General features: G+C 48.7%; 4 protein-coding genes and 1 long non-coding RNA gene across 7 annotated transcripts; 2 read left to right on the forward strand and 3 right to left on the reverse strand.

Annotated features, from left to right (window-relative positions):
- The first annotated feature begins 3582 nt into the window (after positions 1-3582).
- Positions 3583-6794, forward strand: adra1ab (adrenoceptor alpha 1Ab). Its single transcript, XM_084694254.1, has 2 exons — positions 3583-4477; positions 6250-6794. The coding sequence occupies exons 1-2, from the start codon at positions 3583-3585 to the stop codon at positions 6792-6794; spliced, it is 1440 nt and encodes a 479-aa protein (XP_084550380.1).
- Positions 6795-8137: 1343 nt separating this feature from the next.
- dpysl2b (dihydropyrimidinase like 2b) lies at positions 8138-28925 on the reverse strand. Of its 2 annotated transcripts, none has more exons than XM_084693726.1 (14): positions 28515-28925; positions 19585-19673; positions 19047-19231; positions 18247-18411; positions 17705-17766; positions 15935-16015; positions 15366-15434; positions 15135-15255; positions 14656-14812; positions 14195-14336; positions 13910-14080; positions 12628-12807; positions 12234-12402; positions 8138-11542 (listed from the first exon to the last, which is right to left on the reverse strand). In XM_084693726.1, the coding sequence occupies exons 1-14, from the start codon at positions 28773-28775 to the stop codon at positions 11451-11453; spliced, it is 1944 nt and encodes a 647-aa protein (XP_084549852.1). In that variant the 5' UTR covers positions 28776-28925; the 3' UTR covers positions 8138-11450. The 2 variants fall into 2 exon arrangements, with proteins under 2 accessions (XP_084549852.1, XP_084549853.1); XM_084693727.1 differs by lacking the exon at positions 28515-28925 and adding an exon at positions 26840-27155.
- A 3289-nt stretch (positions 28926-32214) lies between these two features.
- On the reverse strand, positions 32215-40002 carry bnip3lb (BCL2 interacting protein 3 like b). Its single transcript, XM_084693882.1, has 6 exons — positions 39844-40002; positions 36792-37032; positions 35959-36037; positions 35368-35513; positions 35135-35284; positions 32215-34452 (listed from the first exon to the last, which is right to left on the reverse strand). Exons 1-6 carry the CDS (start codon positions 39920-39922, stop codon positions 34404-34406), a joined length of 744 nt encoding a protein of 247 aa, XP_084550008.1. The 5' UTR covers positions 39923-40002; the 3' UTR covers positions 32215-34403.
- Positions 40003-40524: 522 nt separating this feature from the next.
- On the reverse strand, positions 40525-48845 carry ppp2r2ab (protein phosphatase 2, regulatory subunit B, alpha b). The gene is made up of 10 exons (XM_084693871.1): positions 48603-48845; positions 46870-46947; positions 45114-45211; positions 44583-44748; positions 44335-44447; positions 43885-44062; positions 43436-43600; positions 42787-42956; positions 42535-42626; positions 40525-42313 (listed from the first exon to the last, which is right to left on the reverse strand). The coding sequence occupies exons 1-10, from the start codon at positions 48607-48609 to the stop codon at positions 42034-42036; spliced, it is 1347 nt and encodes a 448-aa protein (XP_084549997.1). The 5' UTR covers positions 48610-48845; the 3' UTR covers positions 40525-42033.
- Positions 48846-59666: 10821 nt separating this feature from the next.
- Positions 59667-62451, forward strand: LOC146220300 (uncharacterized). Of its 2 annotated transcripts, none has more exons than XR_014750910.1 (3): positions 59667-59764; positions 60296-60421; positions 60508-62451. It is a non-coding gene; the product is annotated as an uncharacterized LOC146220300 (long non-coding RNA). The 2 variants fall into 2 exon arrangements; XR_014750911.1 differs by having other exon boundaries at positions 59668-59764; positions 60227-60421.
- Positions 62452-70063: the final 7612 nt, after the last annotated feature.

The raw sequence follows: 70063 nt of genomic DNA on the forward strand, positions 1-70063 counted from the left end.
ACTGTCACTGCAGTTTCAGACAATCCTGTCATCTAGAATACGACCATATAGTGTGTTGGCCAATGCGTCATTCTATTGATTGGGGGCATCATGGGAATGGCGATGATGATGATGAAAATACGTTTTGTGTAGATTAACCTCTTTCGAACCTCTTCACTACACTGCAGGGGTAAAACAGAAAGGGGGAGGGGGGGCGTTTTCTCGAATATCAGGTAGAGTGCGTCCCAGTCCAAGCCTTATAGGACATCACTGACATCACTGAACTATAGTTTTATCAGGAGCTCAACTGGCACGTATGTAATAACAATAATTCATATTTATTTACATTGTTGCGATTACATCTTTTTCGTTAATAGCCTACTGATAAATGTCGTTATCGACCCGTTGAGGAGACAAAAAAGGTAAGAATTGTATTTATTTCTTGTAGACAAACGATTATTTAGACTAACAACACCTACTCCTTTTATTGGTCTGTTGCACGGTTTATTTTAGTCGAGTTTAGTTGACTGAATGTATGGAATGTACATTTGACACGTGTCGAACAGTTAGCTTACTTTAAGAAATCACTTACGCCTTGAGTTTCCACAATGTAATTGTATTCATGGCGGTTTCTCCCAAATGGTCACTCGATCACAGATTTGTTTTAAACCACGTTTTCATTGCGTTATGTTTCATAAATTAAACATGGTCTCATTTGATGTCGTCCCAGAGGTTTATCTAGAAAGTCCCTTATTGATGAACACCTGTTTTTATTAAATGTTTGCATGCTCATATTGTTGATTTTGATAACGTGACCATTGTTATCAAAATGGTCAGTTTAGCTCCAGTTTAATCGTTCCACCTTTCATCCCCAGAAAATAAGTGAGGCAGAACAATGGACAGTCAGCAAAGGAATGATACAGCAGATTGAAAACCCACCAAGTCTTTTCAAAGAGCGATGCTGCATCTGTAGCTTACAGTGGAAATCCACACTGCCGATTTGCAGTTTTTTTTCTTCTTCACATGAGTAACGTTCATTTATCATGTCTGTCCTTGGCTAGGAAAAAAAACAACGGACAAAAGTATGTGTCCCAATAGCATGTGAGGTTGATTTCTATTGCTGCAGAAAGAGGACATCTGGGAGATTAGTTCCTTTGAACATCGCAGATATACTTTCAAACTGAGCTTTCAGACTAAGCTTTATTTGTGCTAATACACAACAGAGAGCTGATTCTCCTTGTGCTGCTCCAGTCTGGGTCGCTTTGGTGAACCATAACTACATAATCTATGTTGAGACTGATTAAGGCGTGTGGTCGGTTGTCATGCTCATCTGAGGCAGAGGGCTGGAAATCCCTCTTAACAAAGACCAGCAATAATTACGATTCTAATCTCACAGATATGGCTTGCTGACATTCTACACTCTGACTGCTATGAATCACACATTCTTCTAATGCAATAATGTTATTGCCAGACTATGTGAGTGTTGTGACATATGTGTGGAACTACTTTCTAATTAGATTTGTGTTCATACGATTGAAGAACCAAGAGGAACGATCCTGTCTTGCCGATGCCGACCACCTGTTGAGTACTAGCGTTTGACATGAAGAACAGTATCCTAAGTGCTAAACATCTGGCAGCTCAAACATGAATTATTATTATTATGCATGATTATCAGCATTATTCTCATCAACGTATCCCATCGTGAAGCGTAATTGTCCAGATTTGATCAAACTGTCAAACTCCCAAATTCTGCTTTTCTCTGTTTATTTAGGCTTCCCCACAGCTTGCCTGCAGGACTTATATGAAAGGTTGTTGGGTGACTATTAGAGATGAAAGATGAAGGAAAAGAGGGCTGTTTCGAAGTAAAGAGAGGGAGAAGGGATAACAGAGCGAGAAAGAGATTGAGGTAATAGAAAGAAGAAGAGGGAGGAAAAGTGACAGATGAAGGGAGAAGGAACCATGTCTGACAGAAAATGGATAAAAGACTTCAAATGATGATGTCGTGAAGAAGGTCGTCTGTGTCAGCCCTGGTGTGACGTTATCGACTGCACATTGTTATTCGATTGCAAAGCACATGCCATCATAACAGTGAAGAATTGCATTCCATATTTCTCTGGAATCAGGCTTCCACTGCAGCCAGTAGATAAGTTTCCTTTGCACAAGCTGGGATTTACATATGGTTCACAACAGTGACTAAACGCTTGGCAAACTCAAAAGAAAACAACTATAGACTGAAATATCTCCAGTGTTTTAGGGCTGTCGTCTTCTCAATCCTCCCTCAGGCTGATGTCTGAATTTTCTGCAGCCAAAGACTATATTATAGCATAGTACAAGACCATCTGATGCTCAAACAGTTTTAGATTCGTAGCAAGTACCCCTTATCTACACCCCCTCTGAACATCATAACCAAATCCCAACAGTGAGCATTTATACAAAGTAGAGATTCCATTATTCCATTATCTCACCGCAGACGAACAGTGTCTTCATTCATGTGACCAGGGTAGGGTTTCTGCTCTGCTACGGCCCTATCACCAATCATTTCCATGCTCCTCTACATTTATCTCATCCTGTGACAACCCAAATCTCCAACACGTAGGAGCCGGGAGTGCTACTCAGTGGAATTATCTGTCCTCTGCCCTTCACAACTCTTATACACTGCCCTCTCTTCAATTCCTGGCCTGTCATCTAACCGGTAGAGTTGTAGCCCGGCTTGCAGACGTAGCCCGTTAAAGAATCCCAGCACGTGCTCTTTCTGGATTTATGCCACGGCGCCCGTGTGAAAATTAGCTTTTTTGTTTTCGTATATTTTTATTTATTTCTTTAGCGGGGTGCTTTACTTAGCAGCTCATGAATTACATCCCGGCGACGGGTGGTTCTTTGCCAGTGTTCTTGGGGCCTGATATAATAAGTTATAGATCTGGAAAGAAAACCAACTGGCAGAGAGAGAGAGAGAGAGAGAGAGAGAGAGAGAGAGAGAGAGAGAGAGAGAGAGGGAGCGTGGAGGTGGCTGTGATGACAAGGGAACACAGAGAAGGGTGTTCACTGAACCAAGCCCGGGTTAGCGATCCCTCCTGTTGATGTGAAGAACATTCCGGCACAACTGTTATCTGGTAGAACACAGGATATGAAGATGTATGCCGTGATGTATTTCCAACATCGCCAATATCCTCATCTGTAAGATTGTTTTATGTTTCCCCACAGATGTTTTTTTGGCAGACGGGAGGACTTTGTACAAAGGCCTCGGTTTTCTATTCAAGTGTCTTTTGTAATCAAGAAGTGCATGCACAGTGTTTTTCATCTGAAAGATCTGAGCCTTGGATGGTGACTTGTCTGTTTGATCCCGTCTCTTCAACCTCCATCTGAATTCTTCTCCTCAGGCACGTGGATCCGTCTCGCTGGTCGTACCTTTGACAACATTCCTCCGTCGGTGACATCATGGCGTCAACTCTCGGGCGTAACCTCCTGGTGTTGAAGATCTGGGGGTGATAAGCAAGGAGGGTAACCTTGCCGTGAGTTTTGAAGACACAAGATGGCCACATAGCATCCACGCTGAACCGGAAGACGGCTTAACGCACCGACCGAGCCTTCGAGAACCCTCCGACAATGGTTCCTTGGGGAGAGAACGCGAGCTCCGCCTCCGAAGGCTGCCCCAACTGCAGCTCCGCCTCCGTCTTCTCCGAGATCCGCGTTGCCAAGGCGATCACCCTGGGGCTGGTGCTGGGGGTGTTTGTGGTGTTCGGCGTCCTGGGCAACATCCTGGTCATCCTGTCGGTGGTGTGCCACAGCCACCTGCGCTCCGTCACGCACTACTTCATCGCCAACCTGGCGGCCGCCGACCTCCTCCTCAGCTCTGCCGTGCTGCCCTTCTCAGCAGCCTCGGAGGCGCTGGGCCGCTGGGTGTTCGGCCGGACCTTCTGCGGCGTCTGGGCTGCCCTGGACGTGCTGTGCTGCACCGCCTCCATCCTCAGCCTGTGCGTCATCTCCGTGGACCGCTGCCTGGCCGTCAGCTACCCGCTGCACTACCGCTCCATGTCCACCAGGGGGCGAGGCCTGGCCGCCGTGGCGGCCCTGTGGGGGGTGTCCGCCGCCATATCCGTGGGGCCGCTCTTCGGCTGGAAGGAACCGGATCCCGAGGACGAGACGGTGTGTCGGATCACGGAGGAACCCGGCTACGCCCTGTTCTCCGCCCTGGGCTCCTTCTACGTCCCGCTGGCCGTCATCCTCGTCATGTACTGCCGGGTGTACGTGGTCGCCCGGCGGCAGGGCGGGAAGAAGGAGGGGATGCAGGCGGAGGGGGTGGCGCTCAGGGTCCACCGGGGGAAGGCTTCGCGGGAGGAGGGGCAGGAGGAGGAGGGGGGGGCCGGAGGGCGCCGGTGGACGTCCTCGCTGGTGAAGCTGCTGAGGTTCTCGCGGGAGAAGAAGGCGGCCAAGACGCTGGGTATCGTGGTGGGGTGCTTTGTCCTCTGCTGGTTGCCCTTCTTCCTGGTTCTACCCATCGGTGGGTATCCCACAATGCATCATTCATCATACCGAAGGAAGTGTGGCTTGTGGCTAGACAAGGCTTGAAGGGAAGAGAGTGCGAGCAACTAGACTGAGAGTAGACCTTCTAACGTGTAGCTCAAAGTGTAAACAAGTTCAAACTTTCTGCGTAGTAACAGCATGTCTATCTGTCATGGCTCTTCAGGATTGATTGGCGATGTGTTGTTTTTGGTCTGGTTTTTTTCTTACATTTACACGTACATTTATGCATTACAAAAGAGCAGAGTTCACTGATCATAACACTGAGGTTGTTACACAACACTGCAAGCAGCCAAAACATGAAGCATACATTGTGAAAAACTAAACAAGTGCCAAAAGGAAGACCCATAAGAGCATGCAGTTATACAAGTTACAAATTAAAACAACATGAACCCCAAAAAGTGCAAGACTGTAGAAGAACAATCAACAATCTTAATAGAAGATTCTCTATCCAAGTGTCTAAAAATATACCCCTGCCCCTCAACTCCACTGAAGCGTTAAATGTAAATCCCATCTTCTGAGCTGAGGCAAAATCGAATAGAAATTAGAGTATTGATGGAAAGGCAGAGAGGAGGGAAGTTGCTTGGTTCCATTTGCAACCTATTTGCTTAAGTTCTTTCTGCCACAGTGAACAATGCAACAATGTCAGAGGCCACCGATTTAGGAAAGAATTCTTCATGAAATACCATCGACTGGTTTCGGTTTCAAAACGACCTCAGGAGCGATAGTAAAAACACTATGGCATCACACAGATCACGCTTCTGTACGAGAAGTACCGGCTCTTAGAATCGTAAGCGATCATGTCGTATTTTGGAATTGGACGATAACGGATTCTGGGTCACCGAGGTTGCGATCTCTGGGCCGTGAGGGTCCCTTCACGTCTGAGGAAGTGATTAATGGTCGAGCGGGACAATGGTTACAGGGGCAGAATGGTTGCGGAGACTGTAATTTCCTTGATGAAGGATGAGACTAATCTGAAATGCGAGTTATGGAGATGAAGGTCAAACTCATCATCTGAAGATTAGCGTTGATTAGTCTCCACATCGTGTGTGGTTCTGTACTTTGTTCCAGGAGGTGAAAATGCGGCCATTCATGAAATTAGGCTCCAGAGAAGGACTGGATTCATTTCTTTGGCACGTTCTAGGTGATTTCAAATGTCTGTAATATACTTTAGCTATGTTGGTCTACACACCAGGAAATGTATATTCAGACACACACACAAACACGTACACCCAATGCTATTAACTATGTAGTGTGTTTTTCTTCTTCTATGGTACACCAGCAATTCAATTCCTGGAAACAAAACAAAGCATTGGTAGGAATAACAGGCTAATGCTCAGGGAGAAAATGGAATGAGCCAACCGCGACTCATTCCTTTATTCTAAAAACCCATTACAGACAGCAAACATACAGGGCTTGATGGGCGGTAACCTTAGCCTTGACGGTCCATCACTCCTTACAACTTGCAGCAAAGCAACAGGAGAACAATATTAAACAGCATCCAGTCATACAGACATTCAGAACACGCAGTAAAACATACTGAGTACCTTGAAATTCAGATTTTTGTGCTCAGTTCTTTCAAAACGTTTTTTGTTTATGAAACCTTGAAATAGTTTAATGCAGTTTTCAGTACTGGCATTTACACTACGCACAGCCAGGCACGCACAAATCAACGTATTTTGCTTTGAAAGATTTAGGATGCTCTAGAAGTGGTGTAACTGTGTGTGTGTATGTGCGTGTGTGTGTATCCAGGCTCTATCTTCCCTGACTACAGACCTTCTGACACCATCTTTAAGATTACCTTCTGGCTGGGTTACCTCAACAGCTGTATCAACCCCATAATATACCCCTGCTTCAGCCAGGAGTTCAAGAAGGCCTTCCAGAACGTTCTCCGCGGTCACTGCCTCCGCAGAGTGGGCAGGAGCCCCTCCCACACCTCCAGCCCCGGCCCCTTGACCCTCCACCGGTCCCCTCCTCCACCCTCCCCCAGCCCCTCTGCCTCCTCCACCCCCCACCCCGGGGCTCCCTCCCCGGCCTGCCTGCCCTGCTGTTGGAGGGCCCCCTCCGGCTCCTCTGGTTCCTCCGGTTCCCTGGCCCCGCCTCGTTCCCAAAGCGCCCGCGTCCACAGCAAGAGCCTTCTGAAGGCGTGGTGCTTCGCGGCGGGGGAACGTTCCGGTTCTTCGCCGGAGAACCCGCGCCCAGACCCCTCAGTCTCCGGGGCTCAAACCACCTCCTGTCACCTACTGTCACTGGGAGGCGGGGCGGAGGCGGGGTCTAACACGGAAGTATGGCTCTGACATTTCACAATAAAAGTCCCCGGCGACGTTTTACGAGCGGGGAAGCGAGAGTGAAATTGACGAGGGGTGAGGCCCTCTCCCTAACCTAGAGCGAGCGGCTCAGACTGGGTGATTACATTTGCGGCTAGACTGGAGGAATGAGGCGCTCTAGCTTCGGGGGGAACATTGCATTACATGAGGTTGTATTCTGTCTCAATGGGAAACTAGACAACAGTGACTCATGGTTTTCTAACCCCGGTCACGTAAACGACAAAGTAAATGACAATGTTTGTTTTCTGAGATCGCCAGACACCAGCCCTCAGCTTGTGAAGGACACAATATTTATGACAAGCCGTCTTTAAGGGACTAGGTGTGCAGTGTGTATGTTAATCAATGTAGCCTACGTGCTCGCTGTCAGACCGGCAACCGTGTTGTGCACGTGGCAGAGGTCTTTCTGTGCTCTGTGGCAACAAGTTCCACCTCGTGAGGATTGAAAACATCCAAAGACACACCAAACTCCCTGCTTCCTCACACCGTGCTCCATGGCGGATTGTTGATGTGTAGAAGTCTGCTTTGCAGGGTGACAGGTTTTAACATTTACAACTGCTGGACGTCAGATTTGCTTACTGTAATTTTGCAAGCTCTGGGAGTCAGGTGCAAAAAAAAATGACGTTGTGTCCTTGGGCAAGGCACTTCACCTTACTTGCCTCCGGGGGAATGTCCCTGTACTTAATGTAAATCGCTCTGGATAAGAGCGTCTGCTAAATGTAAATGTAAGCTGTATAGGATGTTGTGGGGGGGAATCTGGAATCAAAGATCGTTATGAAACGTTTTAAATGTCTCATCTGTTGTTACAATATGTAGCCCTCATCACCCTCTCTTGGCTAATCCCCCATTGGTGAAAGTGAACTTATCTCCATTACGAGTTGATATTAGCTAATTACTGATTGGTCTAGTTAAGAAACCGTGAGTCATTACTAAACCAGTGCAGTCATGAACATGTTCAGTCAGTTACTGTCTTAGTAGTTGCTTGTAGAGAACAGTGTCCAGCAAATGGAAGATTTTACCTAGCAGGCCTTTGGCTATGCCGCCTCCTTGTGTCAGAAAAGAGAATTACACACAAACTTTCTTGTGTCCATCGTGTTCCAGCCGTCCCCGACCCGAGGAAGATTATTAGCTCAAGTTCTCAGTCAATAGAACATAAAAAAGTAAGCTATGCTGATAGCGTAGCGATGTTTCTTGCTTTAAGTCTACAGGCTTCAGAAATCGTGTTCATTATGTTACCTTCTGTGTGGATGCTCTCCTCTGGGTGTGAAATTTGAAAAGAACGACAACAAAAAAACAAACAATCAAGACTCGGAGCCTCGATTATTTTTCATGTTTAATCCTTTGAAATCATTTGTTTTTACATAACTGTCCATGGGGCCGGACGCTCCACAGACTGGAAGCAGCCCAAATGCCCCACGGCCATCAAGACAAACACAATCACACAGTTTTCACTTTCACGATAGGGCGGGCAGGGGGGTGCGGGGTGTTAAGGAGAGCACGGGGGCGGGGTGCGGGGGTGGGGAGGGGGGTGGGGTTAAACAGCGTTAGCAACCTCAGACCTACAAGCTTCTCTCTCCTCCCTCGGCGGTTTGCTTACATCACGTACAGTATTAGCGCGGCATAGAAAAAACACCTAGGGTGACAGAGCGCAAAAGGAATGTGTGTGTGTGTGTGCTCGCGTGTGTGTGTGTGCTCGCGTGTGTGTGTGTGGACGCGGAGGGGACGCTGCCGTGGCGACGGCGGCCGGTGGTTAACGTGGAGGAGTGGGTGAATACTTCAGGCTTCCCCAGACAGGGGGGGGGGGGGGAGGAAATGGCACTCTGGAGCCCTTGGAGGATTCTAGAACACCTGAAGCCCGAACCTTCTGAATGATGTCACTTAGGGCCAATGGGCTCTGGGTCTGACTGTGACATCTAGACCAACAGCCTGTTCCTATATATATATAGTACCAGTCAAAAGTTTGGACACATGGGAAAATGTGTCCAAACTTTTGACTGGTACTATATAAAATACGGATATCAATACCAATTGGTATATACCAATACCATTCTATATATATACCGAGGCTGTTACAGGGTGATATCCCCTTGTTCCAGAGAAGCAGGGCAGGGTAAGGGAGTGTTGGATAGAATCACTGCAGCCATTCCAGACGTAAGACTGTTGTTCTAATAGCACCGGGTCTGGAGTGGTTGCCACGGGCAACTTCCGATCTGACACAGGGTTGCCATGACAAACAAAAAAAGTAAGCCCAGGGTGACACAAGGGCCCCGTAGTCACGACAACAGACGGCAACAGTGGAAAAGCCAGAGAAGGAGTGAGGAGGAAGGGAGGGCGGGGGAGAGAGGGTGGATGGGGGGACTAGCAGAGACATACTTTAAGTCTCAGGAGAATTCTCCTCCCTGCCAAATCGTATTTGTGCTTGAGCAGACTGCCTCCTCAACCACAGAGTCCAGAGTGGGGAAAAGCCAGAAAATCAGGACGGGAGGGTAAACTCTCGCATCCCCTCCGTTTGAGAAATATGCATTTGAAAACACCAAGCAAGCGAAACGGACTCATGCTGAAGAGATGCCACAATGCCGTCCCAGGACAGGGAGGAAGAAGAGAGCGGGAAAACCACCTGACGCGATTCAAGCACTGAAATTAACGTTAACGACCGTCAAAAAACGTGAATCATAAATCACAATCGCCAACGCGAGTGGTTCTGAGATCTGTGAGATGGCTCCCTCCCTGGGCAGGGTGAGATGACCCAGGAGTCGCAGTGTGTGTCGTGTGACGTGTGTGTGTGTGCAAACTTGTATGCGTGAGTGTGTGTGTTAGTGCGTGTGTTTGTGTGTTGGTGTCAGTGTGAAAGAGAGAGCCGGCGATGGAGCGTTGCTCCGTCTGAAGTCATCCGGAGAGAGGGGACAGGCTCTGCGGAGCAACATCTCACCGACGGGGGAAGATGAACACACTGGGAGGAACCGCCTCGCGCAATGAAAACCAGACGCACGGTCGGAGCGAACAGTCGTTGGCATCGATCCAGGCCATGTCAGGGACCAGCCAGGCAAACAGGTGTAGCCCGGGCCTCACGCACTAACACAGCACACCAGCTAACACAGAACCTCACATCTCCCTCCAAACATTAGTAGTGTTCAGCCCTTTGGCACCTAACGACAGAATCGTGACACTAAAATACCGAGATATCGACAACGGCGAACAAACTCTACGTCTCTAAAATATATCACACGGTTTTTCTCTCTACAGGAACACCACTCGTGGATCACGCAAGAGCAAAAACTGGCACCTTTGCATCGGTTAAACCTGGCTACCTTACACATATATGTTACATCCTTCTCTTACCACAATAAGAATAATACAAATAATCAAACTACCAGTACAACGTCGGTGGGTTCAGGCACCTGAAGAGGAGAGAGGGAAGGGCTGAATGCGAGATGCGAGAAAATGGAGGCGCATGAACATGCATCTTCCTACCCACTGCTATCTTTAAAACACTGCAAGGATCTTTGAATATTCTTCCCTCTAATGGTTAGGGGTGGGGCAGCACCAGTTTAAGGCGGGTGATATTGTGGCGGTGGTGTTGTAATCCACTCCTATTCCTTCCTAGCGACTCTCCAAGTTCTACCAGTTGTTCAGGTCACACGTAGGTCCTGAGAAGGCCCTGCTGTGGAACACGATGGAACACGGCGTTCTACTCGGAGCCGGTTGAGGGTTCTGATTCCGCTGGCGTTCCAGAACGTCCCACCGCTACGGAAGACCCACTGCAGCTTCCAAAGAATTCAAGTGGTTTGGCAGGACGGAGGGAATGTCCCTAGAAAGTCCCTCTATCTCCCCCAAACATCGCGCTGTACAGCACCATACAAGGCTGTACCGAGTTCTTCGACCTAGAACACAAGGCTGTTGTGCAGCCTCAAAACCTTTCTTGGATAAATACACTCCATCATAGCCAGTGTTGAACTGATTAAATCTACGCTAACTGATGACACTGGAGAATTTAAAACAGGACGCCAGCTACTGGTGAATGATCAAAGCCTTATCCCTTTCCAAATCCACAGCACAGTGTTGTGAACCATGCCTACTGTTTGAAACATCATGACAACATACCCATTACACCATCTCAATTTGTTTACCGTGCGTCTAAAAACTACAAAGATGGAGGACGGAAACGGAAAGCATGCCAGTCATGTGACGTCGATTCCTCCCTGTGTTAAATCTGCCCAGTCCAGCCTGACTGAACCCCATCTGTTTACGACATAAAAATAAAGACAAACAATCAAAAGAATCATGGCAGGTAGAAAGTACAGTATAAAACACTAAATAATACAGTCAAAAGTGCTCAAATAAAGGTGTGTTGTTGTAGTTTTCTGCTTGTTGTTGTTCTTCGTATGAGGCAACTCTTCTCTAGGGGTCTTCGTCGGGACAGGGGGGATTGGATTGAACAGGGGGAAGAGATGGGGGGGGGGGGTAAAAGAGGGGGTGAGGGTAGAAGTGGAGGTAGAGGAGGGGGCGGTTCTTCAGGCACTGTGGAGGGCGTGGCTCTAGATGTAGAGGTGGTTTCTGGTCTCCCCCCCTCCCCCAGTTCCTGAAGCCCCTCCTCTTTACCCACCCCCCCTCCCAGCCAATGGGAGAGCTTTAACCCAGGCTGGTGATGTTGGCTCTGCCCCCGGGCGGAGCCACGATGCGCTGGGTGTTTCGACGGGGGATGTTGTCATCGACTTGGGCACCTGGAGACACAAGACAGTCAATCTGACTACCGTGTTTCCATGCCAACATCATCCAGTCACAATCTGACTACCGTGTTTCCATGCCAACCTCATCTCTCAGCATTGACAGTGAAATATCAATCTTCCTGAAATAGGAAGCTTTACCCGTAAGATATTGTTCCGCTCAGTTTCATTCCCGTAGATTCGCACTGAATTTAAAAGCTTTTTCTTTTAAACAACTTTACCCAAGACAAAAAAAGCATTTTCTTTTAACCGTCGGGCTGTCTCACACCCCCCACAACCCGACGGTAAAGTTGTCGCAGCACAACGATGGGTCGTTGTGAACCTTATTTAAGGGTTTGTAAGGAACTTACTTACAAAATTCAATATTTTTTTACGGAACAATTCCATATTCTAACGGGACGATTCCGATTGGTACGCCGAGGTTGTCAGCCCTAGATGAGAGTGTTACTGACCAGACAGACTGAAGCCAGACTGGTGCAGGTTGTCAGCCCTAGATGAGAGTGTTACTGACCAGACAGACTGAAGCCAGACTGGTGCAGGTTGTCAGCCCTAGATGAGAGTGTTACTGACCAGACAGACTGAAGCCAGACTGGTGCAGGTTGTCAGCCCTAGATGAGAGTGTTACTGACCAGACAGACTGAAGCCAGACTGGTGCAGGTTGTCAGCCCTAGATGAGAGTGTTACTGACCAGACAGACTGAAGCCAGACTGGTGCAGGTTGCGGACCGGCTGACCGGCTGCCTGTTTGGCAGGTGAGGTCTTGGCAGAGGAGGCAGGGGTCATGGTCTTGGGAGTGACGGACACCTCGCAGACTGGCCCGTCGTAGAGACCCCGAGGGACCCCCCTCAACTCAGCCAGCTGGGGAGGACAGGAAATGACATCAGCGACTCGACATCACACAGAACATGCTGGTATTTTGTGACACGAGTGGATGGTGGACAGGGAAAGCAGAATTCACGTTGGAATCCTTCACACCTCACACTGTCTGAGGGGTCGATTTGACCCTGAAGATAGCAGAGAGAGAGAGAACTCGTACCCTGCTACACTGAGTCCTGGTTCAGGTGTTAAACACCGAGCTCTTACCCTGCTGCGGGCCTTTATCCTCTTGTACACATAGTCGGGGAAGGGCTTGCGGGCCACGAAGCGTCCGGAGCCCTCGGTGGTGTGCAGGGTCCCCTCCTCCAGGACGATCCTGCCCTGGCTGATCACCACCAGGGGGGCACCGCGCACCTCCATGCCCTCAAAGATGTTGTACTCCACTGCCTGGGGGGGGAGGGGGGAGGGGGTGGGAGGGTTCATATGAGGAGGGGTCAGATATGCGCGTGATACGTCATATATACAGCTGCCTAAATGATGTCTTGCCCTTCTTTGCAAAGATGTCCTTGTTGTAAAAAAAGAAACATTTATGTGAATAAAAGACACAACATTTAATCTAATCACCTCGTGACTTTTTGATGGGAGCCAGTGAGTGTGTGTGTGAGTGTGTGTGTGTGTGTGTGTGTGTGTGGGTGTGTGTGGGTGTGTGTGGGTGTGTGTGTGTGTGTGTGTGTGTGTGTGTGTGTGAGTGTGTGTGTGTGTGTGTGTGTGAGTGTGTGTGTGTGAGTGTGTGTGTGTGTGTGTGTGTGTGGGTGTGTGTGTGTGTGTGTGTGAATCTGAGTGACCGCCCTCCTAAAAGCTACTGACTGTGTGGTCATGGTAAGCTGGCTGCTTCTCCAGTCCTCAGAACAGCATGAGGTCACAAGCCGCTCCCACACACACACACACACACACACACACACACACAGTAAATGACCAGTTTTCCCCTCATGCATTAGTCCATTTCCTGACCAAGCGGAAAGACAGGAACCATAGAATGAGGACAGCAGTGTGTCTAATTGCTCACACACACACACTCTCTCACTCACTGTCTCTCTCTAATTTTCCCTCTCTCTCTCTCTCTCTCTCTCTCTCTCTCTCCCTCTCTCTGTCTATCACACCTACAGTAATTTCCCTGTTAACAAACCACAATTACATGTTCCAGAACTCTGGCAGAAATCCAGCATGACATCACTCCCCGAGAAGACCACACCCTCCCACTGGTGTTCTCAACCAATCAGACGCACTCACCAGTCATATGACCATAAATAGCCCAATATGGAAGGTCATTAAAAAACATATTTACCTCTCACTATACTCCCCAGTGTTGACTTTGGACACTTCTTGTTTTAACTGGAACTATCGATGACATAACTGGGTAGTGTTGTTACAGCTTAGAGTGTCTGTCGTAACACTTTGTACTCTTCTGGTGAACTAGAAACTAGAAACACGTTTTTTGTTGATGTAGATGTGTTCTGTCAGGGTGTGTTGTCTGCAGAGCGTGACCTACAGAGTTGTGGCTCTTGGCTGAGATGATCTTGGTGACGTCGGGGTCCCACAGCACCAGGTCTGCGTCCGAGCCCACGGCGATGCGGCCCTTGCGGGGGTACAGGTTGAAGATCTTGGCCGCGTTGGTGCTCGTCACCGCCACAAACTGGTTCTCGTCCATCTTACCGGTCACCTGGAGAGGACCCGAAAACAGGAAGGACGTCACGTAACGCAGTCCTCCCGTAAGCCACACACCAGGTACCGTATCCCTGTTGTGGCAGGCCGACAGGCTGGCACAGACACCCACCACACACTTGTCCCAGATCAGAGACATCCTCTCCTCGGTGCCGTTGGTGCCCTCGGGGATCAGGGTGAAGTCGTCCTTGCCCACGGCGCGCTGGGCGGTGTTGAAGGGGCAGTGGGCGCTTCCTGTCACCTGCAGGTCCCCACTGGAGAACAGAGCACAGGGTCAGGGGTCAGGACAGGGTCTCTCTCTCTTTCTCTCTCTCTCTCTCTCTCTCTCTCTCTCTCTCTCTCTCTCTTTCTCTCTCTCTCAGTATGAAAAAGGACCAAGAAATCAATCTAAAAGAAGGAAGTATGACTTGACTCCAGTGTTTGAGGCGTTTGTGTATCAGGTAAGACGAGGAGAGTGAAGCTATGACAGCTCTTTCCTGTGCTCATCCATCTGAGCTCGTCCCCTCGTAGTCATCCACGTCCCCCTAGTCGCCCCCTGCATCCCGGAGGAGGCTGAAGGAGTCCCAGTCTTACCAGGAGAGCAGGGAGTTGAGGTAGTCGGGCGTGGTGGGGTCGGGGCTGAGGGGCGGGGAGGTGACGTAAGCGGCGGCCTTCGCCCAGTTCTTGCTCCAATAGTGTGAGCCGTCTGTGCCCAGGCTGGCCGTGATTGGCTCCCCGTACACCACGGTGCCTACAGAGAGCCAATCAGCACACATGACCCAAGACTGTACGGCCAATCAGCACACACGACACAAGACAGTACGGTCATGCGCATACCAGCCTTTCTCAACCCTGGTCCTCAGGAGACCCCCCCTTCCCTGCATGTTCTAGATGTTTCCCTGCTCAAGTCATCATGGATCACTGAGTCATCATCAAGCTCAGTAGAAGCCTGTCAAACACCCGTTCGTTTGAACCAGATGTGCTGGAGTAGGGAAACATCTAGAACATTAACAGTGGGTTTCCCAGGACCATGTTAGAGGAACGCTGTTCTAGAATGTTCCAAGGCGTCTCACCCTTCTTCCGGGCCTGAGCGATGACATCGGCGGCGCTCTTGCTCATCACCTTGGTGATGTAGAGGGGACAGTTGGTCTGATTGGCCACCGTGACGGAGCGGTTCACAGCCTCTGCCTCCACCTGGAGAGAGAGAGGGGGCGTGTCAGCGGGCAGGCGTGACGAGGGGGGGGGGGGTGGGGGCGGGGTCAGAGAGGATTCTGGGTAGAGCTGAGGAGAGACGGTGGTCTTACCTCCTCAGGACGGCTCAGGACGTGACCCTCGGGCCCTGTGATGCCCTGCTCCAGAATACGATGCTGCTCCTGTAGGGGTGGAGGGGGAGAGGGGAGGGGAGGAGGAGAGGGAGAGGGGAGGAGGAGAGGGGGAGAGGGGAGGAGGAGAGGGGGAGAGGGGAGGAGGAGAGGGGGAGGGGAGGAGGAGGAGAGGGGGAGGGGGGAGGGAGGAGAGGAGGAGGGGGGAGGGGGGAGGGGGGAGGGGGGAGGGGGGAGGGGGGAGGGGGAAGGGGGGAGGGGGAGGGGGGAGGGAGGAGAGGAGGAGGGGGGAGGGGAGGAGGGGAGGAGGGGAGGGGAAGAGGAGAGGGGGAGGGGAGGAGGAGAGGAGGAGAGGGGGAGGGGAGGAGGAGAAGGGGAGGGAGTCATGTGTAAAGAAGTTCCGACTGGCCAAATTACACCACTAACCTTGATGAATATTCATCAGCTTCTGTTCACCAATAACTCTGTATATACCCCCTCTCCCCCCATGTCCATACATCCATACAGCACCACCATCTGAGTGTGTCAGTGACCAGTGAGGAGCATCTCACCTCAGCCACGATGTCTCCGTTCTCTGCGTGGACCTGAGCAACGGCTCCCAGGTCTCTGATGACGCTGAACACCTCGTACACCTGAGGAACACATCAGAGGGGCTTCAGCTGCAGCACCCAGCACAGGAGACCTTCTACAGTGAGGTTCTACAGGAGACCTTCTACAGTGAGGTTCTACAGGAGACCTTCTACAGTGAGGTTCTACAGGAGACCTTCTACAGTGAGGTTCTACAGGAGACCTTCTACAGTGAGGTTCTACAGGAGACCTTCTACAGTGAGGTTCTACAGGAGACCTTCTACAGGGAGGTTCTACAGGAGACCTTCTACAGTGAGGTTCTACAGGAGACCTTCTACAGTGAGGTTCTACAGGAGACCTTCTACAGTGAGGTTCTACAGGAGACCTTCTACAGGGAGGTTCTACAGGAGACCTTCTACAGTGAGGTTCTACAGTGAGGTTCTACAGGAGACCTTCTACAGTGAGGTTCTACAGGAGACCTTCTACAGTGAGGTTCTACAGTGAGGTTCTACAGGAGACCTTCTACAGTGAGGTTCTACAGGAGACCTTCTACAGTGAGGTTCTACAGTGAGGTTCTACAGGAGACCTTCTACAGTGAGGTTCTACAGTGAGGTTCTACAGTGAGGTTCTACAGTGAGGTTCTACAGTGAGGTTCTACAGGAGACTTTCTACAGTGAGGTTCTACAGTGAGGTTTTACAGGAGACCTTCTACAGTGAGGTTCTACAGGAGACCTTCTACAGTGAGGTTCTACAGGAGACCTTCTACAGTGAGGTTCTACAGGAGACCTTCTACAGTGAGGTTCTACAGGAGACCTTCTACAGTGAGGTTCTACAGGAGACCTTCTACAGGGAGGTTTTACAGGAGACCTTCTACAGTGAGGTTCTACAGGAGACCTTCTACAGTGAGGTTCTACAGGAGACCTTTTACAGTGAGGTTCTACAGGAGACCTTCTACAGGGAGGTTCTACAGGAGACCTTCTACAGTGAGGTTCTACAGGAGACCTTCTACAGTGAGGTTCTACAGGAGACCTTCTACAGTGAGGTTCTACAGGAGACATTCTACAGGGAGGTTCTACAGGAGACCTTCTACAGTGAGGTTCTACAGTGAGGTTCTACAGGAGACCTTCTACAGTGAGGTTCTACAGGAGACCTTCTACAGTGAGGTTCTACAGTGAGGTTCTACAGGAGACCTTCTACAGTGAGGTTCTACAGTGAGGTTCTACAGTGAGGTTCTACAGTGAGGTTCTACAGGAGACCTTCTACAGTGAGGTTCTACAGTGAGGTTCTACAGTGAGGTTCTACAGTGAGGTTCTACAGGAGACTTTCTACAGTGAGGTTCTACAGTGAGGTTCTACAGGAGACCTTCTACAGTGAGGTTCTACAGGAGACCTTCTACAGTGAGGTTCTACAGGAGACTTTCTACAGTGAGGTTCTACAGGAGACTTTCTACAGTGAGGTTCTACAGGAGACTTTCTACAGTGAGGTTCTACAGGAGACTTTCTACAGTGAGGTTCTACAGTGAGGTTCTACAGTGAGGTTCTACAGGGAGGTTCTACAGTGAGGTTGTACAGGGAGGTTCTACAGTGAGGTTCTACGGTGTGGTTCTACAGGGAGGTTCTACAGTGAGGTTATACGTGTGGTTCTACAGTGAGGTTCTACAGTGAGGTTCTACGTTGAAGTTCTACAGGGAGGTTCTACAGTGGACAGGAAGTCCAGGGCAACAAAAAGAAAACAAATGACACAGGAAGTCCTACCTGAGAGTCAGTAAGCTGGAAAACATCCTTATAAGCCAGGTAGACAAGGAAAGAGTTGACACCTGAGAAAATAAGGGATGAGTCAAAGAGAGGGATAGAGGTCTGGAGAGAGACAGAGAGAGAGAGAGAAAGAGAAAAAACAAAAAACAGGCCTAACAAATCTAAATATAGACAGAGATGAGGAGGAAATCACTAATCCTGGTCAGGGTCCAGCCCAGAGGCTGTCACTGACTCAGGCCCTAGTCTGGTCGGGTGTTCAGATGCCTGAGCGGTTAGGGAGTCGGGCTATTAATCAGAAGGCTGCCGGTTCAATTCCCGTGTGTGCAAAATGCGGTTTTATTCTGGGTAAGGCACTTCGCCCTACTTGCCTCGAGGGGAATGTCCCTGTACTTACTGTAAGTCAGTCTGGATAAGAGCGTCTGCTAAATGACTAAATGTAAATGTCTGAGGTCTCCTCCGGGGTAGGGGAGGTCATCCTAACTGACTCAGGCCCTAGTCTGAGGTCTTCTCCGGGGGAGGGCAGGTCGGCGAGGTCGTCCTACCGTGGTCCTTCACCAGCGTCTCCATCTCCTCCTGGACGCCCTTGTGCCACTCGGTCACGTCCACGTGGAGGGAGAAGTCACAGCAGGACTTGCTGCTGGCCCAGTCCAGCCACTGCTCAAAGGCAGAAATTAGGCTGGTCCCTGGCTCCGGGACGACGTGGTCCACTACACACACACACACACACACACACACACACACACACACACAGTGTATTAGTAGAACATCAACCCTCAGTAATACTATTTCTCGTTAGCTGAACACCCCCCTAGTTGAGACCCACTTCCTGTCTGTCATCCCCCTAGTTGAGACCCACTTCCTGTCCTGGTGCTGTGGACACACACACACACACACACACTGAGAGACACGGGGAACAGGGGCTACTTGGAAACACTCTGCTGACTCATCTAGGAGTGACATGGCTGTGGTATGGTGATGTGATTAGAGGGACAGAGAGAGACAGAGAGAGGAGGCTGTGCAGAATGCCTCCCTCCTGCTCGCTTCTCCACGCTCAGCACATTGTGGCACGCTGGTATGTCTGACGGCTGCAGATCTTTTAAAGGACCGCAGGGCCTGTGAATGTACTTCAAAAAGTACTCGTGGGAGACATACTTTAATATCATCTAAGTCTGTGTGTGTGCATCTAATAATGAAAATGTAATCATTTACAAGACGCTTAAAAAACAAAACAAAAAAAACAAACAGATATTTTAATTGGAGTACTGAGGGGATCTGAACCTGTGTCCTATTGACCCAGAGTCTGACGCTCTAACCACCGAGCCGTGTGAGACGTGTGACTCACGGATCATGGTGGTGCCCCCTGCCAGGGCGGCCCGGGTCCCCTGGTAGAAGTCGTCGGCGGCGACCATGCCCCGGTCGGGCATCTGGAAGCGAGTGTGCACGTCGATGCCCCCTGGCATCAGCATGCGACCGTGGGCATCGATGGTCTTCACCCCGCCTGGCACAATCAGGTTCTCACCGATTTGTCTGAGAGGAGGAGAGAGGGAGGGAAAGAGTGAGAGGAAGAGAGAGGGAGTGAGAGAGAGAGAGAGAGAGAGAGAGAGAGAGAGAGAGAGAGAGAGAGAGAGAGAGAGAGAGAGAGAGAGAGAGAGAGAGAGAGAGAGAGAGAGAGAGAGAGAGAAAAAGAGAGAGGAAGAGGGAGACAAGCAAGGGGGACGGAGGGAAAGAGAAAGAGGAAGAGAGAGAGGGATGGAGGAGCATAAAAGAGGGTGTGTGAGTGAGACCGAGCCGTCCTCTGAGTGACAGATGGAGGAGCAGTGTTTACATTCTGGACTGTAAGTGCGTCTGGAGTGCCCTCGACTCCCAGAGAGTAAACTCACTTGATGAGCCCGTCCTCCATATACACGTCGGCGCAGAAGGACTGGTCATCGTTCACGATCTTCGCCCCCTTAACCAGCAGGCGCTCGCTCTGAGGGACGACAAGGAAGACCAAGATCAGGCTCCAAACACACACACACACACACACACACCCTCTCGTAATAACATCAACTTTGTGAGCAACACGAACCAGCTCCTTCTGATGAAGCCCTTGATGACCCCCAGGGGGAATCAGACCCAGACAGAGAGATGACACTAGCTCAGGACGGCTCCTTGTGAGGGAGCCCAGACGGGAGAGTGTTGTGTTTCTGTGTGGAGCGGAAACGTCAACGGACTTGCCACTCGTTGCTTATATTATAAAACCCTGAAATATTCCTGTGAATATCCTAGGGTTCCCAGTCCCTTTGGAACCCTCCTCCCCCCTGTTCCCCCCTCCTCCTCCCTCTCCTCCCCCTCCCTCTCCTCCCCCCTCCCCCTCTTCCTCCCTCTCCTCCCCCCTCCCTCTCCTCCTCCCCCCTCCTCCTTCCCCCTCCCTCTCCTCCCCTCTCCTCCCCCCTCCCCCTCCTCCCCCCCTCCTCCTCCCCCTCCTCTCCCCCCTCTCTTCCTCCCTCTCCTCTTCCCCCCTCCCCCCTCCTCCTCCCCCCTCTACTCCCCCCTCTCCTCCCCTCTCCTCCCCCTCCTCCCTCCTCTCCTCTCTTCTCCTCCCCCCTCCACACCTTCCTCCCCCCTCCCCCCTCTCCTCCTCCCTCCACACCTTCCTCCCACACACCCTGGTCAGTAGAGGCCCAGGCTGGTCCCAGGGCCTCCTGTGGTGGGCGGGGCTGCCCTGGGATGTGCTGTGTCATGCAGCCTCGCTCCCCCTGCCTACAGTGAGCAGCACACTGAACAGTGAGTCCTCCCTCTGTGTTTTATGGCTGCACCAAACTGGACTCTGTTCTGCTGGCTGCTGATGAATGGGGGGGGGGGGGAGTGCGGGCAGGGAGGGTGAGGGGTGGCCATGATTTGTGTGCATTTCATTTGCCATTCTCCTTCTCTCTTTCACACACGCAGAGGCACTCACACACACACACACACACTCACAAACACACACACACACACACACTCACAAACACACACACAACACAGACAAAGAACAGAGCCGTTGGCCCGACACCAGGTTCCTGAGGCAGGATCAACAGGGAGGAACGCATGTGTGAAGGAGTGGAGAGGAGGAGGAGCAGAGAGGAGGAGAGGAGGAGGGAGGAGAGGAGGAGAGGAGGAGAGGAGGAGGAGTAGAGGAAGAGAAGAGGAGGAGAGGAGAGGAGGAGGAGGAGGAGTAGAGGAAGAGAAGAGGAGGAGAGGAGGAGGAGAAGAGGAGAGGAGAGGAGGAGGAGGAGAGGAGGAGAGGACGAGAGGAGAGGAGGAGGAGAGGAGGAGTAGAGGAAGAGAAGAGGAGGAGAGGAGTAGACAGGAACAAAGGACACTGATGAAGCAGGATTGAAGGAGTTTGGCCTTTCCTTAACAGTAACACACAAAATTGTGTTTCGCTGCTAAGCACCATGCCTCGTTTCAGACTGGCGAACAGAACAGGATTATATCTCAGCAGCAGAATGAAGGGCATTTTACAAAAGGATACTCAACTCGCTAGCTAATTCTAGCCTTGCACAAATGATGAGGGGGGGGGGGGGGGGGGGGAGAGAACTGGAGAGACAATGACTCGCGGGAGAGTCCGCCCACGGACACGCCCCCGACAGTATCCCTGATCCTGACTGGCTGACGGGATACAGGTCATAATAAAGAAGCAATCAGCATGCAGACAGAGCTTACAATCAATCATCCACACACCCCCTGGATGCTGCCTCCGTGTGGGACTGGGATGGGGGGGGTGGGGGGGGGCGGGTCCTTGTTCTCCTGACTACCCACACACCTCCCCTCCACCCTACCCCTCCCTCCCACCGTGGCCCTGGTCGGCCCTCTGAAAGGGGACGGGCGCGACCCTGGTCACGGGGCCCCGGGCATCCTCCACAAACAAAGAGCTCTCTGTTCGAGGTCCTGCCTGTAGCGTGCCTCCTAGCCAGCCAGCCAGCCTGGCCCCGGCAACGCTCCCAAAAGGGGCTCGACACCCCACCCAGCACCCCACCCAGCACCCCACCCAGCACCCCACCCAGCACCCCACCCAGCACCCCACCCAGCACGCACTACAGACACCCTGTCTTCCCCCTGTCCCTGTCATACTTCCATGTGTTTCTTTTTCCCCAAACGCCCCGGCTGGCCTGGAATCTCAGTCGGCCGGTGATGGCATATGTGCAGAGACACAACCCATCGGACACACACAGAGACACACACAGACACACACACACACAGTGTTAGAGAAGAGTCTGGCACATAGCACGCATGCAGCTGTCCTGTTCGAGGCCTGATTTGAACAGCGGCGATGAAACCGCTACAAATGGAACATGATGTTATCACACATCTATGGGGACTTGGCCCTCGCATCAAGAGTCTGGCTTGGGTTCATCTTCTAGCAACCACGTCATCTGCAGAAGCTATGACCTCATGGCATGGTCGTAGCCTAGCTACGTAGCTAGGTAGCCTAGGTCATCTGCAGAAGCTATGACCTCATGGCATGGTCGTAGCCTAGCTACGTAGCTAGGTAGCCTAGGTCATCTGCAGAAGTTATGACCTCATGGCATGGTCGTAGCCTAGCTAGGTAGCTAGGTAGCCTAGCTTTGCGCAGTCAAACGTTCAAACACAACGCCTCAGAAACTGTTTCTCTTTTTGATGAAAGCGCTGTCACATGCATCTTATCCACTGCTGCCAATAATAGCAGCAGTCTTTGAAGATGAAACCGCATCTCTAACTCCAAACATGCGGTCTACTGGATTCAGGAGTTATGAATGGTCAGTCATGACAGTGACCTTTCCTGCATGGGAACCATGACAACCTCACACAAACAGGAAGTACACCGGCCTTAACACCTCATGCTCCATATAACTAGCTCTTCAACTCGTCATCGATTTGAGCACGATAACATCAATGATGCATCTAGTATTCATGAAAGCTGTCCTTGTCAAGTGCCTCTCCATAGGCGGACGACTATTGAATGATATGAAAATGATAGACTGAGAGAGTGAGGAAGGCATTGATCAGCTCTCTCTCGCCCCCCCCCCCTCTCTCTCCCTTGCTCTATCTTTCCTCCCTTCCTCTCCCTTGCTCTCTCCCCCTCCCTCTCTCCCCTTTTCCTCTCTCTCTCCCCCCCCTCTCTCTCCCCTTCTCTCTCTCTCTCTCTCTCTCTCTCTCTCTCTCTCTCTCTCTCTCTCTCTCTCTCTCTCTCTCTCACAGATCGATCCAGAGGATCATGTGACAGCATGCTCGGTGTTCTGTCGGATCTTCGGTCACACAGGGAGAAATCGAAACCATTAGTGAACGGGGACAAAAGCTACCGATGATGACCCAGCATGTTGCCGATGTCCAATCAGAAGGCAGGGGCTGTACGCTCGCTGGGGGTGTGGTGTGTGGAGAGCGGAACAACCCCCATCTGAGGACTTGAACCTCCGCATGAGGGAACCAGGGAGGGTGACCAGGTAGATGCAAAAACATATTTTATACTCAAAGTATACTTCAAAGCATACTGCTTATTAAAGCTTTTAGTGAGTATGTGAACATACCAAAACAGTGCAATTACAATAAGTACGCTTCCAATTGTGTGGAAAAAAGATCAATGTCATGAAAATGTATTAAGCTTCATTTGATAAGTTTAAATTCGATTTGTGTCTCTTCTTTTTGCCATTTGGGCGTAGAGACAAACTACCTGGGATGTGAAGTTTAGGTAGGAAAGTGTCCACCCAGCCCAGAGTCAAATCCAAATCAAATTTGAAGTATAGCTTTGGCATTCCTTGTAAAAAGAGGGCACCACATACGCCCATAGAACTGCACATAAACCAACCTAAACCCTCAAGGAAGACAAGGAAAAACTCCCAGAAAATTAGGACAGTGACTTCCAGGAGAGGGGTTCAACTGTTCTCCCCAACCCCTGTCATGGTCACCTCTCCTGGGATGACCCTCCTCTCACCCCTGGGTCAGACCCTGGAAGTGGATGTGCGACTGTAGACCCATCCACCACGACCTCCCTTAATCTAACCGGGCAGGCGTGCAGATTTAGAAGCATGGATTTTGTTGAGACAACAAGCTGGCTTAGATGTGGCTCCTGATCCTCTTAGAGATTCGCTTGTTGGTCTGCGAGCTGCCTGGAGCAGAGGCAGGGCTGAGAATACCAACTGCTTTCTAACTATAGTGTCATCCTGTGGGCGGGATCTGACAGTGTGTTCACACACACCTGTTCACACGGCGGGCTTCCTGAACCGGGGGGAAATCCTAGATTATTTCTGAGGAAAGAGAAAACTGAAAGAAAGAACGTTCTTGGCAGGCGTTGCGTTTGGTAGAGGTGCTTTGTGTTGTGAGTGAAGGTGGAATGTGCGAGGCCCCATTGCATTGTGGGATAGGTGACAATGCTGGGGGGGGGGGGGGTGCTATTTAAACACCCTCCATTTGAACTCTGAGGTAATATGTGGTGTCAGATCTTATTCATGAGGAATCTGGAAGGTCTGAATGTTCTGACCAAAGCCCCAGGTGGTGAGATTCAGGGTGACATTCATATTTGATGAGAGCTTCCTGAGGTGTCACGCTCCCCTGCCTGGCTGTGCAGCTGACCGCCTCAGACCCTACCCCCAGCCTCAGCCCCCAGCCTCAGCCCCCAGCCTCAGCCCCCAGCCTCAGCCCCTACCCCCAGCCTCAGCTCCAGCCTCAGCCCCCAGCCTCAGCCCCTACCCCCAGCCTCAGACCCTACCCCCAGCCTCAGACCCTACCCCCAGCCTCAGCCCCCAGCCTCAGCCCCTACCCCCAGCCTCAGCCCCCAGCCTCAGCCCCCAGCCCCTACCCCCAGCCTCAGCCCCCAGTCTCAGCCCCCAGTCTCAGCCCCTACCCCCAGCCTCAGCCCCCAACCACAGCCTCAGCTCCAGCCTCAGCCCCCAGCCTCAGCCCCAGCCCCTACCCCCAGCCTCAGCCCCAAACCCCAGTATGCATGGGTGCATGGGTATGCGTGTGTGAATGCGTGTATATGTGTGCTGGGGTTGCCGGAGCAACGTCTAGGAAACTGAACATTCGGATCTAATTATGTCGTCATCCAAAAAGGATGACAGAAATTGGATTAACTTGCAGAACACGGCTTTGAGTTTCTAGCTCATAGAAGATGTGCACGGTCATACAATAAATGATCTCGTCTATTCACTATATATCATTCTGTACTGTAATTGGCTACTTTAACTAAAATAGAAATTGCAGCCAATTTAGTGATTAAGTAATCACTGCTTGACCTGAACCGTACGGTTCAGATTTGAACCGTACAGATTTGGCGACTCCAGTTTCCTCCAGTACCTGGCAGGAACCGAAGTGCGAGAATTGAAACGAACGAACGAATCACTGAGGATTCAGTGTGTTTGTGATCCTACTTACGCAGCCTGTGTAACACACCGTGTAGAACGCGTGTGTGCGTTCTACACGGTGTGTTACACAGGCTGCGTACTACACTGCAGCACATCGTGTGTTACAAGCCCCCTGAGTACACACACACACACACACACACACACACTGCATGGATTCTGTTGATGTGGGAGAGATGGCAAAGATCGATGCTTTCCGCCACAGAGGTGTGGCACGAACACACACATAACCACGGACCCACCCATGCGCAGACACACACACACACACACACACACACACACAGACACTCTACTGTATTTACAGCATCAAACAGTTGAACTGTCTTCTATTTTACTCTCTCTTTTCTTTATCCATTATAATGCTCCTCGTCGTTTATCTACCTCACGGGATGGAACACAACACAGTAGCAACACCAGGCCAGAGACGGATGAATAACGGCTGGATCATAAGCACCGCAACATGACAGACCGTTTGCATGTTGGACTGAAAGTGCGTGTGTGTGTGTGACAATCAGACACAGTTTCTCCTCGGTTTCAGAGTCTACACAGCACTGAATGAGTTAGTGGCTTAGGCCAGACCAGGGCCAGTTGTGGCGGCCAGTCAAGACAACCAGCAGGGGTAACCCAGCCAAAGGCTCAATTCAGTTCAATTCAAAAAAAAATCTCGAGGACATGCAATAGAACGAGTAGGTAAAATGAATGGGGACGCTCTCCTAAAACACAGACATTAGCCGTCCCTAAGGGCTACAAAAAAACAAAACGGAGATTAAAAAAAAAACAATGAACGTTTCGGTTCACAACAATATTGCATACGGGCAGACAACGAGGGTCCGTGGTTGTCTCTTTTCGGCCGTGCTCCCTTCATTAGGCTGAGAGGAGGAAGGAAATAGGACCCACCGCCCCCCTTCTCCTCTCCATTCTCCTGTTTCCATTGCTAACGCTATTCTCTCCTAGCCTAGCCTACTTTTCAGTGATTTCTGCCGTGTCTGGGCAATTATCCAGGGGAGAGACAGGGCTTCTCCCGCAGTCCAACAAAGAACAAAAAACACCAACGGAACTCTTTGTGCCCTATTAATCCAACCGGGTTTTCCAAAGTGGCATTCGCTCCCGGAAAAAAAAAAATCCTAACCCGACATGGGTATAGCGGATGGGCGGATGCAGGACAATCTATTGCATTTTCTCCGCCACCCGTTGGCAAGCGGTAACAGTAGGTGCCGGCCAGTCAGACACACTGCCTAAACAAAGAACATCGGCGTGAAAAAGGATGAAGTCGTTTGCAAGGCAAAACGTCATACAGTGGCAATGTTTTTTATGCAAAACCACAAACGATGAATGCATGATTTATGTCCTATGGCAAATCTTACGTCAGCCGGGCCCTGTATGGTACCTGGTCAAAGACGAATAACAGCTGAGTTATTCATCTTGACGACGAAAATCTGCACTTGTCTCGAAATACATGCTTTGAAAACCCTCCATGTCTTCCTTGTAGCATTGTAATCTGAATGCACAGCTATGCATCTTCTGACCGTTCAGATTGCAAAATGCTCTTGCAAATATGTATTATGCTATGACAGGAGCCTATTTGGCCCTTCAGAGATGCGAGCAGGATGCATAACCTATCACAGCTGATGCAAACAGGTCGCCCATCTCTGCTTGTAACTAGTTTATGACGCCCTAATCTGGACCACATCTCAAGACCAGCGACCCAGTCTGACTCAGGGTTACTGAGACTATGACCACTCATCATTTCACTCAAAGGAATAACGTGTTCCCGACTCACTGTGATGCGAGGGATATTCTTCTTGCCCTGATAGCCAGACATCTTCGCCGTTCAGTTTTCGCTGCTCTGCACTGCCGGGTATCAACAGAATGGGATGTTCACGGTATTGCGGTATATGCCCGGTAGATTAGGCCGGTTGAGAAACAATACTTTAAAAAAGCAGAAGATAAATAGCAGCGATGAGAGGGTACGATTCCGGTAGCGTCCGTGTGTGGTGGAGGGGGCGGGCTAAGCTCGCAGAATCGGGGTAAAGAATCTGAACTCCAAACCGTGTCCTCTCCTCCTGATCTCCGCCGATGCACCAAACCGAGCCAGACGGATTCAGACAAGGAGGAAGGGAGGGGCTGGCTCTCCACGAGGCTTAGGGTGCATGCGCAATGCCCCGCCCTGCTCCGATCCGATCCATTGAGAAGTCGTTGTGTGCTGTCTCCGTTGCTCTGCCCCTGGTTGGGTACTAGATTACAGAAAGTACAGGGCATCCCAAGCAGTTCCTATAACCGTTTAAAAGTGTACACGGGAACTTTCAGTTACCATAGTTTGTTACAATAACACAATAGTTCAAACTGTCAGTGTCATTTTCTGCCCCCCCCCCCCAAAAAAAAAAAACATACCCAACGTGACCTAAAAAAAACTTATCTTACCCTGGAGAAAGTGTGATAAAAGGGTGTGTCAGTCACACGAGGCCAACATGTCTGCATACATATGAAATTGTGATTGATTGTTGCAGTAGTAGCCTACATGGAGGTCAGCGGGGTGGATAAAGAGAAAACATGATGCAACAGGCAATCAAAGCGATTGGTGCAGCTCATGGTGAAGTAGAACATCTGACTGCGGATCAAGAGGTCGCCGGTTCAAATCCCTGTACGTCAACTTGCATAAAAGCGTCCGTTAAGTGAATACACGCAAACGCATATAGGCCTGCTATGTTAGCACATGAACCGACACAGACAACAGGGTAGACAACGTATCCATTCACTGCGAATGGGCAAACGACCTTTCTAAGTAACCGTACAACTATTCAAAGTCGTGATCAGAGTTTTATATGACGGGGTCCGTAGGCCTATATAAAAGTAATGGAGTAAAGGTTTATGACAGGTCGTGCTTTAGTTACACTGCAGCAATCTTGGATCGATCAACTGCCCACCACTCCTTGTTAGGGCGGCACAGGGGTGGGACCGGGCCTTGATGGAGAACGTAGAACTGGCTCAGCATGTGTGTGTGTGTGTGTGTGTGTGTGTGTGTGTGTGTGTGCGTGTGTTGGAACCGCCTCTCACACACAAATCCTGAACAACGATGGGGTCTCGCAGACATGACAGCATGTGAGTGCCAAGGCAACCTACCAAGGCAACCTCACCAAGGCAACCTCAAAACAGGAAGTAGCCCATCTAATGGAGCAGGGGGCTCCGTCCTGTAGGACGTAATGAGCTATTAAATTAGCGTCTAATGGAAAATGGAGGCAAAACTCAATAAAGCCAAATTGACGTCTTGTCAAAAAGCGAAACAACAATGTTTCGACATGAATTGAGACACTGTCGAAAATATTCACATTAAACTATTGCTATATTTTTCCAAAGCTGCGTACTTTATGCCTGAGTTAGAAAGATACATGTGATGGAAAAAGAGACAGAGAACGAGTGATGTTTTTTTTTTCGAGTGACAAAGCACAAAAACTTACCTTGTCATCCAGGTTTTGCAGGGCTTCCTTCCCCGTGCTTTGTCGTATTTCGACCCTCCTCGGCTGGGAAATGTCAGTCTGCTTGTCAATGACCCAACCCTCGGTTTTCCCTTTGCCCGCAGGCAGTGACTCGAAATTCAGCGTTTTGTTATCAGCGGAGCCTTCCACCGGACAGAACATGCCACAGAATTTCTGGCGTGGCTTGGGGCTCCCTGAGCCCATGGACTTGAAGAACGCCGGTACTTCCCCGGTTGTCGACATGGTTCCAATCGGGGGGAGTTTCGGTCGGAAGATCCTTTGAAGCGCAGCTGCTCCTTTGATTAGGCACCCGCGCGCTCTTGGACAGACACCGCCTTGCCGGTTTCAAGCGCAGGTGGTCGCACTATCTACCGTGCTCGCGCTGCATGAAAATCTCTGTTCGGTGTTGAGCTCGAGTTTGAGGCACCACAAATCAATCAAGGTAAGGAAACTCAACAACAGGAAGAAAAAAAATCTAGATTTCCTGTTTGCCTGTTTAAAGAAAAACAAAAAACGAATTATCTACTGGGAAACGGACTGTACACCAGGCTTCAGGTATTAAAGTGGAGATCTAACCACATCTGTTTCAGTTGCTGCTTAAAATTGCTTACTCATTGATGCTGAATGCTGGGTACGTTTACTTTAAATACGACAAAACCCTGCAGGTTTCAGGTCGGGTCCAGTTGCATATGATACATTCAACACCACCGTGAAGCCTTCCCTATTCTGTCAACTAAACTGAGGAGAAATCTGCAGACCTGTTTAGAGGTACTAGAGACTGCGGGAGACACAAGCTTTATCCGGAAATGATGCGTTGCCTTGGACCAAAATTAATGTCAAAATGAATCTTCGTCTAATCGATAGCGCAATAGACACAATGGGCATATTATAGGCTACTGACAGAGGAGCGAAATAGCATCTTGCAAAAAACACAGTTGCTCAACTATTTGTCATATCGCCATTTGTTAGTGTGACAGCTATACTCAAAATTCCCTATTCTGTGGGATGGGGTCAAAAAGGCATTCGAGCACCTTTGAGGGTTCTCCAAGTCACGCCCTGCTTTGCAATGAAGGGCGCTGTCCTTTCAGCACCACCAACCAGCATGCGGTAACCGTCTGGATTGACAGACTGCCGACTGAATAGGTGACTAGTAATGATACTCCGGTGATCGCATACACATTAAAATCCGTGTACTATCTGGATATTAATGAATACTTATGGAATAATGGGATTACATTTTAACGAATTCCACTTCAATCAAACGCATTACGTTCAAACTGTATTTACATTTCATTTTCAATACTTATAAATTAAGTGTTTCATTCTAAAAAGCTTACATTCAAGTAATATTATTCCTTCATTTAATCTTTAAGAATGTTTTTATCAAACAAGGACGCTGTAATTCAAAATGTTACAAACGTAATGCTTACTCTTGGACACAAAGCCATTGGATTCACGATTCAAACCGAGCCAGTTTCCATAACAACATGGCAGCAAATCGCCTGGTCGTGAATCCGTAGGCCACCCGGGGTCCAGTCAGGGCCAGGACCGGGGAGGGTGGCAGGGTGGTCTGGCAGGAGGACGGGCTGAAGGGAGACAACTGGTGGTCCCGACAATCGTAAAAAGCTCTTCTACAAACAAACCCAGATGCAAATGATCGTCCCCGCCAATCGCAATACACTTTTAAACCTACTTACAGAACTCTGATCTGGGCTCACACGTTAAAAGAAATGATTGCGTTGCTCAGCTAGAGTAGGCCTAGTTAAATAACAGATCATACCTAGACATGGGCGGTATGCCCAAAAGCATGTCCCTCTCTACGCTCCAGGATTATACTGCCTGTCATAGAGGCCAAGGTGCCGGTTGCGATAGAAGCAGATGGTAGATAACTAAATAGACATTTAGTGCATTTTTATTGCACTATCAATAACGCTATCAATAATTTAACATTCCAACAGAGTCAATAACTGAAGTTAATGTGTTTGCCATCAACATATCATTCCTAAGCACCCCATTATAGATATTGTGCGTCATAGATACTGTGTAAGAGAGAGTGAGTTATAAACAAAGAGAAAAAGCGAGTAAGAGCTATTAGCAACATATTCACAGCTTCCCAACCCAGCTTGTCCACATCCTAACGCATGTGGAATCTCAGAACATCAGCTTTCAGCCAATCCCGCAGCAGCAAATTCCCCTGGCTCCTCCCACTGCAGCCTGTGGCGTTACCATGGGTTACAGGGTGTTGGCCAGTATTGTCTGCATCACCTTAAAGAAAAGACAGATCTTCGAACTCCACAAGTTGCTTCATGCAACACCTTCATGCTTCACTGCTACATTAACATTTTCTAAAACCAAAAGTGAGGTTGCACTTTCAGTGGCCCGCATCATTTGACTGCACATGCAAACAGAAACACACACACACACACACACACATACAAACACCCACACCCTTTACAATGCACACATCGTCATTGCTTCCACCAGGGGGGAGTATAATTCAAGGCCTCAGAAGGAGATTTCAACCATCTACCAGCATGGTCAGCACTATAAATCAGACTTCTGTCACCACAGAGAAACTGCATTGAGAGACAGAAAGTGTGTGTGTGTGCATGTGTGTTTGTGTGCGTGTGTCTGCATGCGGGTGTGTAAGTGTGTGCATGTGTGTGTTTGTGTGTGTGTTTTAGGGGCCGTTTAGGAAATAATTATAGATCTCCTCTCTCCTCTTCTCTCCTTTCACTTCAAGTGTGAAAAAAAAGTTTCTAAAGGTTGAAAGAATATAAAAAAAAAAAAAAAACGTTTTGAACAAAAGGTTTTGAAAAAGTTATCCTCTCCACCTCTCCTCTCTCTTCACATACGTGTGTGTGTGTCAGGGGTCAGTCCGACAAACATTTTCCTGTGAGCTGTTTCAAATTTCAGTCCTGGTCACAGGCCTACCAAACCGTTAGTCCTAGTTACACACTGCCGAGAATCCTGACTGTGGTGGTGTGTGTGTGTGTGTGTGTGTGGGGGGGGGGGGTCAAAGGTTGGAATGATGTTGAGGGGACTGACAGAAGTTCCTGGAGCAGCAGACTTTTTTAGGCTTCGCAAGAGTCACTCGAGGACACAAGTACGAACAGTTCCTGTGTTTTCAAAAAGCGTAACAGAAGCGCGTGGACAAAATAACCCTTCCCATCTGAGAAATACCGAGAGGTCGTGCATGCTCAGAAAGAAGCTGCAAATCACAATCAACAAAACAGGGCTTAGTGCTGGCCACTCAGGGGACTAGACGTGACACACTGCAGTGTGTGACAAAAGGTTGTGTGTGTGTGTGTGTGTGACAAAAGCTGTGTGTGTGTGTGTGTGACAAAAGCTGTGTGTGTGTGTGACAAAAGCTGTGTGTGTGTGTGTGTGACAAAAGCTGTGTGTGTGTGTGTGTGTTTCCGGAACACTCTGGAATGTGGCAGCCACTGCTGCTCAGGGAGAGTTGGGGAATGAGGACGTGCTGGAAGAACAGTCATCTCACGTACGACTGTCTGACGACTGAAAGATGTTACACGGAGTGGTCCTGTCAGGGCCTGGGATTGGCCGAGACTTCTGGGACTTGAAGTCCTTTCTGGCCAGCCTCAGCTGGTGTCGGAGCCTCATGATGTATGAGAGTAGAGAACGCTGTTAGCAGAAACCAATAAAAATGCTTTCACAACGGTTCAGCTTGGATCAGGAAATTTTAATATGACAAATATTTATTTATTCATTTCTTTTTTTTTGCGAATGAAAGAGGAAGGAGGAGGGAGGGGGGGAATCAAAGCAAATACATATGTGCATCATTACAACAACCATAGCAATTATATAAATTATGTTCAGAACACTTTCTTTGTCTCTTCGTGTCGGGCCCCATGCAGGCAGTGTTATTCCTACACTTTCATTTCAGCCGGTTTGAAATCGTGATCTGCATCGAGGTCCCTAAGTAGGCCTATCTCAGTATGGATGCAGCACGTCCCTGTGGTGCGTTCATATCTGACTCTTACTTCACAAAAACACAAGCAAAACAAACCGACAAACAATCAAAACCTAGCAGTCAAAAGTTGCAAATACAAATGGGAGCATCGATCGACTCTGTGGCACTAAAACACAAACGTAGAATCTCTGTATAACCGATGACAGAGGGAAGGACACTGTGAGCCGTGACACCATGTATCTTTTGAAACCTATCGGGATGAATTCCCTTGGGAGATCGGCTTCTCCGCTCGGGCGATAGTGTGATCACAGATTGTTTTTACCTCCATCTCTTGATGTCTTCCTCTCCACGAGGAAGAGGAGAACAGCGCTTCCTGCGAACCGGACAATTTTGCTCAGAGAATGCAGGCCTCCGGTGACGTCGGAGAGTGCGCGCTGAGGCACATGGTTACTGAGAAGAGTTGAGGTCCCGTCCGGACCCCGTTCCCTGTTGGCAGTTTGTGTGTATTATGGGATGTCAGCCGTAGACTGTCAGCCGTAGACATGTAGGACCAGACTATCCTGCGGGTTTGAGATGTTTCTCTGTTCCGTCATACTTGATTCAAATGAATGGTCGTCACCAGCTTGATAACGACCCGTTCATTTGAATCAGTTGTGTTGGAGCAGGGAAAATCCAATGTGCTAACACTCCTCCCAAACATCTGCCACTGTTGGCAGGGGAACAAGTCCCCTGTTAACCGCCCGTTAACCTACTCTGTGCCTACAAACCACCCGCTTGTTCAAAAGCGTCTTGACAGCCAAGGAAACAGAACTGAACACTTAGTATGTTTGTCCCTTCCGCTAACTGTGAACGCTTGTGTCAGATGAAGGATAACCGTCTTGAAGAGGTTAACCAGGTGAAACCAGGACCGAACCTGTTACGATATGTTGCCAACACCTCAGGTGGCTGAAAGGAACGTCGCGCGTGAGGACAGACATCCATCTCTGTCTCTGCCAACATCTCAGTGTTTCTACCAAACTCTCAATGAAAATAAATATTCTGTCTATTCTGAAATATTACTATTAGCATGTTTTACATGCCTATCATTATCATTAAAACCTTTTTCAAACCCCGTTGTGACCAGAAATAAAAATGACGTAAATAAAATGCAGGGTATGATAATGGTCAGGGATCCATTTGTAATACATAATGGCACACACGTTGGCATGCATATCTGTCTTCAAGACTCACAGCACGGTTAGGTGGGTCTGAGTTCACATCATCATCTTTCCATAATCTAAATCTTTCCACCGAGCAACAACCGGTGGTGAAAATAATCTCAGAATCGTTTTCTAGAATAATTGTATTCATAGTCGACAACAAAACTTTCAAAGGCATGCTCCCATTTTTAGGTCAGTTACTCTCAGATTTGTTTGGTCAACCCCTTTCAGGAGTTTGAGCTAAAGAGAAAAACACCTGGACAGAAGGTGGTACAATCTGGGGTCAAGAGTCTCTTCTACAAGTGGGACAGACCACTTTTATATAACAGGGGTGGTGTGGTGAGTTTGATTTGGTGTCCTCCTCCCCCCAAAAAGCCTGCCTGTTTTGAACCAGTGGACTCAATCTGGAGGATAGAGGGGTCATAACCTTAATCTTTCCTTCTATAGGAGAGGGAGAGAGCCTGGTACCTAGAGAGGGTTGAGAGGTAAGGGGAGGAGGGGGGAGTGGTCGAGGAAAAACAAAGAAAAAGAAAAGCAACGTGTTTCTTTGGAGAACACGACCCGTCTCAGACTAAGATGACGGAGAAAGAGAAGAAAAAGAAGCGAGAGAAAAAGTGTGAGAAGGGAAGTTAGGAGGAGAGAAAAAAAGGCATTCTTCTGTCAACCGCAAAATATATTTTTTCTTCTCCTCGACGAAATGGCGGCCACAGCTTAGACTTCTCTTCCGGGGGTTTTGCTTCAGAAAGACCTCGCAGGAGCCGTGATCAACCTCTTCCCAATATAGACCCTGAGGAGAACGAGAGAAAAACGTTAGACATCCGATAAGCTCTTCCAGGAAGACGCAACTCTAGTCTGTAGTGGCCCTCGCAGTCCCTGGAATAGTCATGGCGGGGGTTTGGAATGGCGTCCGTCCAACAGGAATGTCCGTTGCGTGCCGTAAATTAGAGGGAGTTGGGTAGAAGCTGTGTCGGTACACTGGGCAGGTGGTCTCCCTGTCTGGGACAGGACTGACCAGCACTGCAGCTGTTCAGCCAGCCAGACACAGACACAAACAAGCCCCAGCTGCCTGCCTGTCCACCGCTACCAAGCGCCCTCTGCTGGAGAAAGCATGGCACTGCTGGGGGAGTGTGGCAGATGCTGTTTCGACTGTGCACCGAAAATACAATGTGAAAATGAATTATGATGCAACCACAGTACACTGTTGCACATTTGAAAGGTAGTTGCAGGGCGGAAAGGAGGTGTGTAGGAACAGTATGACCCGATACCGTCATAAATGATCATAAAATCGCAGTTAAAATAGTCCCGATAATATAAATATCATTAAATTAAACGTACTACAATGTAACAAAATGGCATATTTCAGCATGGGGAGATAGGGGTGGCCCTGGGATTGGCCCCTGGGATTGGCCCCTGGGATTGGCCCCTGGGATTGGCCCCTGGGATTGGCCAATGAGGCGTGGCTGTCCTACCCGAGTCCGAGGGCCAGGATGTGAGACAGGAGCAGCGAGGGGATGAAGACTTTGAGGAACTCGGCTGAGAAGATTCCTCCCTTCTTCATAACACCGGACTTCCTCATGCTCAGGGTGTCGGAGCGCCGCGGGTGACGGAAGTGGAACTCCCTGAGGGAGGGGACACGGAGGGGTTAACACACACACACACTCCTTACACACACACACACATTCCCCCACACACTGACACCTACTTGGGAGGGTTGTTCTCGGGTCGACTGGACCAGTCTGCTACCCAGTCTGAGTCCTTCATCAGGATATCTGAGTCCTTCATCAGGATATCTGAGTCCTTCATCAGGATGTCCATGTCCCGCTCTTTATCCAGACTCCCCTCTTCTGACTGTGGGGGCCCAGAAAACACACACACACACACACACAGGCCTGGTTAGCCTCTCATGAGGAACACTGGTACGATGACTAACCAGTACGATGTGGACTTTCACAGCAGACAGAAAGAGAGAGCCCAGTGCGAGAGGTTAACAAGGGTACAGAAACAGAGGCAGTCAGAGGAAGCTCTAGTCATTGACAGAAATAAGCAGAAATCCAGAGTCTGACTCTGCCATGTGGAAACAGAGAGTGGTGTGTGTGTGTGTGTGTGTGAGGCAGTCAAAGTGTCTGTCATGCCCAAAGCTAGAACCCCACAAGACAGAGGAGTGTGTGTGTGTGCCGGTGGGGGGGGGGGGGGAGGGCTGACATCGCCATGGAAACTACAGTCGTCAGGCACACGTTGACTCGGGCAACCGTTTCTGTCTCCATGGAAACAGGCGGGTGACGCAGTGGTCTACCTGGCTGTCTCTCCTGTTCGTCACGTCCACATCGAAGATGATCTGTCCTTCGTCCTGAGGGCTGTGCGGACGTGGGGGGCTGTGGGAACATGTCAACAACCATCACACTAAAACACAACACCATACAGTCCAAAGAAAAAAGAAAAAAAATGTTGAAGGCTATTTTTATGTTCTTTGCGGTTTATGATGTATTAACGTGTTATGAAACTTGGAAGACCGACCTCGAAATGTCCTAAATCCTGACAGACTGATCTTTCATGTCTGGGTGCTGTTACAGTAGTGTTCTGTTGTCAAAACAACTTCCAGTAAACATGGTCAGGAGACTGGCCGACAGCTGACCCGTTAGCAATCAGATAAGCCTGGCTTTAGACAGAGGCTGACAGGATGTTACTGTGAGAATCCCAGGCTTGTGCACACAGAACTGTAAGAGTTGTTCCTCTTTCTCTACTGGCTGGGGCCAGAGGGCTTCCATCTTGATAAGGTCAGTAACTATACATCATATTTATCCTTTCCGAAGAGTCAACAAGCCAAGTCTTCCCAAGAACAAAGTACCTACCTACATACCTACATACCTACTAACTTACCCACGTTCTCACATACCTACCCACCCACCTACCTATCTACACACCTACTTATCTACCCACTTACGTAACCACCCACCCCCACCCCCACCCCCACCCCCACCCCACACCCCACCCCACACCCCACCCCACACCCCACCCCACACCCACCCCACCCCACACCACACCCACCCCACACCCCACCCCACACCCCACCCCACACCCACCCCCCACACCCCCACACCCACCCCACCTCCCGGTGTTCAAGTCTACCTGTCGCAGGACGAGTTACTGCGGCTGGACTCGTGCTGCGCATCCAGCAAGATCTTCTCCATGTCTCCGTTATGGATGGAGGACGAGGAGGGCACGTGTTCCAGACCCCCCACCATAGCCTCCTCTTCCTCGGGCTGGGGCAGGGGGGGCAAGGGGGGCAGCAGGGGCAGGAGGCCCGGGGCAGGGGGGCCTGCGGATGTAGCCTGGGCCGCACGGTTCATCTCCAGCTCCACCCAGGACCCTGAGGGAGGGATGGAGACAGTTATACACACCACACACAGTCATACACACCACACACACACCACACACAGTCATACACACCACACACACACACCACACACAGTCATACAGATCACACACACCACAAAAGACCACACGCACCCACACACAGTCATACACACCACACACAGTCATACACACCACACACACACGCACCCACACACAGACACAATAGCGAAGGGGGAATAAACACATACATCAGATGGATATCGTATCAGACAGCGCTCTGGACTCTTGCCCCACTGTGCTTGAGAGAACGCCCCCCCCCCCCCCCCTGTGTCTGGGCAGCACACTACTGTTGCCACAGTACCCCTGAGCCACTGAGCACAGGGAGCGATGTCTGGGCTCAAACTGGAGAGCGGAGGACCAAGACCAAGCCAGGCAGAGACACAGAGAGGGTCAACACACACGTACACCAAGCCAGGCATACCACTGCATGCTTTTACTGCACGTTAAGAGGATCATAAAACGCCTGTCGGTCTGGGGAGCGGTCAAGGAACGATCATTCTAGAACGTGTGTCTATTGCCCCCCTCCCCCCCCACGACCTACGTGTGGGCCACCATGTACCCGCGATGGGAGAGCCTAACCCTCCACACTTCGCCCAGACACATTTGATATCGGACTATCGCATGTCGACAACCCAGAGGCCAGGATGAGCTCACAAGCCAGACCTCGTCGGAGAACGTAAACACACAGGTCATGTGATGGCATAGTCAGTAGTAACTTATAAAGCAGCCAATGGTCATCCAGTTAAGGCTTGCCAGTAGGATTATGAAGGCTGGGACAGATCCCCTTCCTCTACCCTTTCAACCCCAGCTCTGGGTCAATCCCCTTCCCCTTCCCCCACCCATCCTCCATCCCTCCCCCCCCCCCCCCAGCCTCCACCCCTCACCCACTTTCACCCCTTGGTGTACCCAGTAGACTGCCAGCTAAGCCGCTATCCACAGCCCATTGTCTGCGCTCCACGGTCTAAACAAGGTTGCCATGGTGGCAGCGGGGCGGAAAGTTCTGGAAAGGGCCACTGTCGTGGAGAGGCGGGTTTCAAAGGAAAGGTATGATAGATAGGCAAGATATGACCCCTTCACACCCACAGACACCTCAGGACTTAACTGACCAGACCACCACAGCCCTCTGTCTCTCCCCTGCCTATACCCTGGGCCCTGATGACCGTGTGGGGGCAGAACCGTCACAAACAACCCGCAGACTGAAGAGAACCAGACTCGGGTGGACTTCCAGTCTTAGTTCAAGCAGGGCGAGGAAGTACTCAAATTTCAGATCAGTTGGTGAGAAAAAAAAAACGATTTGTAGAAGATTTCACAAGGCAATGAAACATTTTTCAACCTTTCATTAAAAAAAAATATATATTTTTACCATTGTGTTTGACTTCCTTCTGAAAGGAGCCACAGTGACAGATTGCCTACTTATTAACAGGAACAGCGAGCAAACTGTCTGACAACAGCAATACTTGTTTGCCAAATCCCTGAGCCTAACCGCTGCGCACACAACATCACACACACACATTCCCAAACTTCAAAATGAAAACTCTGAACGCCCCCCAGCCCCCTCACCCACGCTCACCACCTGAAAACTTTCCCCACATTGCCCACGTACGAAACGTATACCAGCTCGTCACCGAGCCCATAAATAGCTCAACGTGCCAAGTCATCCACCCAACCCTCCTCCACCCCCCTCCCCTTCCAGGTCATGGCTTGGCAATGCTTCGCCTCTCCTGCAGCCTCACCCTTCTGAGACGCCCCCAAACGGGCCACTGTGGAAGGGTGGCATGCCTGGCACTGTCTGTGATAAACGTGGCTTTGTTCTGCTTCTCTCGTTACCCATACAAACACAGGTGTTAAAATATGCAGTATCCAGTACCTACCAGCTCTGTGTTTTCCAGAACCATAGAAATGACTGGTTACTGAAAGAGTGGACACATTTCAACACCAGAGTACATTTTTGACCAAGAACAAATGAAAATCACAATTGATCTTTGTGACTTTCAATGCGGTAAATATTGGGTGTGGAACCAGGTTGCCAGTATCGTTGAGCTAACGGATATGCATCATTATACAGTTATACAAATATGCAGTAAATCCACTGCTGACATTAGCCTTAAATAGTGCATCTATCTATAATATCGTATTGTTTGTCTCTTAGTTGAGCTCATTTAGGATATTGGACCACTATTAAAGCAACAGGTCATACAGTTTTATCCAGATATTCAACCTGACGATAATAACACTGTAGCATTTCACTTGTCTTTGTTTATCCTGGTTCTGTCTCGGCAGGATATTTGAAACAAACTAGCGTCAACAGATTTTAATTAGATTTTTTTATTGGGTTTAAATAGTATATTTATCAACCGCAAGGCGTTAATATTACAAATCAGCGCTGAATTTAAGCTTTCTAACTTATTCTACCTCATCTTGTTGAGTGTTGACATAATTATAGTCCCGCCTATTCACCACCACGTGGTTTTGCAATTGGTTTACTGTCCGTCACTCAAACAATTTGGCCGCCTGGTCCAAGCCCATTGGCCCATTGGCCTGTCAAGTCACTAACAGTACACTCAGTTCCCAAAATCTGCCCGCCCCTAAACCTTCTCCATGTCTCTAGCACAAAAAAACCCTACCGCACAATATATTTCAGAGTTAAAACTACATGAACCCAATTTTAAAGTATCCTAAATACGCTTCCACGTAACCCATGAAATTCCCTACAGAAATCACAGAATGACAGGAAAGTATTTAAACGCATTTGAGTGATATTTACCATGTAGTCCAGAGTCTCCGTTGCTTTCTGCTGAAGTAGCAGAGTCGGACATAGTGCCTGTGAGCAAGGTGGCTTGCATAAGACTACACTGTCAATGCAACACGCGGACTCCCTCCACTCATTCGTACGTGCGCACAACCGCGTGCCTTTAACTGACCTGAGTCGCCTTTACGGTGCTTCGCGGAGACGCTCCGGTTCTGAGGATAGTTTTTCCTTGGCTGATCCAGAACCAGCGGTGAGCCCGATCTTCCTAAAGCCGTCTACTGACGTCAGATGAGCCAGTTCTATGATAACAAAGAGAGGCAAAAAAGCTAACCAAATTACGTAACCTGCTTGGAATGGATGAGGAACAACGTGCAAACATGCAAAAGACATGGAAAAAGAAAAAAAAAAACGAGACAACATTAATTAGCATCCATGGAGTGGATGAAGTTGTTTACGTGCATATGATCACGTTAAACACATCCTCAAAATAGACTCTGGGATGCTAATATCAGGGCACCAACCGTATATATGAAGATAAATACCCCGCCTAAATATCTCTTAAGACATCAGTTGAGTGCCATTCAACCGACAAAGAAACGTCTTAACTAACTCTCATCCCATCCAAATTTCCGAAATTAATTTGAACACTTAAGATTTAGAAACTGCGGTCTCTACCTCATTAACTCACCACACGAGTAAAAAAAGTATTTACTTTATTCTTGTCCCCATCACTCAAGATCACAACAACAGTAGACCTATTGTATTTGTCATCGTCAAACATTATTGGAGGCATTATGATTAGTAAACCGTCAGTTTCTCTCGCGGGTGTAGACATCAACCAGAGAACTAGACTATATTGAATCATTACATTAGAGTAATGACCGGAATGGGGTTCAGCTCACATTTAAACAAACTACGAGAACCCAGCCACTTTGGCGTCTGTAAAATATGCAGTCTTTCCCAGCCACAAGCACACCCTGTAGCATTTCAGTTGACAACACAACATGGAGTCCAGTGCATGAGACCTCGTGGCACTTTGGATCAGCGACAGCGGCCGTCAGCGCGCTCCTGTGACGGAAGCGCGGCCTGTCTCGGGACCAGGAGACGGCACTTCAGATCGCTCCAAACACCTTACGGTCTACGTCAGCTCAAAAATAATTACAACCAACAATTCTGTGGTGACATTTGTTACATTTATAAATATGACAATCAAATCATCATCATCTCTTGACACCTGGATATTAGTTTGACAACAGAAAAAAAATAAGGAGGTAAATAATTGGTGACACAGGGCACTTTGGTCTCCCCCAAGACCCAGGCAGGACTGCTTGCCCACCCAGAGTATGAAGCTCAGCTGTGGGCAGTGGTCTTCACTGGGGCGGGTCCGGGTCAGCCATCTGGGTCGGCGTGTGTGTGTGTGTGTGTGTGTGTGTAGGGGGGGGGTGACCAGAGAGCACAGGTATCTGTTCATGTGTCGGAGCTCTTAGGTGCAGCAGTCCACCAGTAGCAGCTACAGCTTGGTGAGAGAGGGGCCCCTGGGTGACTGTTGAGGTGTGTTTGAGAAAGAGTGAGTGTGTGTGTGTGTGTGTGTGGTGCTTTCAGCAGGAGTGTGGAGCTGGAAGAGACGCGTGGCGCGTTGGAGGGTCACGAGGAGGAAGTGAACACTGGTTCTCGACAGACAGAAAGGAAACAGCTTAGCTGTCCAGTAATCTAAACAATAAACATAACCATGGCAAGAGACAAACAGAACTCTGGGTGTTTTTTGTTTTTTTCCTTCTTCCTTCCTTCCTTCCTTCCCCCACCACCCCCCCCCCCCTTTCTTCTACGTGGCCAATCACCAGCCCCGAAAAAGAAAAAAACAAAAAAGGTGTGGTTGTGTTCTGACAAGAGAAATAAATGGAACTTTTTTTGAACTAGCCGTGCAGTCGCAGGGCAGGGCTGGGCGGGTTTAGCCGGCACAGATCAGGCACAACATCATCACCATAACAATAACAAGGGGCGAGAGTCACTGTGCCACACAGAGGAGAACGGCGAGCAAGAATGAGGTTGCAGTCCCCCCCCCCCCCCAACGCATGGGGGGAACATGGCAAAGTCCATCTGTCCGACGACACTCTCCGTCCTGGACTAACGTAAAGAGGAGGAGGGGGGGGGTCAGTGGTGGTGAATGTCTGGCTGGGGGGGGGGGGACACACACGTCACCCGCCACTAGTTCACTTTGTCCTGGAATATGTAGAGGTTGTTGGTGGTAGCCACGGCGATGATGTTGTCCTGGGGATGCCAGGCTGTGTGCAGGATCTTCTTGTTGAAGTCCAGGCTGTCCACGCTGATCTCGTCCTTCTTGCGCTTGCCGCCGGCGCACACCTTGCGCGGCTTGAGCACCTGCCGGGGCTTGCTGCTCTCCCGCGACGCCTCCAGGGTCACGTCCCGCCGCTGGGCGCGGTCGAACATCCGGAAGAAGTTGTTGTAGGAGCCCGTCATCACCACGCTGGAGGGAGAGAGGGAGAGAGGAAGGAAGAAGAGAGAGGATGGGGAGAGGGAGGAAGGAGAGAGAGAGAGATACTGAATCTTTGAAACCACAAGGTCAGGTTCAGACCTTTTGCAAAGCAACGAACGCATTATCAACTGCAGCATGTAAAAAAACCAAACAAAAAAAGGCAGATGGATTTGTTGGCCCAGTAGTCAGCCGACCCCCCTCTCAGTCCTAACCTGTCGTTGCCGTTCCAGCAGCATTCAAACTTGTCGAAGATGCAGTCGTTCTCGTACAGCGAGCACAGCTTGCTCCTGAGGTACTCATGAACCTGCCAAAGGGAAAGGACACAAGTCAGATCTGGGGGTCTTACATCACCCCCTGGTGGACACCGTGAGACACTGCATGCAGGAAACCAGCAAAAAGGTGTGGTCTTGAGGTTCGGTCCGATACCCAAGTATCTGTCCACATCCGGGCCGAGCTGATCTCACCTGGTAGGTCTCCACAGGCCTGCTCTCCATGTTCAGGTCCCAGATCTTCACAGACAGGTAGTCCCTGGTCATCATGTAGCGGCCGTTATGGCTGAACTTGACGTCAGAGATGGAGGAGATGATCTCTGAGAAGAAGGACCTGTTGCTGGGGTCTTCTGGCTCCTCAAACACTAAAAAACGCCGGACCAGAAAAACACAGAGGTTAGACACGTGTAACAGATGGATGGCTCTCTCACTAACAGCAACTCTCCACAGCAAGTCTGTCCAATCCTGGTCCTCAGGGGCAGTTTGAGATGTTTCTCTGCTCCAACACACCTGATTTTAATGAATGGTCGTCACCAAGCTTCCACAGAGCTTGATAACAACCCGTTCGTTTGAATCAGGTGTGTTGGAGTGGGGAAACATCTCCAACATTCAGGACAGCGGCCTCTAAGGACCAGGGCAGCCCTGCTCTACAGTGTATTTAATGTGAATTAGGCTGTTAAGATCCAGAGGTTCCAGGTGTGAAAGCCTCAAGTTGTATTTTCCTTCCTGATAAGCGATGGCGTCTTCATCATAGTATGAAGACGCCATTTATATGAGTCTGAGTAACGGGGATCCAGTTAAACAGTGGAGGCCAGGTGAGTGCTGATTGGACGGAGGCCCTCACGTTTGGAGTGCTTGTCGCAGAGGGCGGACGCCCTCATGTCGCACAGGCGGATGGTGCCCTTGCTGCTGCTGTAGACGAAGGTGTTGCACTGGTGGGGGTGGAACTCTGCTGAGGTGATCACCTCCGTCAGCTCCTCCATGTTGGCTGGCTTGATGTCCACGATGTCTGGGGAGGGGGGTCAAGGGAAAGAAGCGCCATCGTGGAACCACACACTAAAACAGAAACGCGGCTGTTTGCGCGCTTCGCGTCGACGCCTCTGGATCTCCGCAGGACCAGACAAACAAAACACGACAGAAACGAGGCTTCTGTGATTCGTGTCGATGACAGTCCCACTTCCTGTCTGGACCTGCGGTCAAGGCGAGGGGAAGCGTCGACCGCACCGACAGGAAGCTGACACACAAGACAGGAAGGCAGGGCAGAATTGGCGCCGGCGGGCGGTTAGAGGATACTGAAGCTGCGGTCGGTGATCTCCTGGTGCCAGAGGTTGACGCGCAGGTCGTCGGCGGACAGGTACGTCTCGTGGTCGCTGTTGACGGAGATGGAGTTGATGTGATAGGTGTGGGCGTTGGCGAACACCCTCCGCGGACTGGCCTCCACCATCAGGTCCATGGGTTTGAACACGGGCACCTGCAGGGGGAGGGGACACAGTCAGGGACCGGGGGGCAGCCTGGCCGGAGGACGAGCGGGTCACACCACACCTTCCAGGGTGGAAATACGACCATCCAGATGTTACGAATGTGTGCGAAATGAAAGGGTTCCCCAGAGTAGAGAGAAGATATTGTAATCCAGATGTCATGTGTGTGAATGAAGAGGTTTCTCTACAGCGAGGAGAGCAGAGCAGATGGAGGAGGCTCGACAGGGTGCCTGGTCCTCCGGAGCGTCCGTGCGACAGTACTGACCCGCAGGGAGGTCACGGTGTTGGGGTCCCTGTAGCGCCCATCCTCCTCCTTCAGGTTGTAGCCTTCCGGTCGCTTGTCTCGCTCACTTATCTTCCACAACTTTATAGTTTTGTCTGTCAAAGAAAGAAATACAACTCCAAGTTATGTGAGGTATGGAACCCTGGAATACTCTACACGCTGAGCGAGTGGATGTTTGAGGACTTGGTGGGATGGGAGAGTGTGTGTGTGTGTGTGTGTGTGTGACAGACCGTTGGTGGACAGCAGGAACTGAGCAGCGTTCTTCTGCGGGAGCCACCTGATCTTGTTAATCTTCTCCTCGATCTCTAAGCTCTTCAGGTAGTCGAACTCGGGCTCGTGGCTCTGGAACGTGCTGTAAACATTGTACTCACTACGACACTGCGGCTGGCTCTTGTTCTGGTTGGAGGGGGAGAGAGAGGGTGGTGGAGGGGGAGAGAGAGGGTGGTGGAGGGGGAGAGAGAGGGTGGTGGAGGGGGAGAGAGAGGGTGGTGGAGGGGGAGAGAGAGAAGATCAGTATCCTGGATGTTACAATCATTGGCATATGGTTATTGACATGCACCTTAATGTCTGCCTGAACATGATGATGGCTGCTGTAGACAGTCGTCAGATTATTGTTGCATTGTTACTTTGATGCGTTTGAATGCGTCTGCATGTCCTGTACAACCAATGACCTCGGAGGACGTTCAAGGTCTCCAGTCCTGATCCTCTCCCACACGCAAGATCAAACATTAGCATTCAAACCCGTAAACATCGATCGGTACCTCTATTTCCTGCTGAAAGATGACAACCCGACCGCCTTTATCTCCCGTGGCTAGCAACTCCCCAGAGTGGTTGAACTCCACAGTAGATATGATGTCAGCTGTCAGGGAGAATCAAAGCAGCCATTAATGCACTGTCACGCTGAAGTCTTCATAGATGACACATTTAAAGTGGGGACATTCCTACAGTTAGCCTGCACCAGCCCTGGGTGTGGGGGCTAGCTCCAGGCTGGGTGTGTTGACTATGTAGGTGAGCCTAGGATAGGACTGAATCCAGAGCACAGACAATGCACGGTAACCTAGATTCCACAAACTAGCACACGTTCCCCCGACAGCACGACAGATGCTTTTAGAGAGAGAGAGAGAGAGAGAGAGGGAGAGAGAGAGAGGGAGAGAGGGAGCGAGAGAGGGAGACAGGGGGGGAGGGGGAGAGGGAGAGAGGGAGGGACAGAGAGAGAGAGAGAGAGAGAGAGAGAGGGAGAGAGAGAAAAAGAAAGAGGGAGAGAGAGAGAAAGAGGGAGCGAGAGAAAGAGGGAGCGAGAGAGTGAGGGGGAGGGAGAGAGAGAGAGGGGGAGAAAGAGGGAGACATACACTTAACCCTTTGTTGACCATTGAAGCAGAAACACAATACTCCGAAAGGTCGCAGCAGGAGGCTTTTGTGTGGACGACCTCCCGGGGGCCTGTATATATATGTGTGTGTGTGTGTGAGGGGGGGGGGGGGGGGGGTAGAGCCACTTCATTTGGTCAATATCCCCTCACCGCACCACTGGATGACCAAGAGCCTGCATGCTGCAGCAGCGTTCCTGAATGGACCCTAATGTACCCTCCTGACCATACAGCAGTCACATCACACGGACACACACACGGACACACACACGGACACACGCACACACACGGACACACACACACGGACACACACGGACACACACACGGACACACACTCTGCTCTGCTCTAGGAATGTGTTACAGGCTTGATTGTCACACCGAGCGTGGCGCAGGCTTACAGTACAGGATGTCCACAGATTCCAAACACGCGTCCTCCTTCCTTGTTAACCCACGCTCACCACACGCGTGTGCCAACACAAGACGTTGTTTGCACTCACGTGAGCGTGCGGCAAGGAAATGATGTCAATATTCTGTAACAACGTAGATGGCCAAGGGGCTGATCTGTGACAGGGGCCTGTTCATTCAGTCGGCCGACACTGAAACTTCCTGATGAGTGATATGGAACCAGGATGAAGACTCAAGCGCGACACACCTTTTTGGCAGGGGCGGTGCCCCCCCTGACGACAAGCTTGGACTCCCTTGGAGCCTCCCGAAACCTAGAGTGTAAGTCATCTTTTTGCCCGTTTACGCCTGCGAAGTGGGGAATAAAACTATACGACAACGATCATATTTAATGTAACTGGCCCCTCTGACACGACAACTGGCCCCCAGAATGCCCTCCTCCCCTCGTTTCTTCCCCCCCGCCCCCTGGCAACACAGACGTGCCCCAGCAGGAGTTTCGCAGCAAGCTTGGGGGGCCCACGTGACAGGAGGAAGGGAGCCACTGACGGCAGCAAGACCAGCCACACGCTCTCAGGAATGCAACCTGCAGAGGCTTCTCTCGCTCACACGAGCACCCGGAAACCAGTCGGATGTGTGTCTATGCACTGTGGCGCCTGTTTAGGAGATGAAGACTGCGTCGCGTGCCTATATGGAGGTCTGGAGAGAGAGAGAGAGAGAGAGAGAGAAGGACACAGAGAGATGGAGGACCTACCTTCTGCAACGTCGTCGTCGATGGCCCCTTTCACCTGGGAGAAGCACCACTGTCCATCATTGCTTCCACCTCCGACTCCTGCAACAGAAATCAAGATGAGGGCTCCGAGTCACGCAAAGACACGTCCCTCCAATAACCGCACCCTAGAAACCGTTGGAAGACAACACCTCGACGATTTGACTTTGGCATTGTTACGCTACCTAGAATCAACGTCCGACACAGATTGTAGTAATCCATCCCAGCTTGTTTAAGCCTCACGCTACGTAACGGATCGGTTCGCCAACATGTATGACTTAGCATTTGCCAACAACAGGCAAAGGGAACACTAGTTTGTGGAGAGACCTGAGTTTTCAGCTGACAGCTAATGCTGATTGCACAACAAGGCTGGTCACACCTACCCATGTACAGTTCTAATATTACACAATCAAACCGGTTAGATGTGATGATCAAAATATTATTTTTTTTTAACTAAGAGGGCCTGGTTTGTAAAGATGACTGGAGGGCCAAATATGTGATGTTTTCGGTCGTCACTCTCTGGGTGTAACTAACTTTCTAGGTAATATTCATGTGACTGCATTCTGTCCGCCCTTCTAAAATGAGTCATCTCGCGATTTAGATGCACTGATAGGCTAACAGACCTGAGGATGCAGGTTAGTTTCAAGGGAAAGATTGTACTTGCCGACTGGCCATCTTAGACCATTCGCGTATCCTGCTTGTGACGCATCATGGATAGCCATTACGTTCAAGCACAACCTATGCATGAGGCCTGAGGAAAGATGCTCCAGGTGGAAAATAAGGTGCAGCCCTGTAAAAAGGCCAGTCTGTGCCATCAGACTGTGGCACCAGCAAGTGCAACGGCCATCTTTTTCATCACCCGACTCCCGCTCACATCACCAAGCTTCCACGCTTCTGAACTTCTGGTCCTCGAACACAACTCGTCTATTCAGTATCGAGCATTTGCTGTTTGGTGGCTATCCTCGGCGTCTGACACAGCATTTTTGCTAGCTAGAGCTACATGACCGAGCACCATCACCTTTAAGCTAACATCGCCTGCTAGCTAGTTTGTTAGCTGGCTAACTTGCAGTTTACCCCTGGCGTGGCTGGCTAACACGATAGCTGGCATAAATAGGCAGGTATAACACAGTCATGTTGACCAACTAGCTAGCTCTACAGCTAACCGGCAACTGGTGAACACGTTTGCTGCTCCTACAGCCGAAATGCTAACGACACATCAAATTCACTGCTGGCTGAAATAAGTTGAACTTGAAGCGCATACCAAAGCACACAGCAGGCCGGGTATCTTGGCTAGTCTGATAGTCTAACATTACCGATAAATAGCTTGCCAAGTTAGTAGCGGAGATGGTTGAGTACTGTGCAGTTTTGGTTAGACAACGTATGTAGAACAGAGGGTCATGTTGTGCGTTTAGCCTCAATTCTTAAAGCTAAACATTTAAAAAGTGAACGGTTAGCTTGCTAGCTATAGCATTAATCGTTAGCTGCTAATGGTACAACTAGTACTTCTAGAACTAGTAGTGAGACAATTTGACGTAAGGTTAGTTCGTTTGACTTGGAAATTATAACCAGACAGCCTGCTGTATAAGATGATTTCACCCATGCCGATCTATCTCTAGATATACAGGTACAAAATATTTATGAAACTTTTGTATAACATTGCTAGCATAGCTTGTTAGCACTAGCCGAGTTTCTCCTAAGGCGTGAGTTTTCCGAATTACCTGCCATGACGAGAAAAGGATTCTCAATTACAATCTCAGTTCCCAATCCCAAACTCTTTCGTCTGGGATGGTCTTCTACCGGCGGTCTGTCTCGAATGATGATGGAGGCGGGTTAGCTTGCGATGAGGCCGAATCGTTGCGGACCACTGCTGTTTTGCACTCACTCCCTTATTTCCCTGGTTCATTCACCCTCCCTCGTGAAGTCCACCCACTGTTCTTTCAAACCAGGCAGGCACAGCTATCCAGCTACCGCACTTATTTAGTTCAAAATGGCGCTACCCTTATACCACGATGACATCATCAGGACCAGCCTCTAAAAGGGTGCATCTCAATAGCTCTCAGCGCCTTTCTTATTCTACTCTCATCGCCTTCTTCATCCATAAGTTATTACAATTTCTGCCTTCAATATTTTTTTTTAATTACAACATGATAGATGAAGGAGATATGACGTGATTTACACATGGTGTACAGATATGCAGTAGAAAATAATTCAATGTATTGATTTACCTCACTTTTCTTATTTTGTTTGCAGGTGGCAACATAGATCCGTCAAGTCAAGAGCACTTCCATTTCACAGCAGTTTTGACATTTGATTTATTGCATGAAAGATGTTTGTCTTCAGGCGGTCAGGTAGCCGACATTTTGTGGAGTGTGCTGCCCTCTAGTGGTGTAGACTATATCGTTTTACTGCTCCGTGAAACTTGGGAACATCTTTAAGCATGATGACATACAGAAAACAAATCTAAGATTTTTCCAAGCACTTTTTTTTTTTTTACTCCATTGATATTTCAGAGAGAAAACAGAGTCTAGAATGTTTCTTTTGTTGACATTATGTGCACTTGACATCAGTATTAATGTATATCAGTATATCTGTACCAAGGCATAGTCATGGAGTCAACATTGGGGGGGACCAAATCTGCTGGGGAGTCTGACGCGCCCCCCCCCCCCCCCCTGAACAGCGTGCGTGGTTGCCTGTCGTAGCGTAGCACATTTATATTCATATTTTTGACCAGATTTGAATATGGGGGGGGATATATATTATGATTACGGCCCTGATCTGTACCAACCAGGCAGACAAGTGTGTTGGTAATGAGTAAAAGAGAGACACGAATGCAAATAATTCACCGAGCCGATATGTGGGTGTGTGGGTGCAGACAATATCCTCTCTTCTCTACATTTGTAGCGGCAGAGGCTGCTTTAGTGATATTGATGACATAAGACAGCGCACAGCATAGCAACAGAAATTCCCATAGCATTTATCACAGGTAAATCGCCAGATGTAGGCCTAAACGTCTTTTTAAATGTGTCTAACAAACAAATTTAAGCAATATTCACCGCATGTTGCTTTTCATTTGACAATTTCAGCAACACGCGCGATTCAGTAGGCTATATGATGACAACAGTTATTCTGACAGGTAGTCACCAAATATAAGTCTTGTTTAGGTCAGCAGATGGCGATGTTGTTGTTCTTGAGCGGATGCAAACGTCAGAACAACAGATGACTGTAGATGGCAGTGTTCCTCCATGGCGCACTGTGTGCGTCCTAATGCACACCCCAGAGACAGCGAGGGAGGAAGGGAGGCGACGGGAAAGGAGACAGAAGGAAAGTAATGTTATCATGACAAGGGGTGGCAGTCTTGCCACACTACACCAGAGAGAGAGAGAGAGAGAGAGAGAGAGAGAGAGAGAGAGAGAGAGAGAGAGAGAGAGAGAGAGAGAGAGAGAGAGAGAGAGAGAGAGAGAGAGAGAGAGAGAGAGAGAGAGAGAGAGAGAGAGAGAGAGAGAGAGAGAGAGAGAGAGAGAGAGAGAGAGAGAGAGAGAGAGAGAGAGAGAGAGAGAGAGAGAGAGATGGGAAGCAAAGAAAATGTTGTGGTGGCAGTGGGAAGAAGTGAGGGGGGAGTTAGGTTTGGAGGTGTGTCAGATTGGATATGTGGGACAAAGTGTGGGAACGACATAGATGTACGGTGTTGGAAGAGCAAGAAGCAGAAGAGAGGAAATGAAAAAAAACAAACAAGAAGAGCAAACTGGGTGCAACAGAGGAGGAGAGATGCTTCCTGGGCGTTTCCCTGGCACTCGGATGACCTCTTGGAGAGCTTCCCTGTCTACGAACTTGAGGGGAATGCCTTTTAATTACAATGAGGATCGGTGGACTGTAAGCTAATCTAGCCAATGGTGTGACAATAGGATGATGTAAGAAGGCTGCTCCCACGCTTGGCTGTTGACTGGGATAACGTGTTCTTTTGTAAACATAATATCTGTGCCAACCAGCATGACTGTGTGAGTTTAGAGACACTCAGACATAAATAGAAACTGCAACAAAAAAAAACGGAGTCAAAAAAAAAAAGAGTCAGAAGCCTAAAAATTCAAACACAAATGCATTTTTCTTCTTCTTCTTTTCAGCTGGGTAGCAACTTGTTCTTTCTTACTGTTGATATGACTAAGATACATTGCCACGCCCCAAGCACCAATTTCTGTCCAAGCATGAGGGTTATTGGCAGTACTCTTGCCAAGTTAAGTCAGAATTAACCAAATGACCCCGACAGACCTCTTAATCGTATCATTTCTCAGTGTGTTTATGCCTGTCGGCTATAAGCAAATTTGATCATAGTGTTCACTCTGCCAGATCGCCCGTTGCAAAATATGATAATGGCAAACTAATGAAGTGTACTGGATATCCTTATGGTCTCTGCAGCCACATAAAGTACTTCTTTTGCATGCAATGTTTTAATTCCAACTGTTTATTCGCTGTGGTTCTGTTGGTTTGTATGAAGAACCCATACAGGGGGGATGAAACCTTGAGGAACACCGTGTCCTGATGCCTTGTTGTTAGTTTCCGAACGATAGGTTTCTGTGGCGTGTCAACTGGTGATAATAGTACATGTAAACTAAACCCAGTAATAGAGAGAGTGGTTTCTGTGCACGTGCATGTGGAGTCTTAAAGCTGGCCATTCATTTTCATTAAGTGCTGTCAGTAAGGACCATTAACCAGGCTAGAGCATAATCACCTCCCCAGAGTGGTGACCCGTTTATGGCACTGGACGGGGTTAACGAAAACAGCCCACCTTAGGTGTAGCAACACAAGACTCCCAGCAGAAGCCATCATCAGCATTCTTACAGCTGACGTGTTGCCACGACAACACGACGCACGGAATTCCTAATAAACCAACGAATACATTACTTTTTCAATCAGTGACCTGAAAACTTTTTTATACGGGTGGACCCACATTCTATCTTCTCTCAAATGAACGTTTTGGAAATTATTAACAGCAACCTAGAACATAATGTTACGTAAACAGCCAACACTGTCAATATGGAGTGATTACAATATTATTACTGGGGGGCAAGAGAAAATGCAGTGGGATTTGCAGCTTGTTTGGGATTGTGCAGTATGCAATCGATGTGTCACCTTTCAAAGAGTAGGAGTTGTTGGAGTATTAAATGATTAATTGTGTCTTTCTGCAGAATCAAAGCCATGTCTCTGTGTCAGTTCGAAGGGCACTCCTGCTGTGTTCTTTCATATGTCAACGTCAACATGTCACAAACAGTGTCTTGGAGAGCAGCTGGCCATAGAGCAGAGCCAATTGGTCGAAAGCAGGTGAAGAGTGATATATGATTGTGTCAGATCTCTCTCTCTCTCTGTCTCTGTCTGTCTCTCTCTCTCTCTCTCTCTCTCTCTCTGTCTCTCTCTCTCTCTCTCTCTCTCTCTCTCTCTCTCTCTCTCTCATTCTGTCTCTGTCTCTCTCTCTGTCTCTGTCGAGACAGTTTGGCCTTAAGACAGTCACCACTGTGGACCTTAATGATTCAACTTTCTGAAAGCAACATTGTCTGACCCACTCTGCTCTGCGTTTCACAGCCAGGATCAGACCTCTTTCAGAAGGTGAGAGAGAGAAAGGCCTGAGATCCATGGTTACTCCGGTTACCCTGGTTACCCTATCTTAGTTACTCTGTCTTGGCTGATTGCGTGGCGTCACCAAACATTCGTTTAATGGAGCCGGGTGATTATAAAGAAATGGCAGACGCCGTGGAGCTGGCTGACCAGTGCTCTATTCTATACCGTCATCAATTTCCTGAGGTATCGATCAGGGATTCTCAGACGCAACCCATTAATAGGGTTTGGGATCATTTGTGTTAATAATGAGGGATTGTGTATGGTGGAGATAAGCCCAGAGCAAAACTTCTCACTTAATATAATTGTGTATGTTTAAACTGTGCCGATCTGTGGTTTTGTTGTTGTTTAATGTGTACTTATTGCGGGAAAGATTAAGCCATTCTTAAATGGTATAATTGTTTTTATGCCACTAATTTGTAGCACAGTCACAACAAGCATGAACAAGACCGATTATACAGGGTTCATCTGAGGTATTTTGCCTACACTAATATAAGGATGCCTTTATTGTTTGTTTGCTTCACGTGTGAGCTTGTGTTTCATGGTATAATTGGCTGAATATCCCCAATCTAAGATCAAAATGTTTTTTTTACATCGTAGTTTGCAACAGATGAAGAAGAACCATTTGAGAATAACTTTTCGTATACTGATTAATGTATAAAAGTCTTGTATTAGGTCTCACATTACACATTATATGAAACGATGAAGATATATTTAGTAATAATTATCAGCATTCAATGATGTTGAGAGCAATGTTTTGTTACCAGGAGTTTATCATTGATAAATGTTTCTACAGACCAGTTAATGTCTCCTAGCAACGCCACACAGACCAGAACACCCACGTCACTTCTTAACTCACAAAAAACACGAGACCTCTAATCTGAGCCATTCAAATCAAAGAATGATTGTGACAACAAAAAGACACCAATTGTGGATGCGAATAGAACATGTTCTCTGATTGGAAAACATCGAAGTGTTTTCTCCCATGTGAAATCACTTAATTGCCAATGTTTGAAACCTTTGACAAATCTATCATGGGTTGAAGAACTGTCAAAGAGATTTCTAGGGAAAATTGATGAACCTGTGAGTTAACTAGTATAAACCCTAACGGATGTGCATTCCTAGAGAGGGGGAAGAGAGATTTTTTACAAAGTAGCTGAACTGTAGTCATACACATCCTCACAAAAATTCTCAGAATTTAAGGTCACAGTAACAAAAAAAAAACCCGGAAAGAGAAGAGAGGTGTCGGAGGAGAAAAGGTCAGGTTCTTGATATAAAAGAAGGTGGCATTTCAACGTCTGGGAGTGAGGCGATAGCTGGCTTATCACTGAGAAGGAGAGCACCCCAACCACCAGGTCAAACACTCATTTGGTAACACACACACACACACGAGCGCACGCTACACACTGATACTGAATGGTGATGTGTTAAGCATAAGTACCCACTGCGGGATAAGAAATGACACACTGAGCAACCTGCGAATGTTGTGACGCAATCTTTATTTTCCACATCTCCCGATAAACGTCTCCATTTCCAAGTCTCCCTCACCTCGTTAGCTCATCATGGGGGGCATCGCAGGGAGAAGCAGAGCTACTGTACATAGGCGCTAGCCTCTGAGGGAGAGAAAGGACAAATTAAAAACACAAGAAGCACAACTCTCTTTCGTATTCTGACTCGTGTGATCACGCTATTTCTGCCACCGCCGCACATCGCGAGTTGATCTCTATGACGGGCCGTCTATGACATAACTATTGAGACTCTCACACTCACTCCTGAGACACTCTCAGACATACGCGTTTTCATATGTGCATGCATGAGTGTTTCAGATAGATACGTATAAATGTTTCACTTGTATGCATGTAAGCATTTCATATGTATGTGTATATGACACAGAGGTATATATGTATGCGTGTGTATATGTATGTGTAAGTGTTTCAGACAAGTATGTATAAGGTTTTATATATGAGCGGGCATAGGTTTACATTGTATGTATGTATGTGTGTGTGTATGTATGTATGTATGTATGTATGTGTGAGTGTTTCTGTAGTGCGTGTAAGAGTGTTTCAATAGTGAATGTAAGAGTATTTCATTAGTACGTGTGAGAGTGTTTCAGTAGTGAGTATGAGAGAGTCTCAATACTTATGTCCTAGACGGACCGTCATAGATCTTCACTGCTGCACCCATTGATCACGGTTTTGACAGAGGATTCATTCCTGTACATTACTGACAGTCTGAACCACTGTGCATATCATTCAGGAGATAAAAGGTGTCATTCACAAAGCAAGAACAGTCGAAGAACCACAAGCACCATCCTTCTCTTTGTGTTAGCAACTGTCATTTCAACATGAAGAGAAACCTCATTGTGCGATGGCTCATTGCATCCTATCAAATATGACATGCTGTTAGACATGATATTAAAGTGCATCATGGTCTCTTTTTATTCCTCAGACATGTGAAGCTGAGTGATTTTGATTGATTCAACCATTTCCATGTTCACAGAAGACGGCTATTTAATATTTCCAAAACCACAATACAATCTACATTCATCGTTGCACAGTGTGAGCACAATGTAAGATGTTATACGTGAGATATGTTCAGTTTAAATAGACCAGATATTATTTTTTTACGGCCAGGAAGGAGCTATGAACTAGGTCGTTTGAACAAGAAGGGGGGGGGGTCAGATCTGTCTGTTCATCATATCCTGGGAGAAAGACGACTATTCACACGATTACACAACGACTTAAATTGACATTTAGTCAGACTCGGAGATGGGTATATGTGTGCGGGGGATCGTGCCATCTCAGTGAAGCCAGGGTAGCTTTCTGAGCGCCTCAGGGTGTGTGACGGCCGCCGATCAATACTGCTCTCTGCATGAAGCAACAGGCATTAAAGTCTCTCCACAGCCCCTTTCCCCTGCCACGTCGCTGCTCTAACATCCCCTAAGATCAAACGTGGAATCACACTCATCAAATGCGGAGGCGTCTGTGATATGTAAATCGACTGGTGAACGGTCGGGCTTTTGTGTTTTTTGATGAGTGAGTGTGTTCGTATTCTGTTTTAGCCAGGGTTGCTTGTGTGACCTTGTCAGGGTGGAGGGGCTTACACCGGGATACTGAAAGAGAGAGAGAGAGAGAGAGAGAGAGAGAGAGAGGGGGGAGAGAGAGAGAGAGAGGGGGGGGGGAGAGAGGGGGGGTAAAGAAAGTGGAAGGGAGAGAGAGAAGGGTAGAGAGGGGGGCAGAGAGGGGGAGAGAGAGAGGAGGGTGTTTTTTAAGCCCTCCGAGGAACAGTTTATGAAAAGGGTTCTAGCAAATGGCTGTTGACAGGGCTACGGGTATTCATCAAGGAAACAAGCTGGCAGAGTGCTGAGACCAGAGTTAGGCCTGGAATGAATCTCAAAGAAACTAATCTAATGTAAGCTCCGCCAGAGAAGCCATTTATAACGTTGAGAGCACAACATGCATCCACGGACGGGAGGAGAGCGGGAAATGGGGGCGTGGAGGGAGAGAGAGAGGGAGAGAGAGATGAAGAGATAGATGGATAGAGAGGGAGTGAAAGATGGAAAGAGAGACACAGAGAGAGAAAGAGTTTTGAAAAGAGAGAGGAGGAGAGAGAGATGAAGAGAGAGAGCACACAAGGGTGGGGAGAAGAGAGGGAGGACAGAGAGCATGTCTGCTTGCTGATGAATGTATACACAAACTTTGTAGTTTGAGTGCACACTTTCAGGAAGCATTAGTCTGTCACGGCACAGGAGAGAAAAATGCATTTGAACAGAAGAAGCGAGCGGTAGCTTTCTCCAAACTGTAATTTCGGTAATTCACAAGTGCCTCTGGGCCAGGGAGAGACGTCCATCTACCCAGCTCCAGAGGTGCGCAGGAGTCCTGATGCTACACTGTTTAAGGCCTCTCTCTGTCTGTCTGTCTGTCTGTCTGTCTCTCTCTCTCTCTCTCTCTCTCTCTCTCTCTCTCTCTCTCTCTCTCTCCCTGTCTCTCTCTCTCTCTCTCTCTCTCTCTCTCTCTCTCTCTCTCTCTCTCTCTCCCTCTCTCTCTCTCTCTCTCTCTCTCTCTCTCTCTCTCTCTCTCTCTCTCTCCCTCTCACTCTCTCTCTCTCTCTCTCTCTCTCTCTCTCTCTCTCTCTCTCTCTCTCTCTCTCTCTCTCTCTCTCTCTCTCTCTCTCTCTCTCTCTCTCTCTCTCTCTCTCTCTCCCTTTCTCTCTCTCTCTCCCTGTCTCTCTCTCTCTCTCTCTCTCGCTCTCTCTCCCTCTCTCTCTCTCTCTCTCCCTGTCTCTCTCTCTCTCTCTCTCCCTTTCTCTCTCTCTCTCTCTCTCTCTCTCTCTCTCTGTCTCTCTCTCTCTGTCTGCTGAGGCACCCTCTCCTGAGGTAAAGTCGCAGGCAGAAGGCAGCTCTCTGTCGCTGTCTCATCACTGTTCCTCCTGACAGAGGGGGGGGGGGAAACAATGGATGCACTATGCTATGTGGGATCCATCACTGAAACTTAGTTAAATTGCATTTCACAGTTTTGGCTGAGGCAGTACAAGAAGACAAACACGATGGAATAATGGCTGCTAACAGCGCTATTTCATTCTGACGAGAGGAGGGAGAGGCTGTCGAAAGTACCAGCCAAACTGACTATAATTTAGGGGGTTTTGTGAAAATGTAATACAAAATCATTATTTGCATCAGTAGTTCCCAATCAGGGGGATTTTGGACACTCTGAATGCCAATTGAAACTGGCAACCATCTAATAATCCAGTGAGATGAGAGTTGGCCTAGAGGTTTATGATGGGGACAGCAGTAGTTCCCCTCACTGCTGTGACTATCTCAGAGAACACCATAAGCTTCACCAGGACAAACAACTCCTCCTCTCTCTCTCTCTCTCTCTCTCTCTCTCTCTCTCTCTGTCTCTCTCTCTCTCTCTGTCTCTCTCTCTCTCTCTCTCTCTCTCTCTCCTCATCTCTCTCTCTCTCTCTCTCTCTCTCTCTCTCTCCTCATCTCTCTCTCTCTCTCCTCATCTCTCTCTTTCGCTTCTCATCTTCCTTTACCTTATTCTTTTCCTCTTTCCTTTCTCCCCCCTTTCTCTCTCTCCCCTCCCCTCCTCATCCCCTTTCTCTCTCTCCCTCTGCGTCTCCATCCTCCTCCCCTCTCTTTCTTTCTTTCTCTCTATCACTCGCTCTCTCTCTCTCTCTCTCTCTCTGCCCTCCTCTCTCTTTCTCTCTATCCCTCTCTTTCCCTCCCCTCCTCTCTCTTTCTTTCTCTCCCCTTTTTCTCTCTCTCCTTCTGCCCCTCTCTCTCTCCCTCCTCCTCCTCCTCCTCCTCCTCCTCCCCTCCCCTCCCTCACACCGTGTGTAATCCCAGATCAAAGGTCCCAGGGAAATGGGTCTGGATTCACTGCTCTAACAACCACACTTTTTTTTTTTTTCAGATGGAGAAATTGAAGTCATTTCTTTATCTTCTTTCTGCAGGTTAGCTCTTAGTGCTGGGAGAGATAGACGTTGCCTGGATGGTGCAGCCCTGACACAAAGCAGAACGCACAAGCAGATAGGGCCTAACGCGGCCCACAACCTTTGATGTCTGTTTTCACCCTCCTGCATCTTGACTCCCAACGAGCGGGCGACCGATGATGAGCAGAGTTGGGACGGAAGCACAACGCCCCAAAGTACTTCATGAGCTCAATGGAATACACTCTGAAGCAATTATTGAGTCTGATTTCATGGTACAATTGATGCGTGATTAAAATCATGTTTGTTTTCCCAAACAATGGCTGAACTATATATTAGCGCCTGTGATTATCCAGGTTACTTTACATGTAAATGCAATGGAGCAGTGAGACTAATTGCTTGATTGCTTGGAGGAGGCCAGAACAAGGATTTTTTTATTTATTTCAACGGCAAATCATTGCTTTGTCTCTTTCTACTCAAGTTCATGTGGTCATTGTACGTTGATGAGTTCATAGTGAGTTTTTGAATCAAAATTTAAATTTGTTCCCATTAATCTCTCTTACTCGTTCTTTCTCTATCTCGCCCCTCTCTCCTTCTGTCACTACATCAGTTTTTGTCTTGCTACTGGTTTCCTACACCCTGCCTAAACATCCAAGATAAGGGTGAGATTACAGGACCAGATACTGAATTACAGAATATTAGACTCTCAAATCTAGGATTAGGAAGCAAAGATGTGTAGGTCTGCTGTCTGGGTGAGAGGGTGAAATGTGGATGTTAAGGAGACTGCTTTACTTCTTAAGGATCGTTCTTAGAATCCATCCATGTGTATTTCATAGGATATTCTATCTAATCATCCATCCATCTATCCATCTATATATCTATGAAAAAATGAATACACACCCCTAAAATGGCTCATGTCCAGAGACACAGAGATAGATGGAGAGGCTAAGAGAGATCAGAGGATGGAAGCTTGGCTGTGGGCCTGATAGCCAGAGTCTGTGTTTCATCCTCACAAGCCTTTGAAAGGCAGAGGGGGTGATTGGCAGCCACATCTGAGCCGACCTCAGGCGAGCGTGCGAGGACAAAAAGAGACGCAACAGGAAACTGGAGGATGGAGTCAGACAAATCTAAAAGGCAAACAGACTGGATGAAAACATCAGTGAGACTGTCCTGGTGATTAGAGAAGCACGGAGTCAGCGGCTCCCCGTCCTCGTCAAGGATTTGAGAGTGGAGAGACGGTCCAGGGAGCAGGACAGACGGTCACCTCCCCTCCTTCACGGAACCTCACTCACACTCTCAAGATCCACTTTTCAGATTGCGACAGCACCATCAGAGTAACCCCCGTAGCCTCATCCTTGACACACACACACACACACACACACACACACTCACTCCCACGCAAACTCTCTCGCACACACATACACACTCACACACACACACTCACGCAAACAATCACACACACACACACACTACATTTCGTCTAAAAGGGCAAATGATTCAGTGAGCTCTGACAGCTATGCAGGGGTGCCGAACTAAATGATGTTGACAACACTGTGAACCGCTAGCGTGCTTCAGCTCGGGAACACTCCTTGAACTAGAATTTCGTTTGAATGCAAGAACAGCCAGGGAGAGAGAGAATGGAGTTCTTTGACATGCATATGGGCCAGTAGCCACGGCAACGCTGGTGTTTTCAATCCACATCTTCCGGGGGGGGACGTTGTGAACATTCCAAATTTCAAATGTCAAAAGTAAAGAAGCTTAAACATTGGTCAGTTGAGAACCACGATTCTCTGAAACACATCCAGGTTATCAACTCCTGTCGTCAACTTAACCGACTCACTCTGTAGGTTTACAATGGCGCAATGTACACTACATTAACACCTTTCCGGTAAATATCACGCTACTGAACAAAGAGAGCGTGGTAGGTACCATCACATTACCCAGCATGTTAGCAAATGTAGGGGGTAGTGTGAACCGTCAAACAACAACAAGGACCGAGATTTGAGTTTCTAAGTAATATGCTGCATGTTTCATGTGCATGTCAAGGGTAATTATACTATCTTGAAAAGGACAACTATACAGTCATACTTAAGGAAGACATACTCTCAGGGGAGAAATCGGCTTCAGAGAACATGCGAGTCTTTCTTCTTACAGTAATCTCTCTCTGACTGTCTCCCTCTGACTCTCTCTCACTGTCTCTCCCTCTCTCTCTGAATTTCTCTCTGTCTCTCACTGTCTTTCCTCCTCTTTCTTTCTCTCTTTGACTCTTCCTCTCTCTCTGTCCCACGCTCTCCCTCTCCAACAGTTTCTCTCTCGCTCGCTCTCTCTTCTTCCGACCCTCCCTTCAATTCCTTTTCCCCCTCTCTTTCATCAGACTACCAGGACCCAAGTTCAACGGTCAGCTGGTGCGTAGCTGAGGCACCTTGAGAGGGGAAGCAGAGAGCCCAAAGCAGACCAACACCTCCCTGGGGCCTGGGCCCTGTTACGTGGGCGAATCCAAGTAAGACTAAACATGCTCCCACGAGTGCTGCACTTTGGATTTGTTTACGCTCACGTTACAGTAAAAGCCACAACTACTCCTACTAGAACCGCGGAAGGAAATGAAGACCTTAAAACCAAAACAAAAAAGAGATGGCCAGGAACATGGCTTGTCGGCTTCGTCTAATCCCTGGCTGCGTCGTTTTGGAGTGTGAAATCTGTACATTCTTTGAATTGCTACTGATGTGCTTTCCTTCTGATTGGATGGGACACTACTCTATATTTATTATAAGTCCCAGATTTATGATCTTCACAGACAAGACACAATTCCAAACACACACACACACACACACACACACATAAAAACACACACAAAGCTCATTTACATGTACATGGACATTGTGAGCTAGATTTATTCCAACAGACTGGAGAAAGAGAGGACTTTCAGGGCAGCGGTGCTGTCAGCCAGCCCCTGCGTGACCTGTCTTATCAGGACCCGTCTAAGACATTCAAGTCCCCCCCTGCTGTGCTTGGAAAGCGAGGATGAGGAATAGATCACAGAGACATCTGAAGATAAGATGACAGACCAGTTGGCCGAGGACAGATATAATAAAACCAACTTTCCATGTAACAATAAATAATCATGGACATAGCCTTTATCGGGGTGTGACAAATTACCATTTCAATGGCTGGCAGGGGCACCTAGCGATCAAATGTTTACCTGTGTAATGCAAAAAAAAAAAAAACGAACTAAAAAAAGTATATATATATATATTTATGCGTATTTTAAGTAAACAGTCACCATACAAAGGATGATAGAAACCAAAACAAAAAACCCCATGACGATTCAATTGCTATTTGAATCGACGCCAACAACAATGCCACGTCAAGCTTACGTTTATCTGTGTACAAGTCTTCCCCTACTGCTTCGGCGTAATGTCAAGTCATTCATCAACGACGAACTCCAGCCGCACTCCGTCATGCCTTATGCTCAAGTGTTCTCCTGTGACAACCGAGTCGGTCGCGTCCTCTCAGCCCCTCAGCGGATTTGAAAACGATAAGCCGAGGCAGGAAACACGGCCCCTTATCTCCTCCGCGGACCCTTCTATCCATCTATCTCCCGCATTTACCTGGGAGCCGCTCATTGATTTTACCCCACAGGTATGATGATTGGACTGCAGTAATGGTGTCACTGTGGAAGAACATACTACGACGACACAACAGGAAGAGTCAACACAAACTCGGCTTGGCAACCCATCCTTGAATCGCCCCGAACCAAAGAGACTTGTCGTTTTCCGCGGATTGCTAAAGTGAAAAGGAGTCTGGTGAAATATACAATTACAGATGATTGGGCAGTCTGGGTCACTTGTGGAACTAGGAATGCTTCTTTGGGTTGCCTACATAAAAACAATTGCTCACATATTTACAAGTGCAAACAACTGACGTGCTTTGACTTTCAAAGTTAAGGATGTAAGATGTCAATGCCAAAGAATGTAGCTTGTAACCTTTATTGTAATAAGCATTCATTTTTCAATTTATGTTAGGTTACTCAATATAAAGTGTGTGTCCATTCACTTGGCTTCATAATTCCCTCACCGTGGTCGCTACTCTGTGCACTGGCGACAGAGTAGCGACAGACTCGACAACTTACTGGGCCACAACAAGCTTCATGGATGACAAGTGACAGGAAATCAATGCATTAAAACTCCTCATGGGAATCATTGTGTCAGTACAGCAGTAAGTGGGTTTGGCACGTGACGATTACAATTTGAAAGCATTTACGTCAAACAAAGGATAATAGTCAAACGAATGGTTCTTTTCACACTCAGTTACAGCTCAGTATCCACTAACATCCACTGGCTGTTCGTCTTTTGGTACATTTTTAATGAGCTGTGACAAAAACCCAGGAATAAGAGAAAAATTCAGAGTGGGAAAGACGGGTGTAATCACGAAACAATTAGAGTTTGTCGCTTAATCATGCAGCAGGTCTGGGAGGAGCATCATAGTGTTTTAATTACAATGTCAAATCAACCCACCGGAGAGGAGACAGAGAGTGAGAGAAAGAGAGGGAGGGAGAGAGGGAGGGAGAGAGGGAGGGAGAAAGAGAGAGAGAGAGGGAGGGAAAGAGGGAGGGAGGGAGGGAAGGAGAGAGGGAGGGAGGGAGGGAGGGAGGGAGGGAGGGAGGGAGGGAGGGAGGGAGGGAGGGAGGGAGGGAGGGAGGGAGAGAGTGAGAGAAAGAGAGGGAGACAGAGAGTGAGAGAAAGAGAGGGAGAAAGAGAGGGAGGGAGAGAGGGAGGGAGAGAGGGAGGGAGAGAGAGTGGGAGAGGGAGGGAGGGGAGAGTGAGAGAAAGAGAGGGAGGGAGAGAGAGAGAGAGAGAGAGAGAGGGAGGGAGGGAGAGTGGGAGAGGGAGGGAGGGGAGAGCAAGAGAAAGAGAGGGAGGGAGAGAGAGAGAGAGAGAGAGAGAGAGAGAGAGGGAGGGAGAGAGAGAGAGAGGGAGAGAGGGAGGGAGGGAAAGAGGGAGGGAGGGAGGGAGGGAGAGAGGGAGGGAGAGAGGGAGGGAGGGAGAAAGAGAGGGAGGGAGAGAGGGAGGGAGGGAGAGAGAGTGGGAGAGGGAGGGAGGGAGGGAGAGAGGGAGGGAGAGAGGGAGGGATGGAGACAACATGAAAGATGGGAAGCTATAAATGTGCTAATAATGGCTTTGACACATCAGTAAATATATAACCATAGGCATTAACGTAACACGATCGACTGATTATAATGGTTACTTGATGATTTTTTAACATTCATAAAAAACTATGAATGTGAGACAATATTTTAATAAAAATACATTTTCATTGGGATCATTTGGATGTGTTTATTCTGCATTTTGAACCCAATATGCAAGCAGAACTTTAAGGCAGCTGTCTGTTCTTTGTATTGTCGTAGTTCTTACATTTTTAGGTTTTCTTTTGGAGAAACACTTTTTTTCTATCAATTACCTAACATGCAGGTTTATTGTCGGGTATGTGATTTGGCTGCCTGAAAATGCCTTGAGGTTTCAAAACCCATAATTCTGATTACAGATTGACTGGCTTTCCCCGCAGCACAAAGCTCTTTTTTTTCTCCTCTTGGCCTTTTGAAACTCAGCCAGGCAAAATATCAGCTAATTAGAAATGAACAAAGATCAGGAAATGGAGGGAAAAATCCACAATGGCGCCCAGTGAGGGTTTAATAACCCAGAAAACAAAGACAGATCCGTCCGGTGATCTATAGTCGATCCTGTCTCATACTCTGAGATGGTTGGACCAAGAGTGCGAATTATACAATGACAATCAGGGGGGTCAACTTCTTCTCCAGGGTGTAAAGTAATAATTACGATTACAGGTAAGAACGATATCAACACCCCCCGACCTGTTGTTTTTACCTCTTTTGGGGGGGTCCAAGTCTTAATTAGGGGGGTAAAACCCTCCCCAAGCCCCCCCCCCCCGTAATTCGAACCTTGGTTGGGCCACCAAATTTGGACTTCAGAGACTCAGAGAGAGTGGGACACGCAGGAGCATTGAACAAGTTCAGGTGATTAGCTGCTTCAGCTCAGGGCTGTGAGGCGGAGGAACATGTTTTTCAGCCACAAGTAGAGAGAGAGAGAGAGCTCATTCACTTCACTGGGAGGTGTAAACGGTGAGGAAATCTACCCGACAGATCCTTTATCCATTTTGTTTGTGACTCCAGTCTTCAGGCACAGTTTAAATCATTGCCTAAGAGCAAAGACTCTACACCCCCCCCCCCCCACACCCCCCACACCCCCATTCCGCTCCCCCTGATGCAAGCCGACAAGCTGTTTCGAAAGGGATTGGAGCTCAAACGTCAAATCTCAGACTTTTTTTTCATCCCGCAAGAATGGTAACATTACGTTTGGCTTTAAGGAAATGAAATGCCAAAGTGACTGCTCAAGTTCATTCCCAGTCTCATCTGGCTGTTATCAACAGCGCACCTTCTCCCAACGCATCCACCAGAACGCATCCGGCAGGAACAACTTGGCTTCAGTTTATACCGGGAGGCTGTCAGCCCAGCTCCTTCTTTACTGTCTGCGGCCGGCCGCTAGGACTTTGTCTTCCTCTGAGAGCAAGTTTCACCTTCATTGTGGCTGTGAAGGAACACGCTTATTCATCGCTACACTATTCACTGTACATCGCTGCTCATTCACACATTACCTTAATTTAGATTTTTATGAGAGGTCATTCTTCTTTCTCCCCCCACTCAAAGAACTGCTCAGTAGACAGCGGAAGGGCTAAACAAATCACGTTTAGTATCTCTGTTAACTCATCTGAATTGACTGCACTTCAGATAGCGGCTTAAGAGATGTTTAGAGCACTACTGTAAAATTGGACTGTAAATGTGCTTGCTCGCAATTAAAAGGTTATTCATGGGTTTGCGTCAGCAAACCACCAACCTCCTGACCAAACCCAGACCTCCCAAGCCATCTCAAATCTTCGCTGAGGAGAGAAAAAAGTAGCGATTCGCCTCAGCCAAACTCCGACTGCCGCCTGTGAGCGCTCCTAAATCTTCATTGGGGAGAAAGAGACCGAGGTCAGGTTGGAGTGCGGGGCTTCCTGTGCAGTCGGCCTGCTTCACAGCCAGCGTGGAGTGAAGCAGAGTGGATGTGAAATGCGGGCGCAAGCTGAGGGCGATATCCAACCCCTCCGTCTCCGTGGAGACGACAGGAAGACAGGAAGTTCCTCTGCACGTCAGCTAATTCAAGATGGCAGTTGTAGTCAGAGAGCCACTGTTGGATAATGTGCGGGAGCTGAAAGCAGTGTATCAATAACAAAACATCTGTTCGGCCAAAGGCGTCTGTTTTGCAAGGGGGCGAATTGGAAAAATTGCTATCTCTATGCACATGAACTACTGAACTCTACATGATGTGAGTTGTGGTTCTCCTGTTCTTCATTTGTGTTTCCTATTTGAGAGGAGGAGATGACTAACTAGTTGTCATAATACCAAGTCAAAGGTGCTTTACTTTTCAGGTCATCACACAAGTGAATGTGGCTTACCAAGATGTCCCTTTCTCCTCTTCCATCTTACACTTGAGAGCGTTCTTTCAAAGCCTTTGAATCAAGTCATTGATAAATGATGAGTGTTCACATGATACGAAAGGCTGTGATTGGCTGACCTCTACTTAGCCCTCATCCGACCGTTTAGCAGCCTTTGAGAAGGGCCTGTGATTTCAGGACTCCTGTCAATAAGTCGAGTGTGGAGAGATAATCGCTTGACGCTTCTCATCTCCAGAGACCCACTGCTGGGACTAAAGGGGAGGAGAGCTCGCGGAGAGTGACGTGGCTTTGATAGATCCTGTTAGTCAGAGAGCGTTTTGACGCCAGTCATCAGAGTGCGTGACAGGCGCAGTCGATACTGGCCCAGCATCACTCTGCTGTAGCGGCCAGAGCCCTGTTATCTGAGTCCAGGTCTGATCCAGGCTGGGTCACCTATGGAGGCTGGGTCACCTATGGAGGATCCAGGCTGGGTCAGCTATGGAGGATCCAGGCTGGGTCACCTATGGAGGATCCAGGCTGGGTCAGCTATGGAGGATCCAGGCTGGGTCAGCTATGGAGGATCCAGGCTGGGTCACCTATGGAGGATCCAGGCTGGGTCACCTATGGAGGATCCAGGCTGGGTCACCTATGGAGGATCCAGGCTGGGTCACCTATGGAGGATCCAGGCTGGGTCAGCTATGGAGGATCCAGGCTGGGTCAGCTATGGAGGATCCAGGCTGGGTCACCTATGGAGGCTGGGTCAGCTATGGAGGATCCAGGCTGGGTCAGCTATGGAGGATCCAGGCTGGGTCACCTATGGAGGCTGGGTCAGCTATGGAGGATCCAGGCTGGGTCAGCTATGGAGGATCCAGGCTGGGTCACCTATGGAGGATCCAGGCTGGGTCAGCTATGGAGGATCCAGGCTGGGTCAGCTATGGAGGATCCAGGCTGGGTCACCTATGGAGGCTGGGTCAGCTATGGAGGATCCAGGCTGGGTCAGCTATGGAGGCTGGGTCAGCTATGGAGGATCCAGGCTAGGTCAGCTATGGAGGCTGGGTCAGCTATGGAGGATCCAGGCTGGGTCACCTATGGAGGATCCAGGCTGGGTCAGCTATGGAGGATCCAGGCTGGGTCAGCTATGGAGGATCCAGGCTGGGTCACCTATGGAGGCTGGGTCAGCTATGGAGGATCCAGGCTGGGTCAGCTATGGAGGCTGGGTCAGCTATGGAGGATCCAGGCTGGGTCAGCTATGGAGGCTGGGTCAGCTATGGAGGATCCAGGCTGGGTCACCTATGGAGGATCCAGGCTGGGTTAGTTGTATGTCAGACCAAGGCCCAATCTCTGGATCTCATCAGACAATTAATATTGTAGCACTGTCTTATTTGTCTCCAGCTCAAACAATCGAATCCTCAGTTCCTCAATCCTCTTATGAAAATGTAAGTACATCCGCTAAAAAGTGGAAACAGCAATCTTATCTAAATATATTATATTTCCTGTTTGAGTGGACCAGTGAAAGTGTATGAGTGGGGTTCCACAGACGGCAGTGGTTTCAAAAACGCTCCAGGGCACAGAGCAGGAACCGTGACACAGACCGGCTTCGTGAGGCGTCTCTGAGCTGAGATCATTAATCAGGCGGCGGAAGAAAGGAGACTTGGTTTCATGGAGATTTTTTTCAAAGAAAAAGTCAAGAGGTTTGTTTATTTCCTTCTGTTTTACATTTTCTTTGCTGATTTCTAAAGTCATGGGCATGATGCATACTACTACAACATTGTATGTCTCTATTTGTGTCTATGTACAGTACCAGTCAACATTTTGGACACATTTTCCCATGTGTTTGCATTTACTGATAAATATTATATGTACTTAGATAATGTATGGATATGTGATCCCTCCCTCCCTCCCTCCCTCCCTCCCTCCCTCCCTCCCTCCCTCCCTCCCTCCCTCCCTCCCTCCCTCCCTCCCTCCCTCCCTCCCTCCCTCCCTCCCTCCCTCCCTCCCTCCCTCCCTCCCTCCCTCCCTCCCTCCCTCCCTCCCTCCCTCCCTCCCTCCCTCCCTCCCTCTTCCCCTCTCTCCCTCTCCCTCTCCCTCTCCCTCTCTTTCTCTCTCTCTCTCTCTCTCTCTCTCTCTCTCTCTCACACACACAAAATCTCCCCCCTCGCTCCTTCTCCACGGTGAAGAACAGAGGAGTAAAGCAGAGGGGAGGCCACACAGCGACATTTTTATCGGCGTAGTGCTGACTCAGCCCGGCTCTCCCTCTGAGGGGCTGATGAGGAGGAATGGCCTTGTGGAGGCTCCGGGCCGCGTGCATCCATAGCTGTCATCATCGTCTGAATCCACCACTGCTGACTCTGCAGTCCGGGACCCCTGCATGGATGGGAAACGACCTGTCGGCATCCACCTGACACCCTCTCAGTCTTCACCCCTCTCCCGGACTCTTCCTAACCGTGTACCACCGTGACCCTTGACCTTCGCCTACCTCATTCCCCCCCCCCCGGTCTCAGGACACAGGGGTTCGGACGGCTTCATTTGGTATGAGAGCTCAGCGTGAGTGAGTGGTGGATCATGTGGGGTCTCTGGTGATCAGGACCGCAGGGGGGGAAAGGGACGCCTGAGGTCTGCTTGAGACATTTCTGGCTTGTAGCCTTTTAAAACCACACATGAACACATTGCAAGATAAAACAAAAACATTTACCTTAAAGTAATCAAACAAATTATAAGTAAAATGATTATAAGGCCTATGTATAGTATACAAAAATTGTCAATATAAGGATGTGAATATACAAAAGTTTTAATTACACTTTCAATTGTGTATAAAAAATGTTTTCGAATGAAAATATATTACTGCTAACTCTCATTAAATACATTTAAATCAGATGCAAGTATATACTTTTTCCTTTGGATCCCAAAAGTCAAAACATCACAAATTACTAAATGTAAACAAACCTTAGGCCTACATTTCACACATCGAGCATTCTGCCAGTGGCAAAACTAATGTTGTTGCTCTCAGTGGTTAAAACAAGGAATGGAAGTTAGTTAGTTAGTTTCCAGGAAAAGACGGAGCTTGCTGTCCAAGTTTTTATATCGATTGTTTTGCGCTAATTAGCTGCAAACCTTGCTAACTGCAGAACGCCACTACCATGACCAGGATCAGAGAGAAAAAAACATTCGACTGCCTAATTATATGAAATACACGTGTAAGAACACGGTTGAGCTTTGACAATTGCTCACACCTGCCTTTTTAAAAATTCCCTCTCATATGTCTGCATCCTGTGAGTAAACACAAGCGCGGATTTATGCTTGTAGAAGGGCTTGGAGCTTTGCAAATGCTCTGATAGCAGTTTGTGGACCAAATCCATATTTATAGGAGACAGGCGACATTCTTTGCCTTCAGCAGTCTGTGCAGAGCAGTAAATTGAATTCTGGCATGCAGCTCCCCTTGACAGAATGCTGAATAAGAGAAAGGATCTGAATTTTAGAGAACTGCATGACTGCCAGTCCGCATACACTCCAGAATAGGAATGATATGTCATGGTGAGAACACCCATGGCACTTGACACACAGACGAGTTTCACACAAAACAGACAGAACCAAGCCGGACAAAACAACAGAGATCATGATTGGATTAAGGTAATTTCCCTTAAATGGCAGGGATTGTTGAATGGCCAAGGCTTATGGGCCTGGATCATAGTTAAACCGTCGCTAGAGTAGACTACACTTCCTGGTTTCCTTCACTGCATAACAACGGCGAAATTAGCTTTAGCGATATCTGGTTTATGTCCTCAGACAGATCGGCACGCCAACTGACGCAGCCGGTCTTGAATGAAAATACGAATGAGCAAACGTATTTGGAGGGAAATACAAAATAGCTGTAGTTAATTGCTTGTTTTGGAGTAAGTAAGCACCATTCCCCTTGAGCAGGCCCGAGGCTGAATGCTTCGCTCTGTACAGTCACTGTTCCTCTATTGATCTGTCAGATCTCAAAGACACACACACTCTGTATCCTCCCAGAGCTCCGTTTTAATCTCGCTCTGTCTCTGTAAATATAACAACATCTCTTCACTCACACACACACACACACACACACACACACACACACGCACACACACACACACACACACAGCTTTTTTCGTACATACAATCTTGAGCTGGCACAATTGCTTGGCAGAGATAACATCTGCAAGCAAGCCAAACAGTCCCTGCCAAAACACCCACACGTCCTGAAGAGATGTGTGATTTGTCAAAGAGCAAAAGTGTTCGAGCTTGTGAGGCAGATTTTGGAAAAAGCATAAGAGTATCAAAGAAGAATTCCCCTCAAAGCTGTCAAACTTTTTCATTTGTAATAGACTGAATGCACCGTGGATAGAAAGGTGCAGTTGTTAGTTTAGGAGGACTTTTGTGTTTCCAGCTCTTGAACATAAGTCAACAACACAAGCTTGGTTTTTTTCAAACTAGAAGGCAAATTTGGGAAATACAGCGTAAGTTGCCTGACAAGTGAAGGAGGAGGGTGCAGGGGGATCTCATCAACACGCAGACGACTGACACTTTTCAAATCAAGACAAATACATTCTCACCCGAAATTGGGTTATTCCTAAAACAGCCGTTTTTGATTTTACACACTAATATGCCCCGTCAATCGCAGACACACCGCTGGCTC

This window comes from Hypomesus nipponensis, chromosome 27 (assembly GCF_054491055.1).
Source record: "Hypomesus nipponensis isolate SF chromosome 27, ASM5449105v1, whole genome shotgun sequence".
In the NCBI taxonomy this organism is placed as follows: Eukaryota; Metazoa; Chordata; class Actinopteri; order Osmeriformes; family Osmeridae; genus Hypomesus; species Hypomesus nipponensis.

What these genes read in the sequence shown, in the direction of transcription:
- adra1ab (XM_084694254.1), top strand. Translation starts at nt 3,583, where the DNA reads ATGGTTCCTTGGGGAGAGAACGCGAGCTCCGCCTCCGAAGGCTGCCCC. An exon ending in CTTCCTGGTTCTACCCATCG is followed by an intron (nt 4,478 to 6,249) that starts GTGGGTATCCCA and finishes GTGTGTATCCAG; the next exon opens with GCTCTATCTTCCCTGACTAC.
- dpysl2b (XM_084693726.1), bottom strand. Translation starts at nt 28,775, where the DNA reads ATGTCGACAACCGGGGAAGTACCGGCGTTCTTCAAGTCCATGGGCTCA. An exon ending in GGATAAAGGCCCGCAGCAGG is followed by an intron (nt 12,403 to 12,627) that starts GTAAGAGCTCGG and finishes TGTCCTCCCCAG; the next exon opens with CTGGCTGAGTTGAGGGGGGT. An exon ending in GTCTGGCTTCAGTCTGTCTG is followed by an intron (nt 11,543 to 12,233) that starts GTCAGTAACACT and finishes TTGTGTCTCCAG; the next exon opens with GTGCCCAAGTCGATGACAAC.
- bnip3lb (XM_084693882.1), bottom strand. Translation starts at nt 39,922, where the DNA reads ATGCAAGCCACCTTGCTCACAGGCACTATGTCCGACTCTGCTACTTCA. An exon ending in CGGAGACTCTGGACTACATG is followed by an intron (nt 37,033 to 39,843) that starts GTAAATATCACT and finishes TCCCTCCCTCAG; the next exon opens with GGTCCTGGGTGGAGCTGGAG. An exon ending in CCCGAGAACAACCCTCCCAA is followed by an intron (nt 35,285 to 35,367) that starts GTAGGTGTCAGT and finishes CCCCTCCCTCAG; the next exon opens with GGAGTTCCACTTCCGTCACC.
- ppp2r2ab (XM_084693871.1), bottom strand. An exon ending in ACACCGTGACCTCCCTGCGG is followed by an intron (nt 44,063 to 44,334) that starts GTCAGTACTGTC and finishes CTCCCCCTGCAG; the next exon opens with GTGCCCGTGTTCAAACCCAT. An exon ending in CTGCGACAAGCACTCCAAAC is followed by an intron (nt 42,957 to 43,435) that starts GTGAGGGCCTCC and finishes GGCGTTTTTTAG; the next exon opens with TGTTTGAGGAGCCAGAAGAC.